The sequence below is a fragment of the Amphiura filiformis genome, chromosome 2 (genome assembly GCF_039555335.1).
Source record: "Amphiura filiformis chromosome 2, Afil_fr2py, whole genome shotgun sequence".
In the NCBI taxonomy this organism is placed as follows: Eukaryota; Metazoa; Echinodermata; class Ophiuroidea; order Amphilepidida; family Amphiuridae; genus Amphiura; species Amphiura filiformis.
In genome coordinates this window covers 85,992,814-86,057,274 of record NC_092629.1, presented here as the reverse complement: position 1 = coordinate 86,057,274, position 64,461 = coordinate 85,992,814, and the positions used below count along the sequence as shown (strand labels likewise).

The 64,461-nt window shown below is 37.8% G+C and overlaps 1 protein-coding gene across 1 annotated transcript; it reads right to left on the bottom strand.

Annotated features, from left to right (window-relative positions):
- Positions 1–8,699: 8,699 nt before the first annotated feature.
- Positions 8,700–54,842, bottom strand: LOC140146748 (centrosomal protein of 76 kDa-like). The gene is made up of 13 exons (XM_072168623.1): positions 54,766–54,842; positions 53,046–53,322; positions 51,091–51,315; positions 49,336–49,521; positions 47,656–47,753; positions 45,767–45,895; positions 45,044–45,235; positions 44,411–44,574; positions 43,309–43,429; positions 12,773–12,877; positions 12,005–12,112; positions 10,724–10,941; positions 8,700–9,717 (listed from the first exon to the last, which is right to left on the bottom strand). The coding sequence occupies exons 1-13, from the start codon at positions 54,826–54,828 to the stop codon at positions 9,579–9,581; spliced, it is 2,025 nt and encodes a 674-aa protein (XP_072024724.1). The 5' UTR covers positions 54,829–54,842; the 3' UTR covers positions 8,700–9,578.
- Between the last annotated feature and the right edge of the window lie 9,619 nt (positions 54,843–64,461).

Genomic DNA, 64,461 nt, shown 5'->3' with positions numbered 1-64,461 from the left:
CAAAAGTATTCTTAAATGAACAAACATTGTTCATATAACATGAAATAGGGTATGGCAGACAATTTGTCTGCTGCAATACCGAAACAGACACCCCAAAATGGACCCCACCTCCAGATTGCCAACTAGCCTGGACTACAGTAAGCCAAAGAATTCAGGTACCAGTTATGTTCACCATTGTATATCCTAAATAGAGACAAATATGTCAAAATTAAAGCAGTCAATGCCTGTACTCTTTAGCTCTGATTTAAGACCTTATCTGTTGAAATTGGTTGAGAATTAAAGAAACGGTGATCTAAAAACCTAATGAAGAAACAAAATCAAAAGTTGCACATTTGTGTTCTAATCAATGAAAGCACGACGCTAGTTTTAACGTGCTAATCAAATATGGAAGCGCAGCGCTAGTTCTCTTGTTCACGGACGCTTTGTGTACAAATCAATAAGGTATTTAATGCAGCAAACTGCAGCTTTTAAATTGTTATTTATTTGGGTTTTGGGATCGCTGTGTCTTTATTTCTTAAACATTATTTCAACGAATAAGATCTTAAATTCGAGATACAAGATGCAACTATTGGCTGCTGGTTCCAATTATGGCATATCTGTCTTTGTTTAGGATATACAGGAGGTGAACATAACTAGTACCTTAATTTTTTGGCTTACAGTAGATATTGTCGGTACCACTCAAAAATAGTCTTAAATGAACAAGCACATTTCATAAAACTCGAAATAGGATATGACAGACATTTTGTCTGCTGCACTGCTGATACCAGACCCCTCCCAAAATTGACATCACTGTCCTCCCCGATCACACTGATATATCTAGTCAACTTATTATTTATCTTTCAGTTATCTAATCAACTTATTTAATAAGGGGACATAATTACTGTTCTCAGCTGGTGACTCGTATCTGCATATTCTACCTATTTCTTTCACAACAACAACGGGGGATACTGGATCCATGGTGCTGAAAGTGGGCATGTCAACCTCCTATTTTCTCTCAAAATATTGTTTACTATTTTGATTTGAAACCTGTGTGAAAGTTTGTGAAAATGTGTGTTTTAACAGAAAAGTCAATTTAGCTAAAAATGTCAGTTAAGACCTTTTTGCATTCACATGACTATATGTTCCATTTTGTGCATCTCGTGTATCTTAAATAATGAGCACAGGGCATCTTCAATGATGTTTTTTCTACATTGTATACCCGAATTTACACATGCATAGAGTTTAAACTTTGGAAGCAACATGAGCCATTTCGTCGGCAGAGCACTATCGTAAGTGCAGTTTGGACAATTTTACCGGAGGAGCATTTTTTGTGTTTTGCGAAGTCGTTTGTTTCCCAGTAGCCATAAAATGACATGGGAATGTAAAACAATTTAATTTTAACAATTAACTATATAAATGTTGTTAAAGTTAATAAATAGATAAATTATTTATTGATTTAGATGTCGTAAGTGGCACATACCATAGTGTTGTACTCAAATAGAAATAAGTGTAGAGTGCAATACTATCGTATGTGCCACATAGGATAGTGTATCGGCCACTGCTATTAGGATATGCGTAATATCAGCTCAAATGTCCAATATTTGTCATTTTATGTTACTTAACAACTGTTAATTTATTTAGGCACATAATATTTACAATAGCAAGAAACCTTTTGCCCTAATGTTGTCTCTCAAGATTTATTACTGAATCAAAAAATAAGAACACCATATTTAAACTTAGCAAGCTTGGTGACATCGCGTCACAGTCAGTGATGTGTTAGAGACTGTTTTGCACTTACGATAGTGTAGCATTCCGTGATTTTGTTGTTTAGGTCCAAGAAAGTATCGTGTGTGGCACATACGATGGTCTTGCAGCAGATGAAAAACAAAATTTAGCGTGCAAGACTATCGTAAGTCTTGCAGGCATTAATAAAATTGCATTGAACTTATTTTATTGATTAAAAAATAACTAAGCAATTTTAAAACTTAAAACCTGGTTTAAAATGTGTATTTTAATGGCCTTCCATAATTCAGCATCTCAAATTGGCCAACAATGTCACTTACGATAGTATAGCACTCTGCCGACGATTTGGAATTAAGATGTTCATTATTCTGATGCAAAGTGAGTAACTGCATTAAAATGTTCTTGAAATCATGAATTTTCGAGGCATATTGAGTAAGTTCTTTGAAATGTTTAATATGTTTTCTTTAGTGTAAATTCTGTGTGTGGGGGTGTGTGTGTGGTCAGTTCATTTAGGATTTTTTTTGGTACCTACAATATATATGCTGGGTTAGTTGGTAAGCTGGGGTAGGTGACAATTTTGGGGTGTCTGGTATCGGTATTGCATCAGACAAAATGTCTGTCATACCCTATTTCGTGTTCTATGAAGTATGTTTGTTCATTTAAGTTTTTTGAGTGGTACCGACAACCGGGACCGACAATATCTAGTCCGGGCTAGTTGGCAAGCTGGGGGTAAGGGTCATTTTGGGGTGTCTGTTTTCGGTATTGCAGCATACAACATGTCTGTCATACCCTATTTCATGTTCTATGAACTATGTTTGTTCATTTAAGATTATTTTTGAGTGGTATCGACAATATCTAGCCCGGACTAGTTGGCAAGCTGGGGGTAGTGGTTCATTTTGGAGTGTCTGTTTTCGGTATTGCAGCAGACAAAATGTCTGTTATACCCTATTTCGTGTTCTATGAATTATGTTTGTTCATTTAAGATTATTTTTGAGTGGTATCTACAATATCTAGCCTAGGCTAGTTGAAAACAGGGGGCCGCGGCGGTGCTTTAGGGTGTCTGATACCGGTAGTGCAGGGGACTATGTGTCTGTTATTGTCCATTTAGTATTCTATACACTACACTCATTCATTTGGAATTGTTCCTAAGTGGTACCTTGCTCATCTATGTTTGGCTGATTTTCAGGGGGGCCTGGGGGTCTGACAGGCCTTTGACAGAAGTTAAAATGTCTGCCGTTTGTGATGTTGATATATGGAGAACGTTGCACACACTGTGCTGGTGGTTTTGAATGGTACCACCCTCATCTACCCTGAACCTATTTTTCTAGCTATTTGGAGGGCCCCCAGGGGCACACACAGTGGGTGGAACCCGGCAGACACGCCATTCCGTTAATATCAAGTGACCCCCTACACACGTCTGTGGCTAGATATTGGTACCTCGTTCGTCTACCAAAATGTCTCTCTCCTGACGGTCTACTATGGAAGACATTATACCTTGTCTTCCAGACAGGGAGTGTGAATTTCAGATGGAGTTACCTGAATGAGTGACTCCTTTTGAAATCTACACCCCCCCTGTGTGGGAGATTAAGGTCATGTGTTCCATAGGGGGTATATGTGTTTCAACTGGAAGAGCCCAATGGTAATAACTGATGAGTACAATTAATAAACTTGTTTCCTGTCAGATGCCTGCACTGGGATGGGCTATTCCATTTGAAATCCACCCCCCCCCATGGAAGACATGACCTTAATCTCCCACACAGCCTGGGTCACACAGGGAGTGTGAATTTCAAATGGGGTTATCTGAATGGGTGAATCCATTTAAAAATTGACACCCCCTGTGTGGAAGAGATTAAGGTCATGATGATTTTTAAGATACTCAGAGCCACACTGGCAACAATCTCACACAATGTGCCGTAATGTCGGCAGAGCTAGTACTGAGATATGGCTCATTGAACCTCTCAACAATAAAAAAGAAAAAGATTTTCATAACCAGTTTACTGATTTTTTACTACCTTTTTTACTACTTTGCAAACAAGTAATATGGACATGTAATATATCATTGTTAAGCTTATTTTTATGAGAATTTGCCTCTCAAAACGTGAAAATGCCGACATTACAGCCCATTTTGTGATATACCGTGTGCAATAAGTAAATTCCCCCCCTGGCACTGCCTGGGGAGTTCATTGCTGCAGGCAAGATGTTTGTACAGCACCAAACAACCACTGCAAGATGGTAACTGACATATATCGTAGCATATCTCAGCGTTTACAGCATCAAAATCGATCAGATTTTCGCAATTTTACAGCAATTTTCCTGGGAAGGTGAAATTTAAAGGTCCTTGGAGCTCACAGACTTTTAAAAATGGCGTCGCAGCGGTTGAAAAGCGGTTAGAAAGGAGTCAACAAAGGCGGAAAGAGAACTTTGTGTTAAACTTAAAAGACAAGGTTAAAGCTCAAATGAGATTAGAAAGCTATTGGGACGTAGCAAGAGATGGGTTAACAAATGGTGGAAGCGGGAAGGCAACCAGGACCAACACAGTTTACCAATAGGAAAAGGTCAGGTCGCCCTACCGAATTGACACCTTCTGACAAATCTATTCCCCAATCCACGTTGAGGGCGCTTGTCGACCGGCACTGGGTCCAAAGAGTCCGAAATGTTTTTAAACGCAATGGTGACAACAACTTCAGATCAGATAGTCAACAAAACTAAGGAATGGATAAGTTTCTATGATTTTCTATCACTGTTTACACTTGTATTAAGGGGGGGGGGGGGAATTTACTTATTGCACACGGTATAGTTGGTTACATACAAAATAGGGAGGTTTTAAAAATTACATGCAACTTCATTGGCACGTAACTTGCCAGAAATAAGAAGGTTGCCAAATTTGGGTGTCAAAATGGACAAAAATGTTTACAAAAATAGGGAGCCTTCCTAAAAAATAGGGAGGGTTGGCATCTCTGCATATATGTCAAAGTTTCAACGCCAGGTAATGCCAAATAGTAGGGAAGAATTTGATGTCAGCATTGGGTCTGTCTTGATGACTTTGTAACAAACTTTTGCAGGCCCTGCAGGACCAGAAGGATGGCGAATTGGTGGGCCCACCTTAAATCTCATACATTTCTGAACCAAAAGTATGCCTTATGTTCTTACACTTATAGGTCATTCTTAGTCAGTGGGAGTGGTCTATTAGTAGACACATAATCTGATTGGACAATCGCATGATTTTGGGTGTCGCTATCAGGCTGTAGACGCGACCCTACGTCATCATGAGTGTTGATAACGCGTAACACGCTCATAGAGGTGCGCGTATGTATCGCGTTGATGCGTAGACGCAGTCGGAATACCCGCGTGCTAGCAGTCTGCCGCAACAAAAGATGTGAAGTTGTAAACAAGTTTCGTTCATTTTAGAAAAAGGGGAGTTTGTATGACGGTAACTTAATTTTTGCTTTAAAAAATAGTTTACAGTTATTAAAATAATATTTAACTGTCTAAGAATGAGAATAAACGATAGGAATTTTTATGTTGCCTATCCTCTACCTATGATAGAGCGACAGGCAGGTCCAATATTTTGAGTAGTGGATACCGGCTGACTACTCAAAATATTGGACCTGCCTGTCGTCTATCACACGGTAGAGGATAGGCAAAATAAAAATTCCTATCGTTTATTCTCTAAATAAATGCATATCACTCAAGTTGTTGGGAGTAAAAGTTTACAAAATAATGCATGAGTGCTGAGATGTTAATGAATCTACTGCATGAGCCCCGCAGGGATATGTGCATTAGATGTATCAGCATCTCAGTAAAATTACAAGTGAATTATTTTGCACCATTTCTCAATTAATAAAGTGATATGTATTTATTAACCTATTGCATAAACAAGAAAAAAACCTGTGATATTTGTGACGAAAAATGTTGGAAAATGCAAGCAAATATGAATACATCACCCTGTAAGAGAAACAAATGTGTCCAAAAGCACTGCATGTAGTACTTGCCAGTGTATTATACACAATCAATACACAGTTCACATTTTTTAAACATTTGTTCTGATTGGTTGTCACTATCGAAGCGTGAATGATAGGTTGAGAGTTAACATTTGAAATCAAACTGCAAGTCTCTTTTAAATCTGGAACTGGAATGGTCAAGTGTTTAATCTCATGTGACCTTACGGCCCAGAAGACCCTTGACAATTTTCTCTCTTTTCTTACAATAGCAACATGTAATATTAGCCTACAAGTAGGCTATTTTTTTATATAAGCTGTAGGACAGGAACAGCTTATTGAGAGATTTTAGATTTTACATCTCAAAAAGTAATTACCCCCTTTAATAACTCAAAATTTATGCATGTAATTTTAAAACTGAAATAGCAAACAGAAACCCATTTTAGTTATGCAAATTTTGATACCTCTTTGTCTGGATAGCTAAAAATTGTTAGCTATGGTGACTCCGTGAATGAAAAAGATGCAGAATCAACAGTTGCACTAAAATTATCAAGTCAGTGTACCATTACATTCTCTACACAACCGGTCAAGGTGGACCCACGGTGACCATTGACCAACAGGCACTCAAGCATCAAGAGCAACATTTTCAGTGGGTTTTGGTCAACTTTTGAATCTGCAACTTTTTTATTCAAATTTTTTGTCCTATTAAGGGCTGGGGTATGAACGTTTGGACAGTATTTATTTTGGGACATTAGAGCACATCAGACATATCGAATTGCATTCTGAATACGAAGAATGTCATTCTGATAGCAAATAATTTTGAAATTTTGAAATTACAATTTAATACACATTTTATGGCAAATCATTAAAATTGATATTTTTGATATTTAACAGTACTTGAAGTAAACTTTATAAATCTGATGATTTATACTTAAAGTGTATGTAGGTGGGTTGAAAAGCCGACGATCAATTGAAAATTTTGACCTTTCGTATTGAAGATATGGATTTTTTTCCCCAAAACACCAAAAAAAATTAGGTCTCCTTGGGAAAAAAATCCATATCTTCAATATGAAAGGTCAAAATTTTCAATTGACCGTCGGCTTTTCCTCCCTGCTACATACACTTTAAGAATATATCATTAGATTTATATAATTTACTTCGAGGACTGTTATATATCAAAATTCAAAAATATCAAATTTTTATAATTTGTCATAAAATTTGTATTATATTGTGATTTTCAAAAATGAAAATTATTTGATATCAGAAAGACATGCTTCAGATTCAGAATACAATTCGATAGGTCTGAGGTGCTCTCATGTCCCAAAAAAATACTGTCGAAACGTTAATAAACGCTCATTTTAGATCCCTTAAGACAAATGAGGCATCAAAATTTGTTAAACAAAACTGGTCTTCGTTTTGGTATATCAGTTATAAAATTGGATGCATAGATTTTGATTATTGCCTCGTACTTAATAAAGGGGCTAATTACTTTTTGGAATGTTTACATTGAAAACAATTCACAGTACAGTGATTTTGATAACTGTCATCCACATGCCAAATACCAGTGAACATTGGTGGTATATCATTTTCCACTCTGATGTGGCAGTGACATCAACGCGCTGAGGCCTGTGCGCACCAGCGCTTTGAGCAAATTCTAGTGATTTGAAGCTTTGCCCAATTAAATGTGCACTAGCACCACTGCCACATCAGGGTGAAAATGGTATAATAATCATACACTATGCTGTGCACCATATTGTTACCAAAGTCGGCAAGATGGAGTCAATCCTGACTTATACATGTACCGTATTTGTTCCAATAAGCGCCCATACCCCAATAAGCGCCCACCCAGGGTATTTTCAATTTGCTAAAGGGTACCATTAATGTTGAAGTGACTGATAGATGTTGATACAGTGAAATAGCTTGAGGATTTGAAGTCCTGTGTAAACTTGCAATACGAGTTCGAACCCTGGCGGTGCCTAGTACGCTCTCGTGGAAATAATTGAGTAAGCTTGAAATTCCCCTGGAACTTACTGCTAATTTGTCTCGTTGTAACCCGTCATTTAAACTCGGGAGCTGATCCTGGTTGCGAAGGTTATTTGTGGAATGTCTAGGGTGTGCGCTCTTGAAGCAGCAAAGTCCCTGAATTGTTGTTTAATGGTTTATGGAATGATGTGGGGCCATAGTGGTCAACGACAACCTGTAAAGTGTGCTGAGGCTTGTGGATCAACGTCTAGGCGTTGTGCCTGTGCGTAGCGCACTATAAATCACTGAGCTTTTTTTTTTTTTTTTTACATTTACTGCATCAGAAAAGCTACTAGATTGTCTCGCGATCCTATAACGTAGGTAAATTTGTCTAATAAACGTCCCTTATAAAAAAATTAGGTAAACCAGATAAAAATTAAGCACCCACCCAAACTGACTTTATTAAAGCGCCCTGGCCGCTTATTGGAATGAATACGGTATTAACCTTCTTGTTGATTTACGAAACTCAAGTTTAGCTTCAATCTTAAAAAGTGTCACACATATGTGGACCAGTATAACATCATATAAATCTAGAAACCAATAAACATGTGTCAGTTGTACAACTGACTTTGGGCCCATAAAAATTTCACATCTAGGGCCTGAATGACCCTTTAAATTGTTGGCTTAATTCGAATACAATTCATATTGATTGATCTTGATTTCTGATGATGCCAACCGTAACTCCCAAGAAAAAGGACCTATTGGTAGGCTTAGAGAAAAAACACAATTTTTTGACCAAAAATGAGAGACGGCAACTTCAAAATGGGAGAAAAAGCGAGATTTATGCCCCAAAATTGGTGGAAAAAAAAGGTCAAAAAATTGAGGGCAGTATTTCATTGACTCCATACCCCTGAGTGATACCAAAACAAATAGCTGACCGGACTGTCAAAAATACACAAGTTTTGTCCTCATAAATCGGCTTAAAAGGTCAAAAGGTTTGATTAGTAAATAAAGAATATTACTTGTGTTGTTGCTTAGATGTGCCAGAAAATGTCCTGTTTTCAGGCTGGAAAATCAGGTCAAACTTAAGCTTTTTTAGTTGCAATGTTTGTCGAATTCTGCAACCATTCGCCACAGAAATAGATTTTCGTGGTAGAAATGAATCTTTTAAAAGCGAGAAAAGCACTAAAAAGCGAGATTCACGGCGAGAAAAGCGAGATTGTGTTTTCTCTCTAAGCCTACCTATCAGTATACCTAAAGCACAAAAAATTTCCATAATGTGACCCTTTTCTTTACAATCAGGTGTCACCGACCCATATCTGGATCTTTAATAAATAAAAATAAAAGTATAGGTTTATTGAAATAATAATTCATATGGCAACTATTGCAATTTTTTTGCATTCTGCTTACTGCCTGCCACATTTCAACCTGGTACCATGAAATGAGCGTAAAATTGTAAGTTGGTAGTTTTGAAATGTCCTGGGTGCTGTATGCGTTGGTGTTCTTTGTTTCACGCACACCTACTCAAGCCAATAGTATGTCCTTTGTGAATGAGCTTGTGCAGGTGCGTAGCAAACAAAGAACATCAACTCAGCAGCCGGAATGTTTCACACTACCAAGTTGCGACTTTACGCTCATTTCATGGTAGCAGGTCATATTTATTCCAGAAAGTTCAAAAGTTCAATGTTCAATTTTTGAATACTTCATCTGGTCTCTTAAATCGCTAGAATGTAAGTTCTACTTGTTCAATACATTATAGACCACAATGGCCTCATCCCAATGACATAGTTCAATAACCTCAATTAAACAATCATAGTACAAAATTTGACCTCAAGATTCAGCGTATGAGTTTTTGTACCCAAATTTTCAAAGGTCATTCAATGAATGTGCAAATGTATTGGGGTTAAAGAACTATGCCCTGATAGATGAGCATGTTGTGGATCCTAGTGATAGCAGTTATAAAACAGATCTATATTTACAAGCAAACATGATCCAGACAGCGCATGCCGACTCCGGGTAGGTGTAGATGCGGACTCGCACCGCCAACCTCACATGGTCGCCTCTACAGCTTAGTATCTCTTGACATACTGCAGACCTGAAAGGGCAAGAATGAAGATAGGAATGGGTTAGTATAAAAAGGTACATAGGGTAAAAGTTTATTAAAAAGGTAAATAGGGTAAAAAGTTCATTTGCAACCTGTTTCCACAAAATGAAAGGAAAGTTTCAAATTTTTATTTTTGAGTTATGGCAAGATTCATAATTTACGGCTCATTTGTGCTGTCGGGTCACATATTATATAAAAGTATTTTTCTTTTCCCACAAGAATTAAAGCAATGTGTGATTTGCATAAAAATAGATTCTTATTTGAATGTTAGATTTCACTGATCGCATTGTCCCCTTTTAATTTCGAGCCAAACAAATGAGGTAAAACAAAGAAAATTGGTATGAGTGTATTTAGCTCGCCGATTATTATTATCATGATTATCGGCAGCTTCATGCAGCTGATGGGATTCAAACAAGATGTACAAGACGCGATAGCGATATGCACACAGTTTATGTGTCAAGTTGATATACAGCACCTACAATGCGTGTATAATCTCGCCAATCATATTATTTATCATGATTATTGTGGAGCTACACGCAGCTGATGAGATGTACAAACAAGACGTACTACGAATAGCGATATGCATACAGTTTATAAGGTACGTCATGTACTGATTCAATATACACAAACAGGCCATGTATTTATTCAGCACTCAATTGGTAAGCTCAGAATAAAACCGGGGATACCCACTTTTATTATAAATGTTAAATTTTACTGTAATTAAAGCACTTCAGGCTTAGTCTTTCACAGGGCATTTGTACACCAATGGCCATTACAATGGTGCAAAAAGTAGAAATTTAAAAAAAAATTGAGGGCGTTGCTGTGGAGCAAATCACACATTATGGCTTTAAGGGTGCAAGCCCTTATTTACTGGTGGAAATTTGTGGGAGGGCACTTTTAGTTTGTGCCTAGAATTTCAATTTTGTCAAGGGAGTCCTTAGCGTCACTAGGCAAATCTTTACGGTAGTGTTGCATAGGATATATGACTCGAACTCACCGTAAACTAGTAGCAAAAGCCCTCCTAGCATTATGATGTATAAACTGTATAGGGAAGCCTTTGAATGTATGGCCATCTGGTACAGCCCTTCTGATAGCATGTTGGAATTCTTCATTACCAGCTGAAACACCTGTTGTCCGTTCCAACTCATACGCTGCAAGGGCAGGTGTCAGGAGGTAGCTTAGTTCATCATCCCATACTGTTGTAAGACCTATGTCCTGTAATGAAAAGGGGAAATCATTGGGGTTCAGTTTCAAAGTTTAATACGCTTCATTCAGGACTTGAAATGGGCTGCTCCAGCTCAAATTCATATAGCCCCTGTGGAAGACATGACCTTACTTCCACACAGGGGATGTAGATTTCAAATGGAGTCACCCATTCAGGTAACCCAATTTGAGATTCACACTGAAAAGCCTGAAAATTCTCATACATGTACCTGGATTAAGGTCATGTCTTCCATAGGACGTGTATGGATTTCGCTGGAATAGCCAAATGCACAAGGGCTAAGGGCAATTTGTCCCAAATGTCCTCGGTTTTTGTGTGTCTGCTGCTAAGGTTTTATTCACAAGTGCGTCCACAGTTCTCTGTAAAAATCAATGCACCACCACCACCACCGAAAATACATCCACCTACCATCTTGTGATGGCAATCGTTGCGTATGTGTTTACCATCAAACCTAGAGGTTTTTATGAAATTTGACATTTGAACCGTGGATGTTACTGCAACTGGGGACTGTCCCCGTTTAGCTAAAATGTACAATTGACTGTAAACAAAAAATGCATTTGAGATTGCGTCCTCTATTGCTGATATAAAAATCAGTCCCCGATTGATAGGTTAAAATCCAACAAAATTGTGTATAATTTGTGTAAAACAGGATCAATGTCCCCGGTTAGGCACAAATATGTGAAGAAACATGGACCTGTTTACCGGTCCTGTACAATACATGGTCCTCGTTTGCCAGCAAACACATGTAGGGTGCCCTTTTGTATTGCTATAAAAATGAGATGTCTGAAATGATGTTTAATCGACATACCGAGGATCAAGTTAGCAGATTTTGTATGTTTACAGCTATGTAGGTGATACACAGTATGAAATATGCCTAACAACCATTTGGCACGCATTTGCAACCTACTGCAGACCTCCGCAAACAAGGACGGTGCTCGTTTGCAGTTTATATAGCCCACAGTTGACATGTGCAAAGTCTTGTGTGTCCTCGTTTGCAGGTGCATACCGATGCAACATACACACAATTGACAGCAAAAACTTGTACACATCACATACCTTTCTGTGATCCACAACAAGTGCTCTAATCTGTAGTTCTAAGTCATTACTCATCAAAGCTGCATCATATATGGAAGGAACTAAAGGTGGAAGATTAGGCCAGGTGGGCTGCAAAATATAATAACACATACAAAAGTTTAAAAAATATCTAGCATTTTCTGTACTGTGAATACTCTCAATCATCTGGGAATCGTAAAACGAGGGATTAAATTCAATCTAGTCAACCAGATTATTCCAACATACATGTACCTTGGAGCAACCAACATTGCGGTTAGTATCACTGCCCTTCAGCTGGGTTGTGATGTTAAATACCTTGATTCCTGATGATGTCACCTTGTGACCCGATGACGTCACCTTGTGTTGAGTGAAATCAGTACAAAAGTATTGGTAAAAGCCTAACATTTCCTGCCTATTACGAGCTGATCAAAGTATAGTCAGTCTCCCTAGTTTTCAAAATTGCGCTTGACTTTTGTCTCGCTTGATATTCAGGCGGAAAATCTTGAATTCCCCTCTATAGGAGTTAGGCACCTATATACATATACTCGGGGATAGCAAAATTTTATTAAAAATGTAATCCTCATGAATTCCTGAAACCCTGGTTAATTACGAATAGAGAGGGGGGCATATTCAGCATGTATGTAGACTCACAAATGGGGTTCTTTGTGTAAAACACATCCTAAATAGGTATTTTGCTCAATAGCTCCTAGATCAATTTGCATACAAGAACTTTGCGGTTTATATTGTTATGGACAATCCTGATGAACTTACCAGATTCTTTGGTCCACACACAGATTCAATAGCATCCATACTCATAGCTTTCCATAGGCTCTCATCATGAAAATCAAACCTACACACATCCACATTATCTGAAGGCTGTAAAATAAAGAAGAGAAAATATTAAACTGTTTTAGTTATTTCATAAACACTACGGGCAATTCAAAACCTTACGGCGACCAAATAGGTTGTTTAACACTGGGATATAGTATTATTTATTTTTTTTGGTTTTTTTCTGTTGTGTCAGGCTTTACGGTTCTCCGCAGTGTTTTTCCGTTGTCCTCTGCAGCCTTCAAAAAAAAAAAAAAAAAAAAAAAGGGGCTATTCCATTTAAAACCCACACTACCCCTGTGGAAGATATTGGAAATGAGGGCACGGTGGCTCAGTGGTTACGGCCTTGGACTCATAATCTGAGAGTTTGCTTGACGTGCGTGGGTTCAAGTCCCCGTCCCGCCACCGTGTTGCGCCCTTAGGCAAGGCGCTTTGTCTTGCTTGCCTCACCCCACCCAGGTGCAATGGGAAGCTGTTAGGGGTAGTCACAGTCGTTGTACTGATGAACCCTCGCCATTTGTAGGCAGCAAACGTGGTTCCGACATATTCTAATAACGGCAGAATAAATGTAAAGCGCTTTGAGGCTGTTTACGGCATAAAGCGCTATATAAATATCTACTTTAAAAAAAAAAAATATCTGCCACAGTGGGAGAATGGATTTCAATTGCAATCAGCACATTAGGCAGCTCCATTTGAATTTCATACACCCTCTGAGAAAGATTCAACCTGAATCTTCCCCTGAGGGAGGGTGAGTTTTAAATGGAACTGCTAATGTGTTAATTCCATTTGAAATACATACTCTCCCTGTGGAAGATATTTCCAAAATCTGCCACAGGGGTAGTGTGGATTTTTAATGGAATAGCCCAATTGGTTCCGCTCAAATGATCAGCTTTGTTTTGGGATTTGGTTGCCTAATATTGATGTCTTCTACAGCGGAAGACGCTGCTGGAAATTGTACCCGCTGTGGAAGATGCTACGGAAAAATAGCCACTGCGACTGTTGCAATGGTAAAATGCCCTCAAGACATCAGATTATATCCGTAAGTCAAATGGGAAATATTTTCTTTGAAACACAATGTTGTAGTTCAAGATAATAAACATAATACACAAAATGCAATACAAACAAAATAGTTATTGCAACATTTAATTTGTTGCTAAAAGTGTGCTGAAAGCGATAGGGTGATTAAACTGATGCAAATGTTCACAGGGACACTAATTAGGGATAGGGCACCGGTTGAAAATAGTTACATTTTAAGGTGCAGTGAGGGTAAGGCACCTTTGTCACCATGTGTAGTACCATAGCAGCTGAAAGACCTGTCCCATCATGCATTGCAATATACCTGCTTGCTCCATAGCAAATGTATACAAAAATAAGTAAAAATAAAATGAGAACTATAAAAGTTTCACAATACTTCAGGGGTCATATTTTTTCAAACAAAAGTTTAAGCATCCTGTATTTAAGTGAGCAATTGAAAGTTGAAATTGTATGAGTAATTATTGTGTACATTTTCAATGGCATGTGCAGTTCTACAGGGTGTCCCAAAAAAAAGAGGCCCCACATTGCGCCCTCTTTTTCTCCTATTTCTGAAATGTTGATTAAATATATTTTGGTATGTAAAGACACCCTAAATCGTTAGCTTTAATAAACCAAAACAATTCTTTCAATCGGCTCACAATTTTTGAAGATATGCCCTCTTTAAGAAATGTACCCGTTTTTCACTCTGTCCACGGATGAGGTTTGGCTACATCAAAGATTTAAACGAAACACACGGTTAATGACATGGATAGATAATAGCATTAGTCTTGGGAAAGCATTCACTATAAGCGAGGATCACCAGCTAGCTTCAAACATCTTCGCAACCCAGTACTGCTGCATTCGCATAGTACCGGCGCACAAGGCCTTAAGGATGGTACGCAAGCGCAATTAATGCAATGAGAACTAGGGCTGAAACATGTATTCGTCACGGAGGGAACCAGGTAGAGGGCAGAGCAGCACAGTAAACTCATTTCAAAAGAACCAAAGACAAACTAAACAGCCCTTTTCAGGGCTACCTTTTATTCCAAAAAGAGAAATTACTTATGTTGTAAATAAAAAGAAAGCAAGAAACGAGAAAAACATAAGTAATTGCAAGTATAGCAAAAGAAGTCCCATCCCACATCAATTTCGCCCAAATTAATGACACTTAAGGTTAGCCGAGAGTTTTTCATGCCCTTGATTTCAGAGGGGCGTAAGTTCATAACAGAAACAGCCATGCAGAAAATGAACAAGCGTACTGGGACGTAGGCCTACTTACAATAGAATATTGATCCACGGTCAAGACATGAAACTTGGCTTAGCTCGTGCCCGGAGCTCGTGAGTCGGGGCGGGCGGGGTTACATGAGGCGACATGCCGGGTCGGATGCGGGGAGGGGTACAAGCCATTTTCGCAATTTTCATAAGGATTTTATAAATTTTAAAATTGATTGGGGCACTTCGTCAAGCTACGCCCCGGAAAATGTGTTGATTTTGAATTTATAGCCTTAGTGATATCTTTGATGAAATAAATCAATGCTGCTATTCCCCTGATTACAATGTAATAGGGTACAACAATAACATCAACAACAATATCAAAAAGCAATTATTTGCAAATCGAATTTGGGAAGAATATTCAAAAAGACAGACTTAGCAGGCCTACAAATTTCTGAATTGTATAAAGTGAAAAACAATCAATCACGATTCACTGCAGTCAGCGAATCAATCAAATAAAACTAAAAAGAAAGGAGAAAGAAAGAATAAAGAAATAGTGAAAAAGAGAAAGAAAGAGAGAGAGAGAAAGAAAAAGAACGAAAAAGAAAGTAAGAAAGAAAAAGAAAGGAAGAAAGAAAGAAAGAAATGAAAAAAAAAATGAAAAAAAGAAAAAGAGAAAGAAAAGAGGAAAGAAAGGAAGTAAAAATGAGAAAAGAGAGAAAAAGGAAAGAAAATTCAGCCACATGGGGACTCGAACCCACAAAAATTGTTCATAACAGATTCCCAGTCCAACGCTCTATCCACTGGACCATACATCAGCTTACGCAATTTCTTGTTCTCGAAGCGGATATGTAACTATAATTTGATGTAATTACTTGATTACAATCGCATCTGCACAATGGCTCTTAGAATAAACACGCATGTCGGCACTGAAATTTTGAACGAACTGATGGAGGAAAACCCTCGTTTTTTGCAATACTAGTTTCAATTTGGAGTGAAAATCAAATGGGATAGCAATTGGCAGAATGTTGAGAAATAATGTAGGTATTCAGATGTCTAAATTAACGCCCCGTTATCAAGATATCGATAATTTCACAAAACAGTTTTTTCTCAGACAAGATTCTCGAAAATGTTCCCCAAAAACGGGCTTTTTAAATTTGATCGGTACTGTATTTGGTTCTTCCCCATGGCAACATTATTTCTTTAATCGATTTGTAGTACAAAAAAAAAAAGGAGAAAACAATCACTTTCGGCGTGGATTTATACGGAGCGAACATTTGAAAAAAACTGCATGGAACGTGTTTTTGATCTTGTGAACATGGTGCGTAAAAATGATTTAAACGAAGGATTTTCAAACGGATTCTAAATTTTTTATAAACACACAAAAATAATGTAAAGATACATCCATGCACCAACATTTGACTCACTGCGATATTTGATTGCTGAGAAAACGCGGTTTTAGAGAACCACTTTATACGACTTTTATACGCTTTTTATACGTTTCTTCGTGTAACCTTAACAAAATCCATAACCCATAAGCCCACCGGTAAAGCCCATTCCCTTAAATAAAGTTGTTATTTTATAAAGTTATCATCGAGGAATGTTTTATATTCATGCATGGTATATGCACTTTTCAATGTTTGAAGTAGCCAAACCTCCTCTGTGGACAGAGTGAAAACGGATACATTTCTTTAAAAGGACATATCTTCAAAAGTTATGAGCCGATTGAAATAATTGTTTTGGTTTATTAAAGCTAACGATTGAAGGTTTCTTTACATACCAAAATATATTTGATCAACTTTTCAGAAATAGGAGAAAAAGAGGGCGCAATGTGGGGCCTCTTTTTTTGGGGACACCCTGTATCATGGCAAAGTATAATGGGATACTTCTATACTTTCATCTGCTGTTTTGTAGTACTCAGTGGCGTAACTAGGGTTGGTAGCGCACGGGGCAAGAAACAAAATTGGCGCCCCTACCCCTCACCCACCCGAGAATATCTTGTACGCGGGCAGTGGCGTAGCTAGGGGTTGTGGCGCCCAGGGCTAAGGATATGCTCCCTACCCCCTATTCATGAAACAATTGTGGTCGGAACGCACAAAATTTTGGACAAATAAGGCCTACCACTAATTAATTTTGGTTACTGGATGTTGAATATTGGTCTTAAAATGTTCTCTCAATTGATCTTGTGCTGTAATGCGCGCTAAGCGCGCAAAACTTTTGATTTTCATCTCTTGGAGGGGCGCAGAATCTATGCTGAATTAGTCAATTTGGTGCCCCCCTAAGGGTAGCACCCGGGGCACGTTGCCCCCCTCTGCCCCCGGTAGTTACGCCACTGGTAGTACTGTGTTTTCATTTGCAAACTGCCCTATTGCCTTTTGAGAGGATAAATTATAGAGCGCAAGGTTAATAAAATTTACAATTTTGTTGAAGTCCAAATTGTAATGTATTGAATACAGCATTAATTGTCTTTTCAAATTTATCTTTTTAAATGAAATAGATTATTTTATTTACTACAGCACAATTTGATTAAGGCACCTTAGAAGTTACCTATCACTTAGATGCCTTTCTCAATCAAATTAATTCTTGAGGTGAATTTTGAATTTTGTGCTGTATAAATCTTTCCTATAATTTGAAAGTAGTATGTACAGAGATGCCAGTCAGTTTCACTCAAAAAACCTGAAAAGCGTGTGAATGCAGGCCAAAAAGCCCCAAAACGGAAATTTTTAAAAAAAAATGTGGGAATTTGAACTCGCAAAAAACCTGAATTCAGGTTAAAACCTGAAAACTGGCATCTCTGTATGTAAAGCACTGAGCGGCTTTTATTGAAATTGAATTATTGTGATTTAAAAAAACCAAAAAAAAACCCCAACAACTTTGACAAAATCAAGCCATTGTTTCTTGAAATATTTTTAGAACATAATTTTTCAATAAAAATAAAGCGTTATTTGCTTCTAAAGAGAAGCGTAAACTAAAAGAGACTGGACTCAGTCAAGTATGCATGTCGCTCATCAGGGTCGGATCCAGACATTTTTGATAAAGGGGGAGCCTTTTGGTCGACGACGAAAAAAATATGTTAAAGGGGGTTACCCCCTCGAAAACTCAACGGTTTTGGCCCATTGTTTGCTGTTCATGGCCGAATTTGTTCCTTTTTTTAAATTTCTTACAATTATTGTATTTTTAAGTTACCGGCGCCCTTTGCTAGTCAAAAAATAGAGGGGGCGCGCGCCGGCTGCACCCCCCCTAAATCTGCCCCTGCTCATGAAGGGACAAATAGTGTACCTCCAGATTATTTTGTCATAGGGCTTCCAAAACTTTATTTCCTGTGACCCAAATTTCATGAGAAAAAATATGGCACAACCCACAGCACAGTGGGCCACAAAAGGGGGCAAAGGGAGCAAGGTGACTTTCAGGGTGGGCAATATTTTGATGAAAATGGTCAATATTATTCAAAAAGACCTAAAAATATATACCACAGGGGTGGGGGGGGGGGGGGTGGGAGCAGCCCACTTTTCTCTCCCCTTCCCCTGTCTATGTCACTACAACAAGAAAAACAAATGTTACGTTTCTGAAACAAATGTAATGTGTGATCCTGAAACTGGCTTCGCATCAATATGAAGATAGGAAGCTATAGGAAAAGTGCTTGAGCAGAGACTTCTGTATGCACTAGAGACGCAAGATGAAAATATCACAGGATTTTTTTTTATTACACACTATTTTTAAAGTTTTACAAAAAATATCAAGAACGGCAACACAAAAGCTTGGAATTTCTACAACAAGAAATGTGTTTACACTGCTAGTGAGATTTTTTTTCCTTCAAAATCTGACTTTCTATATATTTTTTTAAAGCATTACCATAAAGGTTTTTATTAGATGAATAGCACTTTTTAAAAGCTTTTTGTTGAAGCTTTATGAAAGATGTATTTTAAGTCCTGGTCATTTGACTTGTACTGTAGCTGGAAGGTATTTCATGGCTTAGTCTTCATTACAGACCATGCAAAGTAGATTGCGGATCCCACATGAGACCTTACCCACATCAGTGATAGGTAACCCTATACTTTTTTGTGAATCCTAATGATGAGAGGAATACATACATTGCTATGATTTTAAACCAGATATGATAACCTTCAAATACCAGTCCGAATAAAGCAGCCACTACATGTATGAGTTTATGCCAGCACTTTTCCCCACTTTACTTATTGCAATCATGTACACAATAAACCATTATTTTCCCTGGATTAACCAGACAAAGAACAGTCTTCAACAATGACTATCAGCTTCTATAGATGCATAATTTAATCATTTGTAAATTGGTCAGGAAATTGCTTTGTCCAGGTATCTAACAATATTAATATTTGCATTTTTACAAAATTTTATTCATGGAGAAAGAACACTTTGCAAACTGACTGATTGGTGTGTCATCAGAATGGCTAAAATTGCATTGTACAGCACGTTGTTAGATAATAGCACCAATAAGCAAAAACAATAACTTTTGAAGACTGTGTAAAAGTTTGTCCCCAGGGTTTAATCTGACAATAGTGGTCACTTTTTTCATACCTTTTAAAAAAGGCAAAATCAGGGGGAGTTTCTAGAAATGATGGAAATAAAAATTTACATTGCAAAAACAAGGTGTAGTCTCAAGCAAAAGCAATAACTTTTGAAGACTATAACAGTTTGTCCCCAGGGTTTAATCCGATGATAGTGGTCACTTTGTTTTATTTACCTTTATAAAGAGACAAAAACACCTCAGGGAGTTTATATTCTACTGCGGAAATGATGGAAATAAAAATTTGCATTGCAAAATATAGCATGATCTCTTCACGCAACCACCATCACCACCACTGTCCACCAGGTAACATCAACATGCACAAAAAGACAAGACAGTGGCAGCGCTAACGTTTTTTTGGCTTAAAATAGGCAAAAATTAGTTCTGTTTTTGTTACTGCACACATCGATAAAGTCCCAATTCACACCTGCGTTAGCACGTATGTGTGCGCCAGTCACACATTACACTAACACAGCTAGCATAATGCACCAAAATATGTGCACGCCATTCTATATCATAATATTTTGCAGTAAATCTTTGACGAGCGCATACTATGTTGATGTCGCATAGTTGGCGCTAACAACGTGTACAGCACAAAGTTCATGACAAATTTCCACTTGGCAACAGCAGATCGCCTCAGCAGCCAATCAGAGACAAGTGAGTTTCAACGTAGTAAATATATGATTTACACTTAAAAATATCCTCTTGTCCAGGATTGTAGCTACGCCAGGCGGTGGCGGGCGGACCCGCCCGGCACTCTTAATTTCCACCCGGCACTCAAGTTAATTTTGAGCGCAATTACCCGGCGCAAATGTTTCAAATTTAATGAACAATCAGTACAAAATTTGCAATTCTTATCAAAATTTCAATTTTTTTACCATTTCATATAAATTTCACCCGGCACTAAGATTTAGCTAGCTATAACCCTGCTCTTGTCAAATGTTTACTGCAAAACAATACATGGTGTTACGAGTCTAATTTTTTTCGTCATTTGTAAGCCGAACAAACTTTAAAAGGGGAGGGGGGCATGGGGATTTCCCCAGATACCCTTTGTTTCAGATAGCCATTTTGAAAAAGACCATACATACCAGGGCATGCAATACACACAATATAATTTGTATTAAACCTCAGGTTTATCCTGGGTGTGATTCACTGGATTACTTTTTCTGTTTATTATTTGCCACAGCAAACCTGGTGAAAAATTGTGTTTATTTATATATAATTCCTGCCGATCATGTCACTGTTTTTTCATGTTGATTGACAAGGTTCATCACGTCTATTCATAAATCAGCTACATGTATATTTGAAGGTTTCTGGTGAAACAGTCATCAGCAAAACATCAGTTTTTCATTTGGTCTTATCAAATGAACACAAAAATAGCTCACCATGAAATTGGTAGCAACATTCTATTTGTCATGCCATCAATAAATATAAAAAAACATGTTAATATTGAGAAGCACTATAAGCAAAGGCAATGCTCAGAAATGTGTTCATGTCCTTTAATTGTTAACTTTACCATGGTTATTTCACTGTGTTCATGCCTCACATTGTTTGATGTGGGTGTGTTTTAAATGGCTTGAAACTTCCTCATAATTGGGAAATTTGTGTTGCTACACCTAGTGCAACAAAACGGCTCACCCCAGCCATGCAAATCCCAGCTGGTTGATAAAAAAACTCCCTCCTCCTTTTTTGAGATTTGGGCTGTTTGATGTAGACAGTAAAAGCTTCCCCCTCCCTTAAACTTTCCCATCACAATTTGGTCTTATCAAATGAACACAAAAATAGCTCACCATGAAATTGGTAGCAACATTCTATTTGTCATGCCATCAATAAATATAAAAAAACATGTTAATATTGATTAACTTTTCTTTTATGACACATGAGAAGCACTATAAGCAAAGGCAATGCTCAGAAATGTGTTCATGTCCTTTAATTGTTAACTTTACCATGGTTATTTCACTGTGTTCATGCCTCACATTGTTTGATGTGGGTGTGTTTTAAATGGCTTGAAACTTCCTCATAATTGGGAAATTTGTGTTGCTACACCTACCTAGTGCAACAAAACGGCTCACCCCAGCCATGCAAATCCCAGCTGGTTGATAAAAAAACTCCCTCCTCCTTTTTTGAGATTTGGGCTGTTTGATGTAGACAGTAAAAGCTTCCCCCTCCCTTAAACTTTCCCATCACAATTTGCAGGGCAAATTTTTAGGGAAGAGAAAGTCTGAGGAGGAGAGGGGATGTTTGAGGGGAGACTAAGTTTGAGGAGGAAGGAAAGTTTGAGGGGAGGGGAGGGGGAGTTTAATGGAGGGAACACAGTGCAATAAAACAGCTCACCCAGCCATGCAAACCCCACTCATACACACCACTCCACGCCATACATAAATTCTCCCAGTCACATTTCCCCAATATGAAATTTAAAAAAAGTTAAATTTTAATATTACTTCTATTAAAGTTCGGCAGAGGCGGGGTTCGACCTCACGGCGGACCACGCCGCTTTGGATATGCTCTATGAGCCTAGCGCCTTAGACCACTCGACCACTTGTCTTCATGGAATCCATTTGAAACTTATTTGAAGATATTTATCGCAACTTCAATATAGGCCTACCACGTGACAAGCAAAAGCAGAAAACGTACCATATTTTGGAATTTTATTTGCCTAAAAACATTAATGTATATTTATAGCGCTCAATTGTTGTTAATCCGACAATAATAAATGATAAATGCGGCGTCTATATGGACAATACATTATATCGATTTTGACACGTGCTCGCACGGTGTCAGTACATTAGCATGGTCAGTAAAATACTATAGAGGAACCTACCATTTTTCTTGTATACACGTTCAATGTTTTTATCAATTACAAAAAAAATCCATTTTAGACCCCAAATGTTTCTTCGGAAATAAAAGATTAGAATATCATAAAAAGCGAAATAGTAATCTTTTGCGGGTCTAATGTTATTTATACATAGATTTTTAACGTTTTTTCTATCCTTATTCTTGCTCAATTAAAAAAATATTTTGGCGTATATAAAATTGAAATAAAATTCTCTGCCTCATAAACGACCTCAAATATGCCACAATTGGGTATCACGAATAGTTATATATGATGTGCAGTTAATATTCATATTTTCTTTTATACAGAGGATGCTTCAGTTTTGACAGGAAAAATATTTTCTTGAAAACCCTCTCACTCGGTTATTTCAAAACAGTAACCACGCTTCCCTAGAATGTGCAATAATTTAGCATTAAAATTTTTCTTATTCTAACAGCAAGCGTTTCTAGAATGAATTATGGCGAAATGTGGTGTACCACTCATATTAAACATCTAATTCATGTGACAGACCATTAACCAGCTGGTTGATAACAAGAATTGTCTTTAAAAAAGACAATGCCATGGTTGATAAAAACTCCCCTCTCCTTCAAGTTTTTCAGATTTGGGCTGTGTGATATAAACAGTAAAGCTTCCCCTCCCTCAAAAACTTTCTCACCACAATTTGCAGGGAAAATATGAGGGAGGGGAATTGAAGTTTGAGGGAGAGCGAGGAAAGGGGACAATTGAGGGAGAAAAAGTTGGTCTTTTTTACAATTTTCCTAAAAAATCAGACGTTTCATCTGAAAAATATATAAAATATATAAAAGAAATGTTGTAATATACCATTTCCTGTATGTGTCCCTGGATGAGGGTTCCGATAAAATATTGTTAACTTAAGGGCTGGGGTATGAACGTTTGGACAGTATTTATTGTGGGACATTAGTGCACATCAGATATATCGAATCGCATTCTGAATACGAAGAATGTCCTTCTGATATCAAATAATTTAGATTTTTGAAATTAGCAATGTAATACACATTTTATGGCAAATCATTAAAATTTATATTTTTGATATTTAACAGTACTCGGTAAACTTTATAAATCTGATGATTTATACTTAACGTGTATGTAGGTGGGATGAAATGCAGACGATCAATTGAAAATTTTGACCTTTCGTATTGAAGATATGGATTTTTTTCCCAAATCACCAAAAAAATTAGGTCTTTTGGGAAAAAATCCATATCTTCAATATGAAAGGTCAAAATTTTCAATTGATCGTCGGCTTTTCCTCCCAGCTACATACACTTTAAGAATATATCATTAGATTTATAAAATTTACTTCGAGGACTGTTATATATCAAAATTTTGAAAAATATCAAATTTTTGTAATTTGTCATAAAATTTGTATTATATTGTGATTTTCAAAAAATGATAATTATTTGATATCAGAAAGACATTATTCGTATTCAGAATGCAATTCGATACGTCTGTTCTCATGTCCCATAAAAAATACTGTCGAAACGCTCTAAACGCTCATTTCAGATCCCTTAAAAATTGTCGTTGGGCAGGAAAAATCTCCTACTCTCTAAATGTAAAAGAGTGAAAATTTCACTCGGAACTTGGAGTGATTTCATTCTCACTCTATTCGAGCGGTTAGTCGTTCTTTTAGAGTGAAAAAAGCTTCTACTCGGGCAATCTAGATTCACTCCTTACAGAGTTACCCCAAATTACCGCTCAATTTCAGAGTGAAATCAGAATCACTCTTTGCGGAGTGAATCCACAGTTCGTACAGCCAATCAGAAAGCGGATTTTCGCACAAAAAATTGTGATTATTCATTCGGCGAATTAATCGTTGCAGCAATGGCGGTGGAGTTGTCAGTAGTCAGGAATGGGCGAGGCAGTTTGGCGAAGAAATAGCCAATATTTTTGTCAGTAAATATACTTTGAACTATTTTATTTATATGTTGAATCATTGCAGATTGTAATCGACAACTAAAAATCTGATGTTATTGTTTCAAAGGTGATAATTGTACCCATGAAGCGTCTTCATTTGTTGAACACATTGATTCACATTGTCGGTTCGGCATTACACTCATGCACTGCTATGCATACCTGGTACATGTTTTACTTCATAAACCTGTAAATGATTGAGTGTACTTGTGTAATAATTGTAATGTTTGATATACTGCGTCAGCCTTTTTATTGTTAGTATGTACCCGATCACATCTCCGAGTCTGATGCGCTAGTCATGCTATACATACCAGTAGCCACAGGATCGCATGCAGCAAGGCCAGGCCATACCTAGCTAGGCTTAGGCCATAGGGTCAGGCCAAAGCATAGGCCTGTTATCTCTGACCAGTCTCTAATTTATCATGTTTATATACTGCAGCACGTTATATCTGCATGTGTGATGCCAAAAGTCACAGAGGACTATAGGCCTCTATGTCTGACCAGTCTCCAAAAGGCTGTACTATAATAGTATATACAGCACGTCTATCTGCATGTGTGATGCTAGGCCTATAGTTCTACGTCACTAAGCTTTTAATCATGCCAAAATTACCATTTTAATCTTAATTAACATGTAATAACACTTATTGTGTTGTAATTCCTTTGCTCACAAAAATACATGAATGAATGAACATTTTGTGCCTATTTCTGTGATTATTTTTTGTCAGTCTCATTTACTTCTTTATTTCAGAGCTTTTAACTCAAAAAGAGTGGTTTTTCCACTCCTCTTTGGAGCTGTATGAGTGACCACTCCTTTTGGAGTGAAATTCACTCTCCCTAAAGAGTGATTTTATTCACTCTTTTTTCCCGAGTGAATTTCCTCACTCTTTTTGAAGAGTGAATTTCACTCTAAAAGGAGTGGTCACTCATACAGCTCCAAGGAGGAGTGGAAAAACCACTCTTTTTGAGCTGTTTTTCACTCTTTCACATTAAGAGAGTATGTACTTGTGGCCCTTGGACATGTTTAAACCAAAACTGCCAAGAGGTTACATAGGAGGTTTTGATTTAAACATGTTCAGGGGCCAATGACACATCTATAGGAGGTTTTCCCTGCCCAATGACCAAATGCAGTATTTTAAGTCTGCCAGGCATGTACATATCAAATGAAGTATGGTTTACCTTGAATTTGTCTTTGGTTGAAATTCTGTGGTCAGTGAGTGTTTTACATACAAACAAGTATTTCACATACTTTGGGAACTTGAAAAAAAAGATATCAGAAAAAAAAAAAAAAAAAAAAAACCTTTCCCGACCGACCGACCCAACTTCTGAAAGTGATCTATGGACAAGCAAACAATTTATTTTTTTGGCCTTAGAAATGTAGAAACTTTCCATATTAGAAACTTTCCATTATAGTGATAGTAAACTTTCCATTGTATAGTCATAGTAAAATAATTATAAATTGAGATTTGATCCATTAATTGAGAGATAATACAGTGTAAATTAGTATAAAATTGTACAGTCAAAAGAAGTCTTGTAGAAAAGTCAGAGCTACTCCCCATTCCAGAAAAATACAACACTAATTTTTTTGGATTAATATTATATTATCATGTTTTGCCAAATGAAACAGCTAACTCCTAATCCTTTAGTTAGTCCTAACTGGCAATAGAAGTCAAATTTTGATATTTTTGCAATTTGAGGGAAAATGGTCAAAAAACATGCAATTTTGCATGTTTTCGTACAATTGAAGTCACGAAATTGTAAGACTTGGCACAAGTCTAAGCATTCAAAATCTTGAATATGGGGTAAGAGTTAGCTCTTAATTTTAATATTATTTTTGCTAATTGTTTATGAAAAAGATTGGAAAATGTGTTTTCCAAAAATTAAAATGCATAACTTGAAATTAGTCTTTGTTCAAGTCTTATATTGGCTTGATTGTCACAGAATACGAAAAGGTCGAAAAACACCCTAAAAATGTATGTTTTTGGCCCTTTATACCAAAAATTGACCAAAAATTGAAATTTAACTTTCATTGCCAGTTAGGACTAAATAAAGGATTAGGATTTAGCTATGTTTCATTTGGCAAAACAGGATAATATTTTTTTAATCCAAAAAAATTAGTTCTGTATTTTTCTGGAATGGGGAGTAGTGTGGCGCTCTAGCTGATAAAAGTAGGAAATATTAAGATTTAGAGATAAATGTGGTGGCTATTCGTTTTTTATCATGAAAAAGTATTGTAGAATAAGCGTGAAAGCTTAGGTTATGTGTAGTGAAATTTTTGCACTACTGTGCTATGTAAAAATGTATTTGATATGCCAATTAAAAGAAGTATCTATAGTAAAAGTATTTAATTACATAACCAAAAAAATATAGAAATTAGGTTCAAATACATGTAATCACAAGGGTGACAAATAGTACAGGGTGTCCCAGAATGATTTATACCAGGAAAGTTGTATTTTGTTAAGGTATGAAGGGCATTACTATTGGTATTATTGTTTTAAATTCTAATATTAACATAGGTTTCTTAGGAATTTTAGATTTTAGAAATTGGATGTTTCTAAGAAGAAGACTGACTGCTTTTAAGATCACCTTTGGCATCTAGAAGAATGTCATCATCAAACAAATTTAGTTTGGATGTTGCTATCTTGGATTTTTATAGACACAGCAGTTGTTTTTGAAGGAAAAAGAATAACCTATGATGAAATGTGTGGAGATGTGGCAATGATCGAATATCTGCAGAGCAAAATGATAATTCATGATGTAATTGTACTAATATTCATATATTCTACGTACATCCATGAATCATTTTACAGGAAGATAACCTCAGACTTGCGTTGGTAACAAGTCATTTTCATCAAGTCCAAGTCATTTTACCTAAGTCACAAGTAAGTCAAGTCATTTTGCAAAAGTCGCAATTCAAGTCACAAGTCGCAAAAATAGTGATTCAAGTTGTGACTCAAGTCTAAGTCTACAACTCTGGTCGTAAAACATTAAGTTGATCTACCCCAGCCACGACCAGCGGACTGATACACACATATATTGGAAATATAGGCTGGAATTAAATAGCAATTTTCTTGGTTTTACCTCACCCCGGTTTCAGCTCATAAGTGAAAGGGAACATATCTGATTGTGAACCTACATGTAACAATTTGTGGAAAAAATAAAAAACCTATTTTTTATGGAAATGTTACAATGGGCTATTCCTTTAAAAATCCACTCTACCCGTGTGGAAGATTTAGTTAAAGTCTTTCACAGAGGGAGTATAAGTTTTGAATAGAATAGATAGTATGGTAACTTCTATTTGAAATACTCACTCTAATTGTAGAAGATGTAGGTAAAGCCATAATACAGGGGGAGTATGGGTTTCAAAATGATTAACCCTGACCAATTACATTTGAAATTCATACTCCCCCTGTGGAAGATATTTCCAAAATCTTCCACAGGGGTAGTGTTGATTTTAAATGGAATAGCCCAATGTTACTTCAAAAGCAATACTAGATGTAACCATGCTGTACCTCATTTTGGAATAAGCCTCCAATTACTCAGATTCTATTGTACGTATATACCATGTATGCTGTCAACTGCATCATATAGACGAATCTAAATTTACGCATTCCTACACCTGACTAGCAGCCTTTAGTTGGGTAGCCATCGGCTACAATGTACTCAAAATGTGAAATGATTCGGCCTTGGCGGAAATTTTAAACTGCATTCCATCACCCGTTTTACACCTTCCGCGAAAACACAGGTAGACAAAAGAATAACACAATGCAGTTCCCTTCGACAAAACACACAGCATGATCTATTCGCTGTTGAAGTGACATAATAATCGGATTAACTATACACGTTATCTATGCATTGATGTACTTGCGAACAAAAGAACTATGTAGATGCGACAGGATTACCTGCGGAATTATCTCCATTATATACATTATTAGCTATTATTATATTAACCCTCCTCGTCCTTACATCTTCTCTAGGTGTTAGGCGGCTTTTATTTGCACAATTGGGCGCTCAAAACACCAGGTTGGTGCTAGCGGCTACCCAAAGATGTCCGACCAAATCCTGACCATGACTTGGCTACTTGGATTCGTCTATTGGAACCCATATTTTCCCTTTCAAAGAAGTAACAGCTAATGGTCACCAGACACTTTGAAATGCTATTACTGAGATTCTATTGTTATATGGTGAATGGCTGCTAGAATGAGTGGGAATGTTACATGTAATCATGATGAGTGTCAGGCACCATATTACTATTCGTTTTAAAGCTTAGATGACCCCACACTCATTCTTTTCAAATAACAAAATTAGTCTAATGTGTGACACGATCTGGTCCATGGGGGCCAAAGGAGGCATTTTTGAAAATTGAGTTAGTGTAATTTATATTACATTATACATAAAATAGGCTATCATTTACTGAAAACACTTAGGTCGGTATGCACAAAAGAGTTAGACCGAGTCTAAAGTTAGACCTGGTCTAAGTGGAATTTAGTACCAGGAGAAAGGATACTTTCCTTTACATTTTCTTAAGGGAAGGGGTATGAACGTTTGGACAGTATTTATTGTGGGACATCAGAGCACATCAGACATATTGAATTGCATTCTGAATACGAAGAATGTCCTTCTGATATCAAATAATTTTGATTTTTTGAAATTAGCAATGTAATACACATTTTATGGCAAATCATTAAAATTGATATTTTGATATTTAACAGTAGTACAGTACTCAAAGTAAACTTGATAAATCTGATGATTTATACTTTTAAAGTGTATGTAGGTGGGATGGAAAGCCGACGATCAATTGAAAATTTTGACCTTTCGTATTGAAGATATGGATTTTTTTCCCAAAACAGCAAAAACAATTAGGTCTTTTTGGGAAAAAAATCCATATCTTCAATACGAAAGGTCAAAATTCAATTGATCGTCGGCTTTTCCTCCCAGCTACATACACTTTGAGAATATATCATTAGATTTATAAGATGTACTTCGAGGACTGTTATATATCAAAAATTTGAAAAATATCAAATTTTAATAATTTGTCATAAAATTTGTATTATATCGTGAATTTCAAAAATTAAAATTATTTGATATCAGAAAGACATGCTTCGTATTCAGAATGCAATTCGATCGTCTGAGGTGCTCTCATGTCCCACAAAAATACTGTCAACGCTCAAAACGCTCATTCCAGATCCCTTAAGTTATTTTGTATTATTTTTGTGCATACGGACCGTAAGGTCTAGCATACTTGGTTCTGAAGTTCTGAAGTTTTTTGATGCCTATTTTCTTTTGCATTTTTATTGTTTTTTCCTCCATATTTTTACCTTTATCTCAGTTTCAAATTTGCCGCTTTTGGCCCCCATGGACCAGATTGTGTCACATATGGCCATAGATGTTATCAGTCATTGCATTACTGCGTACATCTTTAAAAGAATACATACAATAATACAACAGATAACAATAGTTAGTACTCTATGCAACAATCAGAAAGGAACATCGCTCTCTTTCATTTCAAATAACAAATATTAATTTAATTATGGCCATACAAGATGCTATCAGTCACTGCATTTACTGTGAATTAAACTTACGCCTCATCACTTAAAGAATATATACCAGGTAACAATTGCATTATACAGGGAAGAACCAGGGAAGATACTTCATTCAACCTTTATCACTCTATCATGCTGAATTTAACTAATAGTCTGCTAACATTGCTACAATTGCATCTCTACTTAACTCTCTCCACGCAACAAATTGCAGACGACACATTGCAAATTTTCTTCAAAATTTCAGAATTGTACATTTCCATGACCATATTTGGAATCAGCATGACAAATGCATTAAAATGAGTACAAACAAGCCTAGTATTGGTTCAGTGATTCTTGAGATGGCTTTTGATATTTTGAGAAAATATTTCAAAACTTATGACTTTTTATGTTGAAATCGATGACCAGTACGCAGGGCATTAATACACCCATCATACCACTAAATGGATGCTAACATGACTGAGGAGTATGGACAAACTGAGGTGGGCCATGGATTGGTGCCACCAGATATGGGGCCTGGTATGGGGCCTCCTGGGGGCCATTCAGGGCCCCCACCGCCACCTGGACCATTCATGCCTGTATATGCTACAATTCTTGTTGATTCTCTGATGTTTGTCATTGGCAGCTTGGGCAACATTGGCACCATTTCTGCATTTGCGATCCAATCCAAGCTTCGTGCGAAACCGAGCAACCTGATTATTCTGGCGCTAGCAGTAGCCGACTTATACATATGTCTCATCGTTATGCCGTTGGATATTATTGAAAAAGCGATCGGTTTTTGGTTCCTGGGTGAAATTGGATGCAGAATTAAGTTCATATTGGAGCCGGGTTGCATCACCGCTGGAATCAACTTAATCGTGATCCTAAGCTGGGATCGTTTCCTTATGCTTGCTAAGGAGTACGGCGATTACATGAAGATTCAGACGCGAAAGACGATTGTCGTGCTGATAATCTTGGCATGGGTATATGCACTGGCGCCAGGTGTCATTGAAAATGCTACGTGGGACTATCTAAATGATTTACCTGTACCAGACGGTGGCATGCCAAAACCCGATTACAGTGTAATGTGTGTGCCACCATCGGCACGCAGCCCAAAATACCAACTGATTTTTCTGCTTCTGTTACGATTTATCCCGATTGGACTCGTACTCATATTTGGTGTGCTCTTTCTCATCCGTTTGCGACGACGACTTTTTGCAATGGAAGCGCGTTGGTCATAATGTAATGGTGTCGGTACCGGGCAATTCGGCAGGTACTTCAGGGACTGATTTGCGTGGCAACCAAACTAAAACGTCACATGCAAATACTGAATCCAACGAAAATTTGGCACAAAACCCTCCGCACGAAATGAACCATGGTGACCAACAACATCAGGAACAAACAACTGAAGATGGCAACCCTCAAAGAAATGCTACACTTCACCTCTCAACAATCACCACGCCCTCGACACATACTGTAATGCAGAACAAGAGCATAAATCACGTTTCCAACCAAACCACAACAAGACCAGCTGACAAAGAGGCCGCCATTCTGCGCAAACGATACATCAAACCGACTGTCACATACGCTGCTTTGGTTTTAGCATTAATTGTATGCACTACTCCAAGTCACATCTACATGATGAGCGCCCTCTTTGCGTGCCCTGCCTGTTTTCAACCGATCATTGCCGAAAGTTTCAAACTCTTGGTGTTTTTTAACTCTTGTCTGAACCCAATCCTGTATGCTTTGACTAATAAGACAATCACACAAGTTTATAAGACAATGTTAAGGAGGTTTGCAGCAAGGTAGGTTGTATGCACACCACCAACGGAGAACGCCAGCAAGATTTGCCTATAATGAACCACATAATTATGAAATGCCATGATCTGGCTAAATGTGGCAATTAACTGCGAAATATACATGTATGTAATGTAACCATGTCTGAATCCAATATTAAGGGTGCAGTACACCAAATCGATTTGTTTTAGAAAATTGCTCCTGGTTCAGGGTTCGCAGGTTTTTGCCGCAGGTGGAAAAAACCATGGTTTTAACCGCGGTTTTAACCGCTTGGCAAAAACAGTTTTGCCAGTTTTTGCCATTTTTGCCGGTGATTTGTAGTTCAGTTTTTTCATCTCAAAACAAATTATTAAGATACAAAAATAATTTTCTGAGTGTAACAAGGCTAGATTTTGTAATTATAAGTAACATTAAGTAAAATTAAAGGCATGCGTTTTCATTGCTCAAGTGCATTTAACCGAAATGTGGCATATATCAAATTCAAAACTTTTTCATTTTAAGGACTTGATGGGACAAAAAATAAGTTGAATGATTCATTAAAAGTTGTGTGTTACTGTTTATGAGCTTTCTGTATTACTTTTTAATATTTGAGTGACAATAAGTGAGTTTTTGCCAGTTTTTGCCATTTTTGCCGGTTTAAACCAGGCAAAAACAGGTTTTTGCCGGCAAAAACCGAACCATGTCCTGGTTCATGTGAATTTTACAAGGACCATGAGCAATATGAGGGCAATTGCTCCTGGTGCCTGCTTACATGTATTTCAAGGCTTAGTCTCCTGCCTTAATATACAAGACAAGTTTGATACATTTGATTGATCAGTTTTATTACATCTTTATCATTAGGCCAAGACAAAAAAATTGTTTGTATGTCCTCGCATTCTCTGTGGAAGACAGGTTGAGTCTGTGGAATATTTTACTTTCATTGTTTTATTTTTTCTTAAATAGGTCATAGCCAAAACATGTACCTCAAAAAAGACCCAAATTTGGGCTGAAAATGAAAATAAATAAAAAATGCCTAAATTTGAATACTGTATTTCGTCGAATAAACGCCCCGGGGCGTTACATTTTCCCAAGGGGGGGCGTTTATTAGAGGTCATTTTTAGCACGAAAAATACCGTTAAAATCATTAGGTAAGCTTAAAAGTCACGCTAAAATGACGAACTATGACCTTTTGTCACTGACTTTTGGTTCACTTCCGGATTTCGGATGCAGATTTTCGCCATTTATTGCTGCTATTATTGACCATGTCAGCAACTTAAAGCTTACTACACAAGATAGCATGGAAATATCGGAATTTTTGAAACATCTTGGTTGAAAAAAAGTGGTGGGGGCGTTTATTTGAGGGGGGGCGACTATTTGACGAAATACGGTGGTCAAAAAGCTGAATTCAGCTGATCAGCTGAAAAATATCATCCCTGATTGAATGATTTGTTGCTGCTACCAAATTGCCAAATAAGTAACAGAGAATGCCAGTGTTTACAGGTTTTTGCTGCAGGTGGAAAAAACCATGGTTTTAACAGTGGTTTTAACCGTTGTTTTAACCACTTGACAAAAACAGTTTTTGCTAGTTTTTGCCAGCAAAAATGGCAAAAACTAAAAAAGGGATTTAAAGTTTTATGAGTGGAACAAGGCCAGATTTTGTACTTATAAGTAACATATTTTAAATTTTCATCCCTTATTGGTGCATTTAACTGAAATGTGGTATATCAAATTCAAAACTTTTTCATTTTAAGGACCTGATGAGACAAAAAATATGTTGAATGATTCATTAAAAGTTGTATTACTGTTTATGAGCTTTCTGTGTACTTGTTAATATTTGAGTGACAACATATGAGTTTTTACCAGTTTTGCCGGTTTAAACCAAGCGAAAACCTGGTAAAAACATGTGTTTGCTGGCAAAAACCGAACCCTGAATTTAATGCCCATAATGAGGTTTTTCTCATTCAGTGATGATATGTAGCACTTAGTGCACCTAATTGGCTGTAGAAGTGATAAAAAAATAAATGTTGACATTTATATAGCGCCTTTCACATGTATCAAAGCGCTTTACATATATTCCGCCGTTGTTAGAATATGTCAGCTGCCATACAATGCCAAAGGCATGCTCATACCTTTGGACGGCACTCAATGGACAATATCCCTAACAGCTCCCCATTTCACCCCTGGGTAGAGATATTATCGAAATGAAGCTGACACTTTCTATTCTTGGAACATTTAGACCTGTATTGTAGAACTAATTTCCTTAATTTATAACAAAATATTTCAAATATTAAAATAAAATACCTGTAAAAGTACACTGTAACCTTCATAATTGTGAAAATATACCACATGGCTATATAGTGCATAGCGCTATGTTGAACAAAGGGGAAGTCGTGCGATTTTTTTGTTAAAAGCAATTTCTCAATTGATTTCATTACATTGAAAGGTAAAGATTGAAATAAAACATGTTTCCATTTTTTTAAAGACCGTTTAGTGCCTAAAATCCAAGATGGCCGCTGTGATTGAAAATTTGCCATATTTTACTCATAAATTGCGCTTTAGTAAGGTACAGAATGGAAGTCCCATTCTCGGGTTGAGTACAAGAAGTTTTGAAGGTGTTTCTTTATAGATTTGAGGGCGTTGAATAAAATGAGAGGGTCTGCACCATCGAAAAGTGTGGGGAGCTCTTGGTAGAGGGCGTTTTTCAAAATGGACGCCAAAATCCCTTAAAATCACCATAACTTGGTCAGAGAAGCACCCAGCAGCACGATTCTGATGTCTATACCCATGTTTTCAGGGTCAAGGAATCCAATAGAGTCATTTACAACAGCCTTTGACTTATCATTCCAAGATGGCTGCCAAAATTTCAACATGGCTGCCAGTGAAAATTAATTTGGCTATATCTCGGGTGCAGAAAGTCCTAGAAGTATGATGCTGGTATCTATACCCATGTTTGCAGGGTCTAGAAATCCATTGGTATAATCTAAAACAGCATAGGACCTTGAATCCCAAGATGGCGGCCAAAATTTAAAAATTACCACCACTAAAATGCAGAATTTAGCCTATATCTTATCTTATCAGTGGTTTATACGGCCTTATCCGGGGTTTACGATCCTTACCTGGGGCTAAGATACCTTAACCTTAGCATAACGCAGTCTAAACCCCAGATAAGGAATCTAAACCCCAGATAAGGCGTTGTAACCCCAGATTAAGGGACATAGATTCCAGATAAAGCAGTCCAAACCCCAAATAAGGTGCCTTAACCCAAATAAGGAACATAAACCACAGATAAGGTATCTAAACCCCACGTAAGATGCCTTAATTCTAGATAAGGATCGTTAACCCCCGATAAGGGTCGTAAACCCCAGATAAAGCACCTAAACCCCAGATAGAGCCCTTAACCCCAGATAAGAGACGTAAACCCCAGATAAGGCAGTGTAAACCCCAGATAAGGCACCTTAACACCAGATAAGGAACGTAAACACCAGATAAGGTATCTAAATCCCACATAAGGCATCTAAATCCCAGATAAGGCGCCTTAACTTTAGATGAGGGACGTAAACCTAGAATAACACAGTCTAAACCCCAGATAAAGCATTTAAACCCCATAAGGCTCCAAATAAGGGATGTAAACCATAAGGTATGTAAAACCCCAAAAAAGGGATGCAAACCATAGATAAGGCAGTCTAAATCAAAGATCCATTCTTTAGGCATCTAAACCCAGATAAGGCGCCTTAACCCCTGATAAGGGACGTAAACCCCAGATAAGGCAGTCTAAACTCCAGATAAGGCACCTTAACCACAGATAAGAGATGTAAATATAGGATAATGCAGTCTAAACCCTAAATATGGATATCCAACTAGTTCACCTCGCATGGCTACAAAGAACCACTTAGCGCGCAATATTTTTTTACCTCAAAAAAAGAATTAATATCTACCAAAAAACGTTTCAAAAGCGTAAAAAGCGGCCAAAGTTTAAAAATCTTTCCTGTGTGGCTTTTCACCCTTTTTTAAACTTGGTCCCATTTATGAAAGTTTTTAAAGACCCATACGAAGTCATCTATAGGCTACTTGTTGGTTTTCTTAGTTGTCAATGTTTATTTTGTAGAGCAAATGAATTAATGTTAGTATGCGTAATTGAAGTTTTTTTCCGTATAGGCGTTATAATGTATTTTGTAGCAAATACTCACTTTGTTAAATTCTTCATCGTCATGTGCGATTCTGCGCCTTATGTACTGATGTAGGGCCTATATGTAGCAGGTTGACACACAGTCAATTTGCTAAGTATATATAATACTCTACTACTCTTTATGATCACGCAATATAATAAAACATAAACCTTGAAATGTTTTTGATAATACATACGGTAGCCTCGTCATATTGCACCGCTTTCGAACAGTCTTAAACCTATAAGAGTACATTGTTGCATGTAAAAATTAGGACTCATTCTTCATGTTAATACTACTTTACTAAATGGGACCAAGTTTAAAAAAAGGGTGAAAAGCCACACAGGAAAGATTTTTTAAACTTTGGCAGCTTTTTACGTTTTGAAACGTTTTTTGGTAGATATAATATACAGGTATGAGAATAAGATTATAAGAAATGTATCATTTTACTATTAATATCATATTAAACATACATTGTAATTACCAAACATTTACACATTATTAAATTAAACAGCAATAGAATTTTTGAACTCATACATACAGTGGAAGGTTTTTTTCACAGTACTGCAGCTCTATAACAGTCTATGATATTGAATTGATTAATTCGAATTAAACAATTCATTGATGTTAGCACTGGGTAGTAGCCATTACTGCCAGCAGACAGGAAGTCTAGAAAGTTGACCTCAATGCTGTAGGTGGTCTTCCTGTACTTTTGAATGGGACAGCAGTAACCTTGGGCATGTTTTAGACCAAAATTTTGGATTTTTCAGATTTTTTTCTAAGTTTGTGAGAGCATAAGAAGACTATCCGTCGATGGATTTTTATTTCCGTCGGTAGATATTTTTAAAATTAAGTTTTTCATAACATATTAAAAAGGCAGAGACCCCCTGATGTATAATAAATTAGCTAGGTAAGTTTTGAGTAACTTTGATGAAAATGATCAAAAAAGTGCCTATTCAATTGTGTGGGTACGGTCCATCACCTGTCACTTGGTAGTCTTGTAACATGTCTAATGGCGCTGCCCATGGCCACTCGATGAATTGTTTAATTCGAATTAATCAATTCGATATTATAGACTGTATAATGGAAGGTTCTTCCTCCAGCAGTAATACTCCACACAATAACAATCACGGCATTATGAGTTTGACTTTGAGTACATTTGTCATGAGTTGAGTGAGTAAGGGTAAAAATAGATGAGAGGTAGAATGGAGCTATTTGTTTCAGACACTTGAAAGTAACAATAAAAGATTGATTATCCCATCTACAATTAGGTTTTACCCAATTGAGGTCTTCCATCATTTTGCCATGAGTTCTGATAGCAGTACGGAGAAGCATATGAGCAAGCTTGTTTTGCATGACCTGGAACTCATGATGATAATAAGCATTGAAATTATTCTATACAGAACTACTGTAGTTAACATGAGAGAAGACTAGAGCTTTAGCAAGCATGTTTACAGCACTAGATGGAAGATAATTCTTGACTCTACCAATTGAATATATGAATACAAAACCCACCCAAGTCCATACTTTGGCCAAATTGAGTTAAGCATGGGAAATTGTTGCTATACATAGGCCTGTCATATGTATGAAAGAACAACTCAAATTCATCCTCTGTGTCTATTGAGCATGTGAAAAATAGCATATATGAAAGAACCACCAAAGTCCATGATTTGAGTCTTGTAACACATTGATTGAAATCCAGTATGTATAAAAGTCCACTTGTAACACATTCATTACTGGAGAGTGACTTTTGAAAAAAACCATTATACATACCTGTGTGCTTTATTTTGTATTATCTTACTAGTGGTAATCTCATTCCAACATTATTGTCTTAGTATATGATTCAAAAAACCACCTAAGTCCAGCATTTAAAATGAACCCCACAAACTCCCTGAAATGCTAATCGTTAAATTCAGTTTAACCTACTCATTTCCACATAAAACTTACCATATTGACCAGGTAAATCTAACTGAAGGAATTAAAATGATACACAGGTTTTTTTCTCAAAATCACTGCCCATGGACTTGGGTGGGTTTTGTATTCATGTATTCAATTACACTGATACGTTTTGCAGTTCCAAATGTACACCCCAGCCATATACAATGTGTTCTGCTCAGAAAAGAAATACAGGGCCAAAGATTTTATTATCTACATATTTGTTATGTGCATCAGTTTCACATTATAAGTGAGGGGGATATTTACTCTCCTACTCCATAAATAAATATAAGCTGTACTTTTACTCGAAATTCTTATCACCATTTCTATTTTCACAGACACCTTGACAATTAGTTTCTGTTATCATAACTACCGTTCACCCTTTGAAAAGTGTGGTGCGAAAATTCTTGCTACCAGCGGTGATCTGTTTGTTTGCTGGATGTTCCCATTTTTTTCTGATTGTGTGATTCGGCAATGTCTGAAAACTGTAATGACACATGCTAGCTTCACTGCCTTGGCACCATGTCAATCACTCTGTCATTCCACAGTAAATATTGAATCATTGAAAAATGCATACCACATTGCATTGGATTTTGAATCACTTATGGGATGTGAGATACACCTTTTTGGCCTTTGAGGAAGGTGAGGTATTGTACAACTTGATCAGACCATGTTTGTTTTTTTATATTTAACTGGTGGCCATCTTAAATTTGACACTAAGCCCATTTGGAAAATTTGAACAATATAGACTCTAAAGACTTGGACTCAAGTTAAATTTTGCTTTAAATACACAAAGTGCACAACTTTTAGACTCAAGACTATAGTGGCCTGCTTTAATGATAAAAATTGAATGGGCTTCCTGTCATACTATAACCATTTATTTCCACACTTAATGGATAAGGTGAGTCCTTACGTAAGTACCTAATTGTATACGTGCCATTTCCATTGTCAATGGCGCAAGTTTGTGAACTTCCATATTGTGTAGCCGTTACCTTAGCACCACCAGTGCTCAAGTAACATCCATTTACATCTATAGTTGTAAGTATGGCACTACTAGTACCTTGTGGAAAGGAAATTGTACATTTCTTTGGGTCAGGGAAGTGAAATGGGTTTCCTTTTATTTCAGTCCCATTTATCTGGACATGAATTGACAACAGGTTCATACCCATGTTACAGTAACAAAATGTATATGTGCCATTATTCTTGTCCTGTACATCCAGTGACTTTTGACCTTGTGCAGCTTCTACTTTGGCTCCACCAACGCCCACGTTATTTCCATTGATATCTACAGTTTGAACTACAGCTTTCTCATCGCTTAATTTAATGGTACATTTCTTTGGGTCAATGACGCAATGAAATGGACTTCCTTTAATTTCTGTCCCATTTATCTTAACGTGTAGTGGGGACGATAAGAGCTGGCTACGTGGATTTGTAGAGGCAATTGTATATGTGCCATCATTGTTGTCCTGCACATGCTGCGAGACTCCATCTTCATATGTAGCTTCTACTTTGGCACCAATGGTGGCACCAATGGTGCTTATTTCATGTCCATTGATATCTATGGTTTGAACTACAACATTCATGACATAATTCTTCAAGTACCCATAACTATTTCCACCTGAGAGTGTCCGCTGAAATGTACATTGCTTTGGGTCAATGAGGCAATTGAATGGGCTTCCGTTAATTTCACTCCCATTTATCTTAACATGTAGCAGGGATGATGAGAACTGATTACAATGGGTACAGCGAGGTGGAATTGTATAGTAAATTGTATATGTACCATTATTATTGTCCTGTACATGCCGTGAGATTCCATCTTCATGTGAAGCTTCTACCTTGGCACCAATGGTGTTTATTTCATGTCCATTGATATCCCTGGTTTGAACTACAGCTTTCACCTCATAATCTTTCCCACTCTCTCCTCCCAGGAGTTTCAGTTGAAATGTGCATTGCTTTGGGTGAAAAAGGCAAGTAAATGGACTTCCTTTCATTACAGTTCCATTTATTTTAACATGCAGTGATGATGAGTCCAGTAATGAGCTATAGTTCAATGAATATGTGCCATCACCGTTGTCCTGTACTTTCCACGGGACTCCCCCACTCGTAACTTCCACCTTTGTTCCTCCAGTGATCATCTTACCTCCATTAACATCAACAGTTTGAATAACTGCTTTGCTCAAGCCGTTTGTAAATGTACATGGCAGTCCAAGTTGAATGGTGCATCGCTGTGGGTCAACTTCTGGCAGGACTTTGAATGCGCTTCCGGTCATTTTAGTCCCATTTATCTTAACACATAGCATTAATTCACTCAGCTGTTTATGATCAAATGAGTATGTCCCATCGTTGTTGTCCTGTACTTCATATGGTGGTTCTTCATCTTGTGTGACCTCTACCATAGCACCACCAGTGGTCATTTTGTGTCCACTGCTATCTACAGTCTGAATAATGGCTTTCTTCCAGCCCTCCCTTTCACTTGGGAGACCTAACTGAATGGTACATTGCAGTGGATCAACTTGCGGTCTCTGCCTGACATCACACAAATCCTGCAGCGATTCTTGAATCTGTGCCATAGCTGAATGATGCTTCTCGGTAAAATCAAAATCACTGGTACTTGATACAGTGTACGGTAGTGCTGCTACTTCTAGTTCATTCAATCGGTCCATGATTTGGCTTTGTGACGAAAGAAGCTGGGTAGGATGGCTCATGTCACATGACTGGTTGGCAAACTCACAGGCACTGCTCATTTGTTCTGCGAGAAAGTCTACAGACTCAATGTTTCTATCCAACATGTTTATCTCAGTATCATACAAGTTTTTTAACTGACCGCATGCTTTGGTGTAGTGATGAGCTTCGATTGAGTCTATAAGTTGTTTGGATTCATGGATATCCTTTTCTTTCTGGGAAAATTTCTCAGCAACAGTTTCTTTCAAAGCTTCAACTTTTGCTCGCTTTTTGTTCAAATCCCTGTACTTATTATTTACCGTTGCTGATGCTTTACGCATGTCTTCTGTTATTTCACTAACAGCGGCATCTAGGTAAACAAGATCATGACTTTTATGATCAACCAGACTGCATGATGCACAAACTGCTATTTTACATTCCTCATTCTTGCAATACAAAGTCAGATCCTGTTTGGGATGTTTCTCACAACACTGTGGCTGCTGCATCATGGGATCGCATTTCTTGGCTTGTAGTTCTTCGATAGTCACAAGCTGGTGACTTTGCATGAAGCGAATTTTCTGGTGGTTATCAGTACAGCCCTGGCACTGGTAAGAGGCACAGTCATAGCAAAATGTCACTGTTGGATTATCTGCAGTACAATTTCCACACAACGCTGGTAGATTCAAGATATCTTGGTATTTCCTTAAATTTTCTACAAGAAAGTTATTCGGCAAGCTATCCACAGTCCCTCCTGGTAAGGTTATCAGTTTGTGACATTTTGGACAGTCACATTTTGACCTCTTATCAGCAATGCTTTGTAGACAAGATTTGCAGTAGGTATGCAAACAAGGCAGACATTTAGCCAGGCGATCTTCACTGTCGTACGGCTCAGAACAAAGCGAGCAAGTTAGAGATTTTTCCACAAACAAATCCTTGCTTCCTCCTTCTAGACTTAATGCACCTGCCATTTTCAATAGTCACAAACTTGATTCAGTTCTCGAAATAAATTTGACTCAATTCTGGAAACTAAGTTGATTCAGTTGTAAAAATATACGCGATTCAAGTTCAATATTGAAGTGATACGAGTAGAGACGCTTTCAGCACGCTACATGTAGCTTTAAAAGTGTGTAGTAGATCACCAAGATATTATATTATCAACTCCGTCCTGGGTTGCGGAAGTGGACACGTCATACATAATTGGGCTACTTTTGAATGACAGCCTTCCCAAAGAATTGTGCTGAGTATTCATTGCACCATGTACATACCCACATTATATTCCATAGAAACCTATGATAAAGGGGCACAATTGGGCTACTTTTCAAAGTTCACTACAGCACACTTGGCTTGCAGAAGTGGCAATCCTGACCGTACACTGTTTAATTATGCACCACGCCTTTGACTTTGAACCTGAGTCTAAAATCTTGTGACAGCGGGGAATAGGTGCATTATCTTATTTACTTTAGATCACCAGCATGCCATACTTAAATCAATAAATTAACCTCTTATCTCGATCCTGCTTCTATAACTATATTGATACTGAAATTGAAACTATTTGTAGATAATTTTATCATCTCTTTTCTCTGATCTCTAGCGGATTTAAAAAAATGTAGCACTGTTTTGTTAAAATGCACCAGCTGCCTGTCCTAAAATATAGGATCCACATATTATAAGTTTCCCCTGACTCTTTTTGGACTAAATCCAAACAAATATTTTAAGAAATGTATTAGACTAGTATAGCCTAAAAATTCCTGAATTATATAATGAAAAAAAAACGGGCAAAAACAATCAATCGCTGCAGTCAGAAAGAAAGAAACGAACAAGAAAAAAGAAAAAAGTGAGAGAAAAATAAAATAAAATAGATGGAATGGACCACATAGGGACTCGAACACGTACCAAAGTTTTCCAGCTCAAAACTATAGTATTATATAGTCGAACGTGAGTCCAGCGCGCTAACCGATTGAGCTACTGAGTGACCTGTGAAATCGATTGATCTCAAACTGATTATTATGGAATAGTGTATACCAGGCTCTTATGATAAACAATCTCATCACCGCTGTAAATGTCGGAGAACAACTTTATACGTCTTTTATACGTTTTTTATACGTTTCTTCGTGTAACCTTAAACACAATATTTGCTTCCACTTTTGCACCCATTTCCCATTTTTAGCACCCATTTCCATATCATTTTTTTTGAGGGGAAAATTTTACATGGCAAAGACACCTAGAGCAAAGTAGAATGAATTTTGAAATTGATTTTGACTTTTTCAGAGTAGTTTTCTACTGGCTACACTAGTATGGGTCTAATTGAGTGGACAAAAGGCTATATTTGAAACATTTTTCAATGTGTGCCTGCATGTGACTCATCTTTACAAAAGGATGACTTTTGAAAGTACTATACTGTAAAAATGGAAATTTTCGAGCAACATTAATTTTCGCGCTCATTACTATTGTGAAAATTAAAAAATTGTAAATATGTTCTTTATGTAAGAAACTCAATGTGAATTAAAATTGCACTTGCGCGCAGCTGCATGGCAACAATGACATACGCGTGTGTATAGCAAACACAACGACCACCTCGACTCGCCAATTATAGGTGTGGGTGTCGCTGCTAAAATAAATATAGTTCATATATTTTTTAATTTATTTTGTTTTCCTGGTGATTTATAAAATTAAGTAGAAGCTAAGGAATTTACGTATGAGTTATATTATAAAACAAATATTGAATGCTTTTATTCGTTTAATGGAAAGAATATTTTCATATTCTTACCATTGTACTAATAAACATTCAATATTTATATATTATCCGGACAAAAATGTGTGTGTCCCCATTTGTCATTTTTGTGTCCCTGATTGTAACACAAAATATGTGGGGGTGTCTGTGTGAATGTGAGACTTACCTGGCTATTGGCATAGAAGTTCTGATGATTAAACACACACCCAACAGTCCTGTATGGGTACTGAGGTATGGGCTGGTCTATGATAGGAGGGTCATCTGGATTGATTGCATGGTGCACATATCTGTAGCAAGAGGGATAAGAACAGGTGATCAGGTATTAAACACACACCCAACAGTCCTGTATGGGTACTGAGGTATAGGCTGGTCTATGATAGGAGGGTCATCTGGATTGATTGCATGGTGTACATATCTGTAGCAAGAGGGATAAGAACAGGTGATCAGGTATTAAACACACACCCAACAGTCCTGTATGGGTACTGAGGTATAGGCTGGTCTATGATAGGAGGGTCATCTGGATTGATTGCGTGGTGTATATATCTGTAGCAAGAATAAGAACACTTAAGCATATTACTCCACATTCCAGAAAAATACAGCAGTAATTTTTGGGATTAAAAAAATATTATCCTCTTCTGCCAAATGAAACATAGCTCAATCTTAATCCTATTAGTTCTAATTGGCAATAAAAGTAAAATTTTAATATTTGGCCAATTTTTGGAAATATGGGCCAAAAACATGCGTTTTAGGGAGTTTTTCGTATGCTGCGACTATCAAGACTTGTACAAAGACTAATTTCAGGTTATGCATTCTAATTTTTGCAAAACACCATCTTTCATAGCCAATTATTAGAATTAACAGCAAATATTATATTTATGAGTCAAATCTTAGCCTATACTACACATTTTGCATGCTTAGACTGCCAAGCCTTACAATTTTGTGACTGAAATTGTCAAAATCATTCAAAATTGCATTTTTTTGGCCAATTTCCTTGAAATTGCATAACTATACAAATTTGACTTTTAGTGCCAGTTAGCACTAACTAAATTGGAATTTAGCTATATTTCATTTGGCAAAACATTATAATATTTTTTTTAATCGAAAAAAAAAAGTGCTGTATTTTTCTGGAATGGGGAGTAGGTATTAAAAACACACGCAACATTAACAGTCCTGTTGAAATCTGACGCCTTTGGCCAATATGGACCAGATTGTGTCACAATGAGGAAAGTGGTGATTAACAAACAAACAAACAAATTAAAATCCCTTACCTGTGACCTGTTAAACTTTCCCAGAAAGTGACAAGCCCGTCAGTAGATAGTGTCATCACCCAACTATGTGCAGCACTCTTAGCTTTTGTACCGACGCATACAAATGCGTTCAAACCAAACCCGAGTAAGAGACTACATAAAAGAACAGCATGATCCTCGCAATCCTACAAAGAAAAAAATATATACAAAACAATGAACATAATGCAATTTTGAAAGTCTGTACTTTTATCATTTTCACCTACTGGCATTATGTTTTCAGTATTGTAAAAGTAAAAACTTTTGTGGGATTACTTTTTAACACTCTGCCAATTTCGAACTGTTTCACTTATTTTTAAAATACAAGATTCTAAGCTTCCCATACACAAATGGAATATATTCGCACATTGTTATTTTCACAGTAGCTGCTTGAACAAAAAAATTAATGCAATGCAAATATTCCACTTTTGCAATAAATACTACAGACTTGCTGAAAAGAAACTCCATCAACATACGTAATGTGATCAAGCAAAATCAGTCGGAAGTCTGAAATATTGATTTTGAGATGATAGCCAAACAAAGGAAGTATTTCCTTTTGTTTTGGAAACTTTTTAATTGCTCACATCTTTTGACCTGGTTGTCCTGGCTTTGACTTACTCCTTTATTTTTACACAAGAATGCATGTGTGCTACTCCATAGTTCCCTTGGCTGACCACCACCAACAGCTGGTGCTCGCTCATAACCAATAACGCTTACGAATCTTGATGCCTGGCGGGATGTGTCTAGTAGCCTACCGGCACGTAATGGTCTCACAAATGCGCACACTGGTCTATTGGTTGAATTCTCATCCTGAAGGTGAATATAAGTGGGAAACAAAATTTAGTCTAATTGTAGGAATGAGTTGTGAAAAAGTTAAAGCCATGTTGTAACATTTCCATAAAAAATAATTTGCTAAATTTTTTTTATGTTTAATAATGCTGAACATTTGTACTTTGTTAGAGCAATAAATTGAGAAAGGTTAACAGTCAGCCACCAGGTCACATCAAATATATGCTATGCACTGTAAATTAACACATAGGCAGCAAAATGCAAAGTTTCACACAGGTCTGTAAATGGGATTTATTTCAGGGGGTGTTGGACAGGGAAATTTTGGTTTGCATTAAAAAAAGTGGACTCTTTTAGCCTGTTTTAACATTTTGCCTAAAAAATGGACTGCATGTGAATATGCACTAACTACTGTACAGTCAAAATAAATATGATGTACAGTCAAAATGTTTTTAATGTGACATCGACTCAAATAAGAAAGATTGTGTACCCTGATATAATAAGTATAATTGTCCCAAGCTACTTATTTTCTTGAGTCCAATGAACCTTACTTACCTGAGCAAATATTTTCACCAGTCTATTCTGGTGTGTTGGTCTGATCTGTAGGAACTCACGCCACCATTGTTTGGCGTAAACTAGAAATAGGCGTTCACGCTCAGCTGTTCTGTTCCTCTCTAGACCAATCTATGGGAAATAGAAGGGAAACAATGAGGGTGTGAGCTAATTTATATCCTTTAACATTATACCAAGAGTTCAGTTTCCAATGTGTTTGCTTCTTACTACTACGCAGGCCAAAATAGTGTACTTCCAGATTATTTTCCCAAGAGCTTAGTAAACTCTACTTCAAAATGCTAGCTTATTTATGATCTGCGTATAATGCTTTATGCTTTAGTGTAAAACTTTGTGATGCTTTGCCAATAATTACACAAGGTTTAGTCCTCATATGTTACATTCCAATATGGTGGATTACCATATAGCATGACACACTGGGATATTTGGATTCTGGACTGTCTGGACATGCCACAGTAATTTGCAAACACCTTTCTCATTGGCCAACCACTTGTCCTGATAATCGCATAAAAAGAATATGTCCCGCCTGCATCACATGATGCTACACAGCTTGTTCAACGAATCAGGTGCTGATGTGATGATGAAGTGATTCAATTAGCCAATCAAAACTCACTTCCTGTTTTGGGGCAGTGACAAAGGTCTTTGCAAAACACTGTAAATTGAAAACCTTTATCTCAACAATAACATATAGCACATGATGTACCACATGAAGTTCACTTGATGTGCAATGAATAGAAAATTGAGGCAGAGAATGAATATATGAGGTCAGATCTTATTATAAGCAATACAGAACAAAAGCAAATGCATTTACAAAATCACTATTTACTCTAGTCAAATCTGTAACACGTCTGCATGCTTCCTTGTCTGCTCAGTGGTCTGGTCAAAGTTGATTTTTTACTTTCTCACTCACTTTGAGGGAAAAATAATTTGTAATTTCATCTGCAGTCATATGAAATACACAAGTGTACAGTCTTACCTGAGTTGAGATGACATCATCTGTGAGTACTTGTGATGGTCTAGGAAGGATTTCTAGTCGCCAGGGTTCACAGTTTGCTCTCAAATAACGGGGTCCACTTTTTTATGCTGGACCCATTCAGATCCCATTTAGTTGAAATTTGCGGGTTCCAAATTGATTTTTGTGGGTCCAAATTGTACTTATGTTTGAAACTTCAGAAACACCCGGAAATGTATTCAGTACTGGCGCAAACAATAAATATTAAAGTATGCTGAATTCGGCACCCAAAACTTACCAAAGTCGAGTCAAATTACTGGGTAAAAGACGACTTGCCGCGATCGGCCGACTTTCTCATAAAGAACTACAATTACTACCTAATAACATGCACTACTTTAATTACTCTAATTATTTGGTTATTTTGTTATGTTTGCTCGGTTGAAATACAACTACCGCAAAAACGTGTTTTCGCGATGTCACCAGGAATTGACCCTGTTTTGTTGACATTATTATTGTAACATAATATTTGCACGATCCGAAAAAAATTTCAAGTCAACCTCTTCCACAGTTCCCCTCGTATCGCTGATCAAATATCTGTGCATGAAATAGCGATGAGGTGTGTATCATGTAGCAGCGATTTTTGTAATTGTATGTAATTTATGAATGAAAAGTTGTTAAAAAATGTGCTGTGAGCCGATTGAGCTGGGTTATCACACAATGATGACCTATGAGGATGGGACCCATTCAGGATACATAATCTTACTTTTTCCGGGTCCAGTGAGTTCAAAAAGCGTCCTGGACGTGAAAACGCGATAAACTGTGAACCCTGCCAATCGCATTTCTAACAAACCTACAGGTACCTTGGACTCAGCACCTATGTCAAAATAAGATCTCCTATACTTCATGAGTATAATAGGCTTACCTGTGTTGAGATGACATCATCTGTGAGTACTTGTGATGGTCTAGGAAGGATTTCTAGTCGCATTTCTAACAAACCTACAGGTACCTTGGACTCGGCACCTACAACAAAATATATGATACAAATTGGATTTAAGAAGCGATTCAAATATAGGTGGATCAGTACCGCTGACAAAGGTATTGAGGGTGCGTTACCCCAAAACAACTTGTCCTTAACCCTAACCGCCTAAGAGCTTTTTGTCGGCGGGAAGGGAAAGAAGGAAAGAATAAAGAGAGAAAAGAAGGAAAGAAGTTGTTTGCTCTGGGTGGGATTCGAACCCGAGACCCCTCGCATGCCAAGCACTCGGTCGGCGACACTTTGCCACAGGTCTTGGGCTTCGCTGGCCAGCGAAACCGTGCCTATATATCACTTAGGGCGATTGCGTCATCACACCACGTGGGATGCATGCACGAACAGTGCATATATCAAGTAGTATTTTGTAGTATTCAGGAGGGTTAGGGTTAAGGTTTTTTCTTAGCTGTTCACACCACGTGGGATGCATGCACGAACAGCGCATATATCAAGTAGTATTTTGTAGTATTCAGGAGGGTTAGGGTTAAGGTTTTTTCTTAGCTGTTTATGGGCCCTTTTCTACGGGTGGACAAACCTTTCAAGTAGGGCTTGGTTGGTCAGGCATTTTTTTCTTCTGGAGGCTGAAATTACGCAAACTCTTGGGCTAAGACGTGACTTAGGGGAATATGTCCCATTGCCCCCTTCTCTCTGTTCATGGTTTTACTCCCTCTTTGCTTGATTTCCATGACTTCCCTCACTTCTCTAGATTTTACTTCTCTACGATCCTCTTTTAAAGACTGGAAAAGAGACTAAGCAGTGATGGAAACCAGTTTCCCAGGAAAGTGGATCAGATGACCATAATAGTCATACCTGATGAAGTCCTCCGATGTGAAGGACGAAATATTTTAGTGAGTAAAAATTCACTTGGTTTTGTCAAGAAAAATCAAAATATTTAAAGTCTGTAAGGCACCAGAAACAAATTTGTTTGATCTTTGGATCGAACATCCATGCTGCTTCGATGCTTGTTATTAATGATCTTACAACTAATTAATCAGAATTAATGCAAAATTTATATTGGTCAATATTAATACAGGCAAACATTCATATGTTATCACAATTAACAATGGCCAATTGATTGATTTCATAAATAGTAAGGATCGACCAAGCATCGATGGTCGATTGAAAGATCAAACTAATTTGTTTCTATTGCCTAAACATTCAAATCTAATAGGAAAAAACAACAAAAATTGCACTTGCTTGCAGGCTACCAGGGGCCAAACCTATTTCTAAGATCTGTGTATGAGGGCCAAGTAAACCTTGTTCTGCTATGATCACTATACATTTTGCAGCTGCTGAATTGCCAACAATCATTGATCCAACCCATAGGCTGCCTATTGAGAACCCATGTTGTAGAAGATGTGAAGACAATACATATAATGGGTTATTCCAGTTGAAATCCATACACCCCCTATGGAAGACATGACCTAATCTCCCACACAGGGGATGCAGATTTCAAATAGAATCACCCATTCTGGTAACACCATTTGATATTCACACTCCCTGTGTAGAGGTTTAAGAATAAGATCAAGTCTTCCACCCCCTGATTTCAACTGGAACAGCCCAATATCTTACCTATTCCCATCAACTCTACAGGTAGATTCTGTCTTGAGTTATCAATAGCTAGGACTGTCCTCCATTCTAGCTGATGTGAGGACACTAGTGTGGTATCTCCTGATGGGTCAGTCTTAATGAGGACAAGATGTACTGGGTCACAGATGGTTAACATAGACGCACTGTCTGCCATTCTTGCTGCATCACCTGAAAGAGGAGGGTAACATAGAGATGATGTGAGGACACTAGTGTGGTATCTCCTGATGGGTCAGTCTTAATGAGGACAAGATGTACTGGGTCACAGATGGTTAACATAGATGCACTGTCTGCCATTCTTGCTGCATCACCTGAAAGAGGAGGGTAACATAGAGATGATGTGAGGACACTAGTGTGGTATCTCCTGATGGGTCAGTCTTAACGAGGACAAGATGTACTGGGTCACAGATGGTTAACATAGACGCACTGTCTGCCATTCTTGCTGCATCACCTGAAAGAGGAGGGTAACATAGAGATGATGTGAGGACACTAGTGTGGTATCTCCTGATGGGTCAGTCTTAACGAGGACAAGATGTACTGGGTCACAGATGGTTAACATAGATGCACTGTCTGCCATTCTTGCTGCATCACCTGAAAGAGGAGGGTAACATAGAGATGATGTGAGGACACTAGTGTGGTATCTCCTGATGGGTCAGTCTTAATGAGGACAAGATGTACTGGGTCACAGATGGTTAACATAGATGCACTGTCTGCCATTCTTGCTGCATCACCTGAAAGAGGGTAAATTATTGGCATCCTCAATTGAAAAAAAGGAGGCAACTTGTTTTTCAGATCAATCATCATACCGATTTCATGATCTGTGAGTGTGATGGTTAGAATATAAACTTGAGGTGAGTGACTGAATGACCAACTGGAACAATCCATCTTCCACTTTGCAATTATCTACCCTTGATCTTTTCTTCTTCGTTACAAATCATAAGTATATTTCTACTACATTTACTTAAACATACACTTTCCTTGTGTAGTTCCTATCACCTCTTTGCTAGTAAATATACTGATTTTCTAAGAAAATGTTAAGAGCAGATCATACTAGTAGTCGCAAACGCTCGTGATCAATATTCCTGCGTCCAGTCTCGAGACATAGCGACAAAGTGGCCTCCAAGTCAACTGGATGCGACTTGACGCTATGTCATGCTAGCGACTTATCGATCAGACATCAGCAATGGCTTTTCCGATAAGATAATCAACAGAATTTATGTTGGAAAATGCTACGCTCTTTGAGATTGCTTGGTATGATATGGCCTTTCACCATTTGCAAAAAAAAGTTAATAAATTCTAATTCAGATCAGATAGTGCCCATTCAGAAGCTACATGTGATCAGCCCATACCTCCACTCAACTTGTGTAGTTCCAACAAGAACCCGTCTTGGAAATCTGGTTCATAAGTGCAAGGCACTGGACATGACCTGAACAGGGATGTGAGTGGCCTCGGATCAAAAACTTGGAAATTTACCTAGCGATCACGATTAACCATTCCCACTTTCACGGGCTCTTAATCAAATGGTTTTTGCGATCTGCTTTGAGCGATTCTGAATCAAACTTTGCCCCATGTTCAACAACATTGCGATCTATAGATGCCATATTATATCCTTTTTCATTAAGGTTTGGGACAAATAAAAACGTGTCGCAAGGAAGCAAAAAACGCATAATTCCGCGGAAACGAGGAACTCTCACATCCCTGCCTGAATCTTGGAGATGTTCAAGAACATAATTAGCATACCTCCACTCTCCTTATGCAGTTCCAACAAGAAACCTTCCTGGAAATCCGGATCACAAGCACAAGGCACCGGACGTGACCTGAATCGCTGACCTCTGAAGTGTACATGCAGAATGAAAGTGGATAGAGTCTGACCGGGCAGAGGTTCCGGCTCTTGGAGATGTTCTAGAAACGCTTTGCCGCCGAGGACTTGCATGTAGAGGTAACGTCTGGTTGGGTCAATGTGTGCTGGATATAAATGATAGAGACACAGATTAGGAGTTTATTTAGAGAATAAACGATAGGAATTTTTATTTTGACTATCCTCTACCATGTGATAGACGACAGGCAGGTCCAATATTTTGAGTAGTGGATGCCGGCGCAGCCGGTATCCACTACGATTCCTATCGTTTATTCTCATTCTTAGTCAGTTAAATATTATTTTAATAACTGTAAACTATTTTTTAAAGCAAAAATTAAGTGACCATCATAAAAACTCCCCCTTTTCTAAAATGAACGAAACTTGTTTACAACTTCACATCTTTTGTTAGCGGCGTACTGCTAAGCGGCGTGCGAGTATTCCGCTTTGCGTCTCGCATAGCAACGCGATACATACAGCGCACCTCTATGAGCGTGTTACGCGTTATCAACACTTATGATGATGTGGGGCCGTCTACAGCCTGATAGATGACACCCAAAATCATGCGACTGTCCAATCAGATTATGTGTCTACGTAATAGACCACTCCCACTGACTAATAATATGTGATAATCTACTGAAGTGAGTGAAAGAGCCTTTACAGCACCTAAGAAACTACTCAAATCCAAAAGTGGGCAAGTGCCAGTGGCGTAGATTTCTTTTTTGACATGGGGGGATAGGGTTTGAAAAATTCCTTGAAGTCTAGTGAATCCATCTGATCACCTATTGGCGATAGAATAAGGTTATGGTACAAATGCGCGCGAAGTGAGCGAAAAATTTTGCCATATTGAAGCTAAACTGGTGAAATATGGTACAAAAGGGGAATAAATTCGCAAAGCATGATAAATTTGGCACTTTTTAGGTTAAAATGGCCAAATATGGGGTTAATTTGGTCAGAAACCTATACAGGCATCAATATTGGGTGGGGGATGATTGTATGGACCATCCCCTCCTGGCAAAATATTAGGGAGGATTTATCCCCACCCCCTTCCCCTCATGGTTTTTACCCAATTCTCAATGTACAACTTACCATGGGGAGAGCAAAAGCCAAAATTTAAGATACTAAAAATTACAGTCAGACTTATTAGTTTTCTCAGGCCCAATACCACTGCAAGTTGCAACCACAGGGAATCACACCGGGACCTTGTGCACCAAAGGCAAATAACCTAATCACTGGGAGAGAATATCGACTGCTCAGTGCCAGAAGTGGGTAAGTGCAATAGCTGCCATGTGTAGCTGCCATGTGTAGATGAGTAAAATATATTGTGTGTAAATTGGCAAATGTTCACAGGTCATCAGCTATTGCACTTACCCACTTGTGGCACTGAGTGGACCCACTTCTGGCACTGAGTGCCTAGCCCCCTGTAAAGTGTGCTGAGTCTTGTGGATCAACGTCTAGGCATTGTTTTTTTTACGACACGATACGCTGGCGAAAAAATGGAAAAATCGGATTATCTACCATAGCAATAGGTGAAAACAATTTTTGAATATACCACGCTGCACTGGAAACTTCACATGGTACCTCTGCATTGAACCAAATTATGCTAGTCACTCACACCTGTAAGACCGGTATTGTATTCAATATATGATTGCAGATATACACAGTTGATGAGTGCAACCTTCTTGTAGTGCAGCGCGATATATTCAAATTCACCTATTGATATGGTAGTTAATCCGATTATTACATCACTTCGCCAGCATATAGATGATACATGTCATAAATACAACAATTCCTATCATTTATTCTCCAAGTAAAATTTTTTAATACTATGTAATAATACCTTTCTTCAATGGTACAGCCAACTTGCTCCCTTCCTCCACAAAATGGGTGGCTGGTTTTGGTTCGTCGCCACGCAAACCCGGCGCCCTCAATGCACCACCCATCTGCTGCTTCCTCTCAAACTGTAGATTCCTCATGATGTCATCCACCACCCCTCTGTCCCGTAACACCTGCAGGAGTTGTTGTTCTGTAATGTCTTCTTGTTGTCGTGATGAGCTGGTGTCATCCTCTCGCATTGATTCAGATAAGATGTCATGGATGTGTGATTGAATGTTCATCTGGTGGAAAAAAAAAAGACATTGACTCCATGAGAACTACCTGCCGATTGGCTAAAATGAATATTGTGTCCAATTTTGAACCAATCAGGGAGTGGTATTAATAAGATCATCTACAAATGCAAGTTTGACCATAAATAGTTTAAAGCCCGGACATAATTGGCAATTGAAATGAGCATTTCAAGTTATCAACCAATCAGAAATGCTGTTGGATGACCAGTAGTAACCAGGGGGTTATGGCTGGAATTTTCTGGTAATTTTTTGCCCCCAATGAAATTTACAGGTGGGCCCAGTGGGTACCTGGGTAACAGTAGCGCATGGGTTTCAAGTCAAAGTGGAGTGCAAAATTGGCAAAATTACAAAATTTTATAAATTCTTAAAAGGGCATTTTGTGATCCACAGCCTCATCCCCCCACTTTTCTCAAAAATGTTGAGATTTTTATACCACTGGAAACCTCTGGCTACATAATGTACAAAATATTTCTTGCAGAATATTTGTTTAGCAAAAATATTGCCAAATTTGAATGTGGTACACCATAATGTAATTAATTTAATGTAATTTAATGTAATTAAACACAGTGGCCTATGGAGCAGTGTAATACACATAATCATGCAAAGCTCCCAAATGCAAAATCGGAATCAACAGACATTTTGGGAATAAGCTTTTTTCATGGATAATCTATTGAAAAATGTCATAAAAAGAGGATGCTAGGATCACAAAATACTCCTTTAACATAAATTAAGATCTATGTGTAACCTGCACATAGGATTCAGATCGACCATGACAGGCAAAACTGTCAATAGTGATTAAAAGTTTTATAATATCACTTTTTACAATGGTCTTGCACTCAGCCCACCACATGCACCCTGGCATACTTTGCTTTGAATAGCATGTGGGCATTGTACATCAACAGGGTCAATAATAGTCCGAATAATCAGACCCAGAACAAAATATTAATTCCTGACATGATCCTGTTCTGGGTCTGAACTGTTTTCATTCGAAATCTTGATGGCAAAGTGGACAAAAGAAGCACATGGTCCCATTTCACAGTTTTTTAATCCCCTATTCATGTTGCTTGAATCACTCTATTGTGGACAATCCTTTTGATACTTGAGTATTTGGACAAGCGGAACAGTTTTGACAGGCCCTTTGTCTACCTCGCTGTTTGTAAACAAACAAGGTCCAAATCGTCCTCCTCGCCGAATACGAAAGTCAGCGTAATAGTACGGCACTAGGTCAATAATACCATAGGCCTTCAAAACTGAAGGCCTACAATGTATGATTATCCATCCTGAAAGTATTAATTGGGCTACTCTAGTTGAAATCCATGTACACCCCCTATGGAAGACATGACCTACTAACCTGGTTTAGCTGACCATAATGGTTTGCTTTGACCTACTAACTTGGTTTAGCTGACCATGTATGATTTGCTTTGACCTACTAACCTGGTTTAGCTGACCATGTATGATTTGCTTCAACTCTGCTATCTTCTCTGGTGGTAAAGCCATATTGCAAATTATTTTTCTGTGTTATAAGAAAATAGAAGTACCATATTTATATGTTAATTATATTGTTAGAAACCGGAAATTACATGTGGGCCCATACCTAATTACCAGTGCCGCAGCATGGGTAATCGCTCATTCAATGGGAGCTTAAGCACAAAAGTGGCAAACATACAAACATCGCGTCGCAAATGGCCTTTTTTTAATCTTCAGTCAGGTTTGAATAGCTCGAGATACTCTAGCTAAAATATAGGTTTACATTTACTATCTTACATTATCTTGCTGTATTTCAACTAGAGCGCCATACATGTATGTAGCACTTCCGGGTTTTTTTTGAAGAACAATACTGTTGCGTAAGACAAAGAAGAAACCCGCCCTGGAGCCCGCCTATTTCATTGTACTTAATGCAATTTGCCTCCACACATTACGTAATTAACACAAAGCTTTTGTGAGGACTAGTGTCAGTGGATAAGCAATTGACAGCGGAGGATACGAACGTCGCGACATGCCGATTTTTAGTTGTCAGTCATGAATTGCCGTAACGTTTTAGTATTTTACTGCATGGCATTCCGCAAGCACCATGACAAATTATGCCATATTTTTGTAACTGAGTCGATCTGTACTTTTGTAACATTCCGATCGCTTTTGATCACCTTTTATCGGCGAATTTGCCTGAAAACATGTGAGTTCATGTTGTGTAAACATAATTAGCATGGACACAAATGAAATTACGATGCAATACAATGCAATTTGAATGCGCAGCAGATCTATAGAAATAACGTGGCCCGGTTTTATGCAGTTTATGGGTTTGAACATGGTAGGTATTATAGAAGGACGTTCCACAGAAAAATCCTAATCCACTCAATAGGGTTAAGCCGATTACGCTATTCAACGCGAGTCATCACTTGAATGGAAAAATCAGTGCAGTCCCTCAAACACGGCCTTTGATGTTTATGATCGTTATGCGACAATATCGATCATCTATTTTAAAATTTAATTTAAACAGACCCCCCAGGTGACCCATACCGGAAATGGATGGTATTAGTGCCCTTTTGCATCGGTCACATGATCTTCGATTGCATGTGTTTCCGAGTTCAAGTTGATATACTAGTGAAAACCTGATCGAATTCCCTCATTTCCTTCCAAAGTTACGGTGAATTTATGTATTTTTTCTGATCATGATTAGTAATACTGGCGGGTGTACTGTCTGCGGGACTTTTAAACCAGTGGAAATGATTTGGAAAGGTTTTCCAAGACTGGCAATGTTGTTTCTATGATCCGCCAAGCTTGGCCATAACAAATATTGGCGTTATAAAATTACCGGAAGTAAATTGTTTTCCTTTGTGGTCACGGCCACAATGCTTTTGTGGGTAAAAATGACGTCATTCTGCTTAGAAGTCGCGATAACGGTGGTTCATAACCGGCCAAGCTCAATAGATAAGAAGCTTAGCAAATCGATAGTGCACCATTCATACCTGCTTGCTCAGTATCGACTCATAACGATCATAGTACAAAGGGAACTGGGTTTGTGAATTCATAGCTTGATGGTTTGAACCAGACACTAACCTTAAACATCATTTTCCGAGGCGCGGAAGTACACCAAATTGGTGTCGGGTGACCTTTGTCTTTGACATTCTTTTTTGGCGAGTGACATGACATGGTCTTTCAATTCACGCCGAGTGTCCTTACCTACAGGCTTGACTATCTATGGCATGCTTCAGTCAGTGGTTATGAAAGAATTCAAAAGATAACCTCTGCCCCAATAATCCCAAGCTATTGTCTGAAACTGCACCTCGGAAGATGTATGGTAAGAACTCAGTCCTCAAATGATAGTCATATAACGACCAAAAGATAAGTGACTGACTATCATTGCATTGACATGATTGAGGACTGAGTTCCGCAGTCTAGGTTTGAACAAACGTTTTGTATTCAAAAGAAGCACTTCACATCCATTTCCAGATTAAGGACTTGGGAATCAAAGACTAAACAACTTTCTTGCATGCATACATCCCTGCTCGTTAGCTTCCATAAGGAGGATTTGAGCAGTATCCAAGAAGAAGAAGAGGCCATGGTTCCTGCTTTCAATATCCGCAGTGTAGTTCGACAGCTTACTTAAACTCATATTTTCCACGCACCATCCGTGACTGGAACAGCCTGTCAACCGACCCAGCTGCATCCTGTTCTCTCAACGCCTTCAAGACTGCGTTGAGGGCCTGCTGGCAGTAATCATCTTGCTACCAGGTCATGTTTTTTGAGGTGGGACCACAGAATTAAAACCAGAGAACCAGGACTCGACCGCCATCTTGATACAGGCATGGAGCAAAAATTGGGGGTATTCGGTTTCCCTCGGAATGCGCTCGAGGCATTCGTTGTCATGCAAGCGCGACATGGATGATGGGCGCATTTGAGAGACGCACTTGATGCGACCTGTCTGCTGAGTACCAAGGCGCTTCAGATGAGGCGCAGAATTGTTTTCGTTAGTCTCCAGCACCTTCGGCAAGGACCCGAATACCCCAATTTTCTTCCCATAGCTGACGGTAGCGATTGTATGTGGCGGTATAGGGAGTCCCGGTTCTCCTTCTCTAATTCTGTGGGTGGGACCCAATTGCGTCACATCTTGCAATTTGTCAAAAATCAACTCCTTTTTTGTATTTCTGATTATATTTCAAAAAGTTTTCACCCAAACCATGTAAAAGTATATATTTTTAGAAAGCATATATTGTCAAGATTGCAAATCTGTTAAGTTTGAGTGGATATACAGGGTGTGCCAAAAAATATACAGGGTGATTCCATTGAAAAATACCTAAAATATTACATTTCTTTACCACTCTAATATTTCTACATAGTATATTAAATTGGAAAATGAACTTGGTATTTGGAATGTACACAATTAGTCCTTTCATTAAATATTTAGTTTGCACTATATTTGTTAAGCCCATTATGTTATACAGCATGTGAAAAAAGTTGTATTTTAAATTGTTTAATTTAAAGCCTTAATGTACGATCTTTTTAAATTTTTAGATTTTTCTTTTTTTCTTCAAAAATGATAATATGCAATCATTGTGAAAGTTCCCAATACATTTGGACGCTTGAAAAACATTGGGAATTTGCAAAGAAACAACATCATAAACTTCACCTCTATCACTCGAAACATCTCGCACTATTTGGATTAGGACAGCGAGTGCGGCCTCAGAGTTAGTCTCCCTACGCGGCCAGTTTGGTTACGCTCCCTCCACATGTGGAGGGAGCGTAATCAACTAATTTTGTACTTGAGACTACGGTTTGCGATAAATGGCCGACATAAAGTCATAATAAAAAATTATGACTTTATGTCGGACCAACAGAAAAATCGTCCGTTTTACTACAAATAGGGCCAATTTGACAGTTTGCTCATAGATTTAAGTTAGAACATGTGTAAGTATTACAAATATGCCAAAAAATCGGTTTTGAAAAAAATTAAGGTAAATTCTGAAAAAAGATCGTACATTATGACTTTAATGTAAAATTTCCCTAAGTGCCATTTGTAAGCAAATGCACTTCAAATTTGGAAGCAAAATAGTTGAAAGAATTGCTATCACATTTAAATATCCAATTCCATATAGGGTGTTTCAAAAATCAATTTACAGTGAATAAATTGTAACAATGGTACATGTACATGTAGGCATATACAGATGCACAATTAGCCTACATCAATAAACTATTTAACAATAACCAGAGATCAGTATGTCATCAGATTAAATCCTTTGACTGCAATAATCTCCTTTGAGAAGATTTATGATAGATATTTCAAAGATAAAACAATTTAAAAGATCTATTTATGACAGATGAGATTTATTTTCATTCCTTTCTTCATGCATGCAAAATTTAAAGCCCGTTGTATTGCATGACACACATTCCACCTGCGTTAATTAAAAGCTTGTTAAATCCTTAATTACTAAGTTTATTAAGATTAGCTAGGCAATTATAGTTATAGAAAGTTAAAAAATAAGATTAACATTACATGCAAATGCATTTTTACTTCTATTAGGCAACAAAGTGCATATATTTTATTATTGAACACCAACTTCTTATTGGATTTACACAGAGCTCCTCCTCTACCGGCTCCTCCTCTACCGGCTCCACCCCTGGCTAATTAACTTAATTAAGCGGTTGTAATTAATTAATACATTTGTTCAACTGTATTTGTTACTATTTCATTAGATTAATAATTTATCTTCCAAATGAGACCAAAACCATTTCTTCATGATGGATTTTAGCAAAAATATATGAAGAAGAAGAAAATTTTTTTGGAAAATGTGACAGCTCCACCTTTTTTGGGTGCCCACCTCAAAAAATAGGTATGCCAGGCAAACACATTTGCTAGTCAGCCAAATTCGCTGAAAATGTCAATGCATTTTTACATAGAAATTTAAAACAACTGGCCGAAGAAAGAAACCTACATAAATATGTTTTCTATACTTCACTTGACCCAAATATATGATTTTTATGGTGATAAGTCACTACGCACATGGAATTTTAGAGGATTTTGATAGCAGTTCCCCGAACAGTTCCATTAAAAAAGCTGCTATCATCATGAGACTAAGATCTAGAAACACCCCGAAATGCCGTTTTGGGGAATTTTGCTAGCTGAATCTTTTTGACATTGTTTGATGAAAGTCAATCTTTGACAAGATGTAACTTGATTCTTTGCTACGGAAAGTGCTATGAAAAAAAGGTTTTCATTTTTGGCTTTGTTTACTCAAGTCAAGGGCTTTAATTTGATATATATAAAATGATGCAGTTTGATGGCAAATTTGAATTGTAGAATTAGATGCCTGGACCCCTTTATTTGCCAATTTGGACCCCTGGCCTCGGCAGGTCACCGCTAACCCTGCCCACAGAGAACCTATTCTTGAGAGGGCACTCTATTCACGTGGTTTCTTTTTCAACGCTAAAAGATCACGAATTTTGGTGGTTTGCAAATGAAAAGTGTCCGCACTATCGATTGATTACGTAACTGTTATGAATAATTTATTAGGTTTTTCAATGCAATCGCCTCGACCCATTAATACATATTATCTGTATTATCAAAGTACTTGGAATAGCAATACGGTGAGTTCACTGAACTACGCCCTAATACTGATGGAGTTTTAATGGCGTTTAATGGCGTTAATCCTCTCCATACACAGATGAACAAATACAATAGATGCAGGTCAACACGTATGACCTCCTATGTGACATGTTATATGTGATGTACAAAAACCTGAATATCATAAAGATCAGTATTCGTTTGTGCATATGAACTGCACATTTACGTTGCTAAATATTACTCATTATATATAATGACAAATATTGGTATTATGACAATACGGTATATACATTGCATATAAAAGCGACTAATAGATCCTACTATCATGGCGTCAGGTCAATGTTCATCATATCCCGTATGTTTCTTAAAATTCATTCATATTTGAGACAAATTGCTGTGCCCATTTTATAGGTGCACAGGTGGATCTGTGTTTTTTTTAATTTTCATTTCCTTTTAATGAAAGAATTAAGGTTTTCCACTGCACGGGGCCACAAGGGTGATACTAATTTTAATGCTATATTTTCAAAACGAATCGTGTTCCCGGTTGGCTCTGTAGCGATTTCACAGAAAAGGTATTTCTAGTGCAATGCAGCGTCGGGACTCTAGCTGAGAGCGTAGCCTAAGTCATTACGGACTCCAAGAAGGGCTCTCCATACACAAATGAACAAACACAAAGGAGGGTAGTCTCCTCCGTGACCAGCTTGATTTCGATGGAGCGGAACCAAATTGGCTGCGGAGGAGATGGGTTATTTTGCCATGCAAATTTTTCAGTGTCAGCCGCCTGCCCTGCCTAGCATACCTACAAAAAACATGACCACCAGTTTTTACTCGCACCTGTTTATTTTGCGCACAATTTGTTTTGTTTATGTCATGCATAACCACGCATGACCACCCTCGCAGTGCGTTTGATACTCATCCATATGAGGACTGCACAACCATGGAAGAAGAAGAAGAAGAAGATGCACCCTGAAGATGCATTTAAGCTTACCAAATTGACGTCGAATTCAGCGGGCTTTCTATTTTGATTGTTGTGCGCTTGCGCAAACTTTGACCTCATGACCTTGCTCAGTCACCGAAACATTATTCACGAAATGCTCTGCTTTATGAATATTAATAAGGTGATGTCACAGAGTAAGAATAAAAATTGATTTTACGGAAGCAACAGTAGCCAGGGCCGGATTTACCATAGGGCCAGATGGGCCCGGGCCCAGGGCCCCCAGATTTTGGGGGCCCCCAAATTTGCCCTGTGCAGTGTGCATCTTCCATCTTAGCCAAAAACGCCATGTTTTGGGTCAAAATAGGGTACAAAAATGCAAAATTTTGCGCGCTTCGCGCGCCCTGGCCTGTTAGGCCTATATAGCAAAATTCAGCTTCAATTTGGGCTGAAATTGATATTTTTCGCGCGCCTCGCCTGCAAGTATCCAAGTAAAATCTAAAAACTAGGCCACTTGAGTGCATATGCTTTCCTCACGGTGCGTTTTGGGGGCCTCCAAATTTTGGCCTGGCCCAGGGCCCCAAAAAGGTAAATCCGGCCCTGACAGTAGCCCCCCCCCTGGTTGTTGGGGTCATAACAATTTGCTTTTTAGCTTACCAATCGAAGCTAAAATAATAAATAGAAGTGATGAAAAACCTGCAAGAAATTCGCGTGAAACGCGAGAAAAGTTGAAATTTAAAAGCTAAACATGATGCAGTCATGTCTACAGTAGAATTCACACGACATTTGCAGGACTTAGGCCTAAACCCCATTAAAAGCTATTAAACCAAGATAACACTCATTGAAAACAGCTCAACTGATTAAATCAGATCTTCTCTGGTTAAATCCACACTACACATGTTTCTGTTTTACTTGTGCAATGAGCAATGAGCTGGTATTATAGTTTCAGTTGGGTGATGATTATAAAGCGAACGCAAGGTAACAATATTGTGTGCGCTTTTGTTTACGAAATGAGACAATAGTGTGCTTATTGCTAACCAGCGTTCTTGAAAATGAGAAGCATAATGGTTTGCAGACTTAATACGGTTTGGAAATAATTTCTTTATATTTTTTGGTGTTAGGGCCTACCGGTATCTGTCGTTTACATATCCTTCCTAAAACACAAAAGTACGAATATTTCCAAACGATTAGCTAAAAATTTAGGACATGTTACAAAACTATATTTTCTAGAATTTCAGAGAATACTTTAAATATTGGCCGGTTATTTTTCACACAGTGACGTTAACTAGGCAATGTTCTATTACCTATAACATACACTAAAACACCAAAGTGCGAATATTTCCAAACACCTAAATTAGCTAAAAATTTAGGACTTGTTACAAAACTATATTTTCTAGAATTTCAGAGAATACTTTAAATATTGGCCGGTTATTTTTCACACAGTGACGTTAACTAGGCAATTGCCTATACTTCTAACATACACTACTTGTAAAGGTCACGCGTCAATTGTGCGAGCTCTGTGTATTGTGTATAGGAAAACGGACAGTTACTGCAGTATGAATAGTATCCCGGCCGACTTTGACTTGAAATGCTAGTATTACGCCTAATTATTAATTCATCACTGTTCATCGAAAGTTAAGTTGCTAGTGGTAGTATGCAGCTATAAAAAGAAATCGTTATTTGCAGGGGGTGTCTGATGTGCCTCAGTCGTTAGAAAATTTTTCAAAATGAGCGCCAAATGAAAGCATTTGGTGAACACTTTTTACACTATTATTGTGTAAAATGTTCAATAGGTCCAATTGAAGCAGTTTGCAATTCATCATTTCTAGTGGCGTGCCTGGACTTTTTATCCGGTTCGCATTATTCTGGCCCGAATTTGCTAGCATATTAAAGAACTTTAACATGTTTAAGAAGGACATACCAGGGGTAAGACATCGGCAGGGTAGGCAAAAGTTTTTACCTGTCAAGTTTACGGGGACAACTGCGAGAGAAAAGTTTCAATTTCATACTATTTTAGCCCAAAATCCAAGGTATAATTCCGAATATTGCCAGTATTTTTAGAGTAAGCCTACTTAGACAAGGGAAGTATTTGCCGAAACGTTTGTGTGGGGTTGGGTGGGGGGGTGGGGGTTGATATTGTGCCCCCATCCTAAAATGTAGAGGCAAATATTTTTTGGCAGGCCGTTCGAAATTTTAACCCCCCCCTTTCTGGGGGCTATATGATTATTGCATAGCCCATAAGATGTTGGGGCTCAAACCCTTAAGAACATCTTTGTATTCTTCTTTCAAGTCTTGAGGAGTTTTGATTTCTTATAGTTCTTTGACCAGACCTAATTGCTTTGCTGATTTAAAACCTATGATTACTGGCCGCTCCTTCCCCGGGGGCTGAAGAAAATTCAATTTTGCCGCCCCTTCCTCGACAGCCCGAAAAGGTTGACCCAATTTTTTTTTCGGTGGTTTGAAAAAGTGAAGAGCAAAAAAAAAAAAAAAGATTATAGGCGCTAGTGCCCTAAAAGCAACACATTTTGATGTATAATATCATTTTTTCAAAAATGTTTATACTTTTTCAAATTTTCTACCCTTTTTTCTTTACTAATTCTTTTTGCCGCCCCTTCTTCTTCCACCGCCCCTCTTTTTGCCGCCCTTCTTCTTCCGCCGCCCATTCATTTTGGCCGGGGGGCTCGCACCCAAAGCCGCCCCCAAAAAAAAATACTCGCATGCAACTGTAAATAGGGCATTGATGAACTATACTTGCTACCAGCAGTAGATGTCACAGTGAATAGGCTGTATATCTATTATCAGCAGTAGATAGTGCATTGATGAACTGCTTACTATAAGCAGTAGATGGCGTAGTGAAATCTACTTGCTATAAGCAGCATAGATAGCCGGTAGCTTATTCACGAACTACTTGCTACCAACAGTAGATGGCGATTGATGAAGTACTTGCTATCAGGACATTGATGAACTACTTGCTCTCAGCATTAGATAACGCATTGATGAATTATTTGCTGTTAGCAGTTAGCGCATTGGCAACTTTCTTGCTATCAGCAGTAGATAGCGAATTGATGAACTACTTGCTATCAGCCTAAATAGGACATTGATGAACTATGTGTACTTGCTATCAGCAGCAGATAGCGCATTGATGATGAACTAAAGTACTTGCAATCAGTAGTAGATGGCGTAGTGAAATCTACTTGCTATCAGCAGTAGATATTTATTGGAAACAGTTATGCAGGAATTAAATTAGGCCTAGGCTTACATGCATAGTTCATCAATGCCCTATCTACTCTTGATAGCAAGTAGTTTATCAATGCGCTATCTACTGCTGATAGCAAGTAGTTTATCAATGCCCTATCTACTGCTGATAGCAAGCAGTTCATCAATGCGCTATCTACTGCTGATAGCAAGCAGTTCATCAATGCGCTATCTACTGCTGATAGCAAGCAGTTCACCAATGCGCTATCTACTGCTGATAGCAAGTGGTTTATCAATGCCCTATCTATTGCTGATAACAAGCAGTTCATCAATGCGCTATCTACTGCTGATATCAAGTAGTTTATCAATGTCCTATCTACTGCTGATAGCAAGCAGTTCATCAATGCGCTATCTACTGCTGATAGCAAGTAGTTCATCAATG

Excerpts from the sequence above, each read along its gene's own strand:
- LOC140146748 (XM_072168623.1), bottom strand. The coding sequence starts at position 54,828 with ATGGCTTTACCACCAGAGAAGATAGCAGAGTTGAAGCAAATCATACAT. Across the intron at positions 49,522-51,090 it reads ACTGCATAAGGAGAGTGGAG|GTGATGCAGCAAGAATGGCA; the intron begins GTATGCTAATTA and ends CTCCTCTTTCAG. Across the intron at positions 12,113-12,772 it reads TGTGTGGACCAAAGAATCTG|CCCACCTGGCCTAATCTTCC; the intron begins GTAAGTTCATCA and ends TATATTTTGCAG.